The sequence below is a fragment of the Manacus vitellinus genome, unplaced genomic scaffold, assembly GCF_001715985.3.
Source record: "Manacus vitellinus isolate BGI_N305 unplaced genomic scaffold, ASM171598v3 ctg7180002434758_pilon, whole genome shotgun sequence".
Taxonomy (NCBI): domain Eukaryota; kingdom Metazoa; phylum Chordata; class Aves; order Passeriformes; family Pipridae; genus Manacus; species Manacus vitellinus.
The window spans coordinates 1-60,681 of record NW_021938696.1 but is presented as its reverse complement, the minus strand read 5'-3'; the positions used below and the strand labels follow the sequence as shown (position 1 = coordinate 60,681).

Below are 60,681 nucleotides of genomic sequence, written 5' to 3'. Positions count from 1 at the left end.
ATGTTTTGAGTGTCAATGAGCCCTTTGGCACTGAAATCCTGAACTGAGGATCTGAAGACTGAACAAGCCTCTAGAGAAGTAAAATTTATCAGGAAACCTCCAAGTTGCTGAGGATGTCAGCAAGCCCCAGTGAGGCCATCACTGAAAAGAGAGTGTGGAGGAATGAGCAGACAAGGAGACCATCCCTGGGGCTGGGGAAGCAGGAACTCAGAGTCACTGGTTCCAGGTGGCAAATGGACTGTGGGATGTTTCTGGGAGAGCTCCTAAAGGCTGTGCTGGTTTCAGGGGGAGTACAGTTAAATTTCTTCCCCGTGGCCGGTGCAGGGCTGTGTTTTGGCTTTGTACTGAACACAGGGTTGATAATCACAGAATAGGCTGAGTTGGAAGGGACCCACAAGGATCATCCAGTCCAACCCTTAGCCCTGCACAGGCCTATCGCCAAGAGTCACACCATGAGCCTGAGAGGATCATCCAAACACTTCTTGAGCTCTGTCAGCCTTGGTGCTGTGCCCACTGCCCTGGGGAGCCTGTTCAGTGCCCAACCACCCTCTGGAGGAACAACCTCTTTCTAAGATCCAACCTAAACCTCCCCTGACACAACTCCAGGCCATTCCCTCAGTCCTGTCCCTGGTCCCCCCAGAGCAGAGCTCAGGGCCTGCCCCTCCTCTGCCCCTCCCCAGGAAGTTGTACCTGCAGTGAGGTCTCCCCTCAGTCTCCTCTTCTCCAGCTGAACACACCAAGTGCCCTCAGTGTCCTCACACACCTTCCCCCCAAAGCCCTTCCCCATCTTCCCTGCCCTCCTTTGGACACTCTCCAATGGCTCAATCTCTCCCTTCCATTGTGTCCCCCCAAACTGCCCCAATGGTGCAGGTGAGGCCCCCCCAGGGCAGAGCAGAGCGGGACAATCCCCTCCCTGGCCCGGCCGGCCATGCTGGGCCTGATGCCCCCAGGACAGGCTTGGCCCTCCTGGCTGCCAGGGCACTGCTGACTCAGGGCCAACTGGCCACCCACCAGCACCCCCAGGGCCCTTTCCCGGCACTGCTTTCCAGCCTCTCCTTCCCAGTCTGTCCATCCATGCGGGGTTGCCCCATCCCAGGGCAGAATCCGGCACTTCCCCCTGTTGAAGTTCTCAGGGCTCCTAAAGAGCCGGGAGGTCACGGGATGTCAAAGAGCTCCACGGAGCTGAAGGGACCGTTGGGACACTGTGGAACCTCATGGAATCAAGTGGCCACTGTGACACATGGGGCCTCATGGAATCAGGGGAGCCCTGGGACACTGCGGAACCTCACAGAATCAAGGGGCCATTGTGACACTGCAGGGACTCTTTGAACCAAAGGGGCTTGTGCTGGGCTGTCACAGGCCAGGGCAGGGGCAGCTGGAGAGCCCCTGGCCCAGCCATGAGTCACGGGCTGAGCCATCAGCTCCTGCTGAGAGAAGGGACCTCACAGGCCCTTCCGAAGGTGTTAACAGTGGGTCTATTGGCTCCCAGGATGAATATATTGACTCGGTAAGCTTTAGGGTGTATCCTTGATGATAAGGAAGTCAGTACACAGCCCTAAAGGAGAAACAAAGCAGACTGTAAAGTTGGTAGGCCTAGGATGAGGGAACTACAATAAGGCCTTGAGCTTTGCTAAATGTATCACCAGTTGATCCTAGCCAATGAAAACGCTGTTGCTTGCTTAGCTAAAATGAGGTTATTGCTTGCTGCTAGCAAGGGGTATAAAAAGGCAGATGAGAAAATAAAGAAAGACATCTTTTCTGCACACAACTAGACTCTTTGTGTCTTTATCGACCGCCACGACTCTACACCGACAGTTTTGTTATTGCTGGGCAGCACTTGCACAGCTCCAAGGCCTTTCCTGCCCCTGGTACGGCCACGCTGGGGAGGGAGCTGGGGGTGCGTGGGAGGGTGGGAGGAGACACACCTGGGCCAGGTGACCCCCCTGACCCAAGAACTGCTCCAGACCATGGACATCACACTCAGGGTGTGTAGGGGGGAACTTTGGAGTGATGGTGTTTGTCTGCCCAGTCACCATTTCTCAGGACGGGGCCCCGCTCTCCTGGAGGTGCTGAACACCTGCCTGTCCATGGGAAACTGGGAATGAATTCCTGGTTTGGCCTTGCACGTGTGCACGTCTTTGACTCAACCCAGGAGTTTTGTCACTTCTACCCTTCTGATTCTCTCCCCCACCCCTCTGGTGGGGAGGGAGTGAGCGACTGTGCAGTGCTGAGTGCCTGGCTGACATTGCTAAACCTTGACAGATGGAAACTCCACAGGTCTCTGGGACCCTGTTCTAGTGCTGAACTATCCCCTTGGTGGGTTTTTAAAATTATTAATTATTTATTCTGTATGCCAAGTTACTCAAGCCTTACAGAACTCAGTGCAAGATTTCATAGCAGGGCAAGGTGCCCTTCATATCCTTTAGCTTTTTAAGCTGATTCCACACAGAAACACTGCCCATAGGCCATGAGGCCTAGCAAGGGATTTCTCAAACCCAAGGGGAGTCACCTCTCATGGGTTGTGTCACCTCTGGGGCTCATTGATGACTGACCACGATTGCACTGTTTCCCCTTAACATTACATTGGTCAGACCCAGCTTGAAGGAGCTCTTGTCATTGAACTCTTTTGGGGTACTGAAGGTGCTCTGAAGGACAAAGATGTCATGGCAGGGTAGGACATAACAGGAATGCCTCAGGACACCGTTCCCCTCCTGGAGGAGGAGGAAAGCCAGGCTGGAACACATGGTTTTGTTGGAGTGAATATGGGGTGCTTTGTTTAGGCAACCACATACCCCAGTGGGACTTGTAGCATTTGGGACCATTTTACACCCTCTGTAGGATCACTTTGTCCATAGGAGTCTCTTCAAGGCCATTCTCACTTCCTTATTCTTCAAGCTATAGATGAGAGGGTTAAACATGGGAGTCACAACTGTGTCAAACAGGGCAGAGTATTTGTCAGGATCTCCAGAATCCCTCGAGTAGACGACTTTAAGTAGACGACTGTGGCTGAGCCATAGAAGAGTGTCAGCACCCCGAGGTGTGAGGAGTAGGTGGAGAAGACTTTGTGCCTGCCCAGAGCTGAGGGGATTTTCAGAATTGCTCTGACAATTTTAATGTAAGACAGAACTATCAAGCAGAAGGGAAGGATTACAAAACCCAGGGTGATGGTGTGCAGCCCCACTTGGTTCCAGAACGTGTCTGCACAGGCCAGGTCCAGCAGTGGGGGGACGTCCCAGAAGAAGTGAGGAAGGTCACGGGATGCACAGAAGGGCAAAGGGAACAGCTGGTAGGTCTGTCCTACCTACACTGGTGCCACAGCCGCCCAGGAGCCCAGCAGCAGCCTGGTGCAGAGCCCCCTGCTCATGGCCAGGGCACAGGGCAGGGGGTGGCACATGGCCATGGAGCACTCGTAGGCCATGGCAGCCAGGAGAAGGCTTTGGGTGATGCCCAGCAGAACCAGGAAATACAGCTGGGCAGCACAGCCAAGGAAGGAGATCCTGCCATCTGCCCTCAGGAGACACACCAGCATTTTTGGCAGTGACAGAGGTGTAGTAGACCTGCAAGAAGGACAAGTTCCTCAGGAAGAAGTACATGGGGCTGTGCAGGCTGGAGTCCAGCACAGTGAGGAGGGCAACCAGGCTGTTCCCTGCCAGCACCACCAGGTAGATGAGCAGGAACACCGTGAAGCACAGGCCCTGCAGGCTGGAGTGGTCACAGAATGCCAGAAGAACGAATCCAAATCCAACAGTGTGGTTCTCCAAGCCTTTTCTTTGGGACATTTTCCCTCTGCAGAGCAATCCTGTGGCCTGTCCACCACCACCCCCACTTCAGGCCTAGAGAAAGACTCCACACACCAGCACACACGGGACTGCAGGAGGAGGGGAGCTGGAGCAAGCTCTGCAGGAAGGTTTGGGAATCCAACAGGGGCTGTTTGCTGCAGGGAGGTTTGCAAAGGGAGGGAAGAACAGAATCCATGAGCCTGCATGACCCGGATTTGCCACAGAGATAAGGGAATCTTGACTTGTTTGGCCAGAGGGGATTTTATTAAATAGAATGCCTGGGGATAGAGGAGAAAAAAAAGGAAGGAAATGCATAAATACCAGCCCCTTGCAGAACAGTCTGGCTTACATTCCTTGTCCAGATGTTTAATGCATTTAATGTAAGAATGAGAAGAAAGAGGGTGAAAAAGGAGAAAAGTGATGAAAATGGGGAAGCAAAGCAAGGTAAGGCAAGGCAAGGGAAGGAGAAGCAATCCAAACAAAGCAAGGCAAGGCATGGCTCAGTTCTTAGACCTTGGTGAGAGAGATTAATCCCAGCTCTCCTCACATGCGGGAGCTCATCCCCTGGCGCTCTGTCAGCACACCAAGATCTGGGAGACTGTCCAAGATCTGAATCATTCACCTTCACATGGTGAGGGGTGAATCCCATTGGAAGTAAACCAGGCTTCTCTCTTCCAGGGAATCCAGTGGCTCTGATGCATCCATGGGCATTTTAGCAGGACAGGGAAGCAACGGTTTATGCAGAAATAACAAGAGTTCCTAACTGTACTAAAAGACAGGTTAATGCAAGAAGTGCCAGTGTGTCCTGCAGTTTTCAGTCATCCAGAGAAGAAAGTGGTTCAAAGAGGTTGATCTCCCCACCATACCTGATTTGCCTGAACAGATCAGGTTTTTATAACTTCTGAGAGAGTCACTGATAATCCAACATTCCCAACCTTGCTGCTCTGTCCCTGGGATTCCTGAGCCCTCACAAATCCAGCCCAGGGCCCACATGCTCCCATCCCAGCCTTGCAACACTCCCCAGTGCCCTGCAAGCGCTGGTAAAGGCCCAGCAATGCTCCTGCTGCCCAGGGAGCTGAGCCCTCCCTGTGCATTCCCCACCCTCCCAGAGCACAGGGACTCCCTGCAGGGCTCACTGGCAGGGTGGGAGCTACAAGGCAGCAGCTCCTCCATCGCAGGTGCCTTCTAATGAAGCCACAACTCAGCTGAAAAGGGGTTTCAGGAACTCACTTTGGCCTGGGGAGGGAATGTCCTCTCCCAGGCGAGGGCTGAGGATGCTGCTGTGTCTCAGCCAGCACCAACACCCATTGAGAAGTCTTCTTAAACCCTGAGGTGTCACTGATGACAACAGCAGGTCAGAAAAAAATCAAGTATCCAATTAGCCAAGGGACAAGCACAGGGCATTTTTTCAAGAGAAAAATCCAAATTCACACAAACACATGGTCCTAATACTTTGCTTATTTTCTCAAGGTATTTGTGCCATTTTCCTGTGAGTTTTATCTGTCTCATAGAGATGTCATTCAAAATTCCCAAGATCAAATTAAAGTTTGCATGAGAGAAAAGTCACCATGATTTTCTAATCTACCAACTTCATAACATAAATATACAGAAAAATTAAATATTCCTATTTAAAACCAAAAGTAATCACTGAGATACCCACATATATTTTAATTTAATGCTTTAACTCAAAGCAACCATTCCCATGCAGATTATCCACATACCAGCAATCCCTGCTTGTTCCCAAATGTTGTCAAAGATGCAGCCTCCTCTTTTTAACTCTCAGGTGTCTCCATGCTCCAAAGATCTCGAGTGGAGCCCAAAGCAGGCCAGTTTTGCTCCCAGGAACCTGCCAGAGCCCTTCTTAGGTGGTGCCAATCTCACAGGCAGCGTTTCCCAAAGCTGGAGGAAGCCTGAAAAGGAAGGAAATTTCCCCAAACCGAGCCAGGCTTTTCTCAGCACCTGAGCTGCTGCCCAGAGCCTTTGCCTCCCTGCACCCACGGCCTCCAAGGATCTGCTGGAGAGTCCCTGGGGAGGCTTTGTCAGGAATGGCCCTCAGGGGGCTCCTTAAAGTTTCAAGGGACTGCAAGGTTTTCAGAGCAATTTGGGGTTTTGATTTTGCATTTTTGAGAGGTTTGTGCAACCATGTCCTCCAATTATCTGCTGTAACAAGTCCCTTGAGAGCCTCAGACAGTGACAACCCTCAGTGGGGCTCATTAATGCTTCAAGGCACTCAGGGTTTATTGAGGTGCTTTTTTTGGCACTGAGCCTCTGAGAGGTTTGTTCAGTCGTGGCCTCCAATGACCTGCTCTAATTAGTCCCCTGAGAGACTCTGTCGGTTGTGACACCCGGTGGGGCTCGTTAATGCTTCAGGGACTGCAGGGTTTTCACAGGACTTTGTGTTCTGCTTTCCACACTGAGTGTTGGTGAGGTTTGTGCAATCCTCTGCAATTACCTGCTCTAATGAGTCCCTTGAGAGGCTTTGTCAGTTGTGACACTCTGTGGGGCTCATCATTTCTTTGAAGTAGTTCAGTTTTTAAGGGCACTTTGGCTTTTGCTTTTGACACAAAGTCTGTGACAGATTTGTGCAATCATGGCCTGCAGTGATCTCCTTCAAGGAGTCCTTGAGGAGCCTGGATTGGGAATGGCCCTCAGTGAGACCCATTAATGCTTTGAGATATGTTGACATTCTCTTCTGACTTGGACTCATGGAAAGGTCTCCTCTCTCTCAGAGGAGAACCTCACCTGAGGTTCAAGGACTCAGCGCCAAGTGCACCGTGGGGACCACGAGGCTCCTTAAAATCAATCAAGTGCTAAGAAACCACAGCTCTGCCTTGATTTTCCTCTAGTCTAGTGCAGTTAATCAGGAAGTTTTCTTAATACGCAGAAATACTTCAAAGAGGTTCTAATAAACATGCATTCTTATTTTCAAGGGTGTAGTTTCTTACTTTTCTCCTTTGAAAAGAGTTGATTGCAGCTTTCTCTGATTGATATTGATCCAGGGTCTCTCCTAAGGAGGTTTGGACTGGTTGGAGCTTTCCCTTGAGGTCTGACACAGTGTGGACAACCTTGCTCCACATTTCCCAACTCCATCCTGTCTCTGCTCAGTCTCCTGGGTCCTGCTTTGCTCACAGAACTGGCTGCACACAGCAAAGAGGGCTTTTTCTTCTTTTTTTGCCACAATCTGAAACTCATGAGGTTCACCTTTGTAACAGACACTCCTCAGCTGTGAGCCAAGTCCCTGCTGCCAGCAATGAGGTTCAGCTCCCCCAAGGCAAAACCGTGCCAGAAATGTTTTAGACACCCAGAAAGTGAAATAATAAACACGAATAAAGAGTTGGTACTGGGGGGACACTTGGGGATCCTGAGGGGCACTTATGGGGCAGTTTTAGGGGGACATTTAGGGGACACTTAGGCATCCAGGGGGGCGCTTCAAGGTCGGGGACTGTACTGGGGCTGGATGCCTGAAGAATGAACACACAGCCCTGGAACCATTGGATCTCCTGGATGATTGAAGTGCCTCTAATAGAAGGTGCGTGGCCTGCCTGCCCCTCCCGCCGAGCACCAGCTCCATCTCCTGCTCCTGCCCAGCGGCTTTGCAGAAATCCAGGGCTGGGTGTGGATTGAAGGCTGTGGCAAGGGACAGGATAAAGTTGCTTCACTTTCCACCCTTGATGTCTCAATGTCTGTGATCTTAGGAACCCTCACAAACCTGGAACAAGGCAGATTATCTGTTTTTGTAAGATATGTACATGGAGATTGTTTTGATCTGTGTTTAAATCGTCCTTGAATAAAAGAACTAATAGAAAACTATGTAAAAAAAAAAAAGGAAAAGGGAAAAATAAGAAAAACGAAAATTAAAAAAGGGAGAAAAGAGATAAAAAGGAGAAAAAAGAGAAAAAAAAGAAAAATAGGAAAAAATGATGAAAAAAAAGAACAAATAAAAAAGAGAAAAAAGAAAAAAGAGAGAGAAAAAAGGGAAGAAAAGAAAGAAGAAAGAAAAAAGAAAGAAAAGAGAGAAAGAAAAAAGAGAAAATAAAAGAAGACAGAAAAATTAAAACCCAAAAAAAGTCCGATCCTCCCCCACCGCAGGGACTACAACTCCCACAATGCCCCGCGCAGGCGGGGGGCGGGCAGGGGCCGTGTCCGCGCGCTGATTGGCTGCGGGGCGGGTCTGTAAAGGCGGAGGGCGCGCGGAGCGAGCGCCATTTTGGCCTCGTGGTCGGGAGTGAGGAGGACTCGCCTGCGGCCGCTGCACTTCGTGGGTGAGTTGGCGGGGGGGCGGCGAGAGCGGGGTCTGGGGATCCCCTCGGGGGCTGCGGGGAGCGCGGGTGTGGGTGGAAAGGCTGGAGGCCTCGGGGGGGTTTAGCGGGGGAGTTCGGGGGTTCCCGGGGACGTTTTGAGGGGTCCCTGAAAGGACTCGGGGGGGAAGTTGAAGGTCCCTGGAGGGTTTTGGGGGGCTCTGATGTGGGTTTTGTTTTCTGAGAAGATTTGAGGTGTCCCAGGTGGGCTTTGGGGCTCTCTGGGGAGGTTTGGGGTTCCTGGGAGGCTTTGCGGGGACCTTGAGGCAGTTTTGGGGTCCCTGGGGGGTTTAAGGTGTCCCAGACGGTTTGGAGGGCCCGTGGGGGGGATTGGGGGTCCCTGAATGGGCTTGAGGGGTCCCAGGTGGGTTTTGCGGGTCACTGAGAGGGTTTGGGGGGTGCTGGGGAGGGATGAGATCTCTGAGGGGATTTGAAGGGACCTGGAGAAGGTTTTGATGGGTCGAAGGGGGATTTCAGAGGTTTTGAAAGGATTTTACAGGGTCCCCTAAAGCCCAGCAATGGGGTTCAAGGGGTCCCCCAGCCCCCAGGGGAGGGGTCCTAGGGATGCCCCCCAAAATCCAGAGGGGGAGATGTACCACAGCCGGGTAAGGGGATTCCAGTGCCCCCAGTATATCCCAGTGACCTCCCAGTTACCCTCAGTATGGCCCAGTAACCCCCTCAGTGACCACCCAGTGTGTCCCAGTGACCTTCCACTGCCCCCCAGTATGGCCCAGTGATCCTGCAGTGAGCACCCAGTAACCCCCAGTATGGCCCAGTAACCTGCCAGTGTCCCCCCGTGTGTCCTGGTATCCCCAGGTAACTCCCCAGTGCCCCCCAGTGTGCCCCAGTTCCCCCCGAGTCCATCCCAGTGCCCTCTCAGAGGGCCCCTGAGAGCCTGGTGAGGGGGGGCACGGAGAAGGGGAAACCTGGACAGTGGGGACCCCTGGGATCCCCTAGGACAACAAAGTGGAGAACCTGGAGAGGGGGAATTTCTGGGAATGCAGTATCCCGAAGGCGAGAATCAGAGGAGAAGGGAGCCTTGGGACCCCCAACACTCCCAGCATCTCTAGGTAGAACCCCCAGCATCCTAGACAGGAGAGACTCTCTGAACCCTAAAGGGGGGAAACCAGAGAAGGGGAAATCTTAGGAGAATTTTTTTGGGCTCATCTTCATATTTTAGAGTATTTTTTAGGTGAATCTCAACTTTTTTCAGTTTGGGGGGGCAGGAGTCTTCTCACTCTTTCTTATAGGCTTTTGCCTGAATCTCGATGATTTGGGTTTTTCTGGGCTAAATCTTGGTGTTTTGGAGGTTTTTATGGTCACAGGATGCCCAGTGAGTTCTAGAGATGGACTTGGGCAGGAGGAACCCCCAAGCCAACGAGCTCAGCCCTTGTTTTCCCCCCCATCAGGATTTGTCCTTCCCAAAGCTTGGGCGGATGGAGGAGGAGGCTGCGAGGAAGAGGAAGATGCCTTGGGCCCCCCAGGCAGGTGAGGAGGAAGTCAGTGTCCCTTTGGGCGGGTGTTGTGCTGGCTCTGTCAGCCCAGCATGGCCCCGGCTGCAGGACAACCCCGCTGGCGCCGCCGTCCTGCCGGGGCCGGAGTTGGGGGGATGTCCTTGGCCTTCCCTGTGGGCCGGAGGCAAATCCCCTGCCTGTCCTTCTTGCTTCCTGCCCCAGGCCCCGAGCTGAGGACGGAGAGCCCGGAGGACAAATCCCCCCGTGAGACCCTGGTGGGAGAGGCCGTTTTGAAGGGCTCCCCGGCGCAGGAAGGCAGCGGGGAGGAAAAGGGCCGGAGATCCCCCCGCAGGAGGGGCTCCAAAGCCAGCCCAGGGTGCTCTGAGGAGGAAAGAGCCAGCCTGTGCTGGGAAGGCGGCCGGAGCTTGAGGGGGAGCTCTGAGCTGGTGGTCCCTGAGCAGCCTCCCAGCAGGGAGAAGCCCTTCAGGTGTTTGGAATGTGGGAAGAGCTTTAGGAGCAGCACCAACCTCCTCACCCACCAGCACATCCACACTGGGGAACGGCCCTACAGGTGTGGGGAATGTGGGAAGAGCTTCACTGACAACTCCAACCTGATCCGACACCAGCGTATCCACACCATGGAACGGCCCCACACGTGTGGGGAATGTGGGAAGAGCTTCAGGCGAAAATCCCACCTCTTCACCCACCAGCGCATGCACACTGGGGAACGGCCCCACACGTGTGGAGAGTGTGGGAAGAGCTTCAATGACAGCTCTAACCTCCATGTGCACCGTCGCATTCACACCGGGGAACGGCCCTACAAGTGTGTTGAGTGTGGGGAAAGCTTCAGGATCAGCTCCAGCCTCCACACCCACCAGCTCATCCACACCGGGGAACGGCCCTACAAGTGCTTGGAATGTGGGAAGAGGTTTCAGACCAGCTCAGATCTCCTGAAGCACAAACCGACACACACAGGGGAGTGGGCCTTCCACTGCACTGACTGCGGGAAGGGCTTCAACCGGAACTCCACCCTTGTCACCCACCGGCGCATCCACACTGGAGAGAGGCCCTACAAGTGTGGGGAGTGTGGGAAGAGGTTTAAACGCAGCTCACATGTCATCCAGCACCAGCGGACACACACGGATGAGAGGCCCTTCCGCTGCACCGACTGCGGGAAGGGCTTCAACATGAACTCCAGCCTCATCACCCACCGGCGCATCCACACCGGGGAGAGGCCCTACAAGTGTGGGGAGTGTGGGAAGAGCTTCACCCAGAACTCTGCCTTGACCTCACACCAACGGACCCACCGGTAAGGGAAGCCCCGACTATGGGAAGAGCTTCGGTCGCTGCTTCCACCCTGAATGAAGCCCCTGATGGGGAGGCAACCCCTGGAGTCCAGTAACTGTCACTCCATCCCTTTCCACCACAAAGGGCCAGTCCCATTTCACAGGGGCACATTCTTCCAACCGAACCCTTCCTGGGGGGTGTGTCGAGATTCCTGCCTTGGCTGGGGACCTCCCAAGGTCCCTCCTGGAGGTTGAGAGCAGAGATCTCCCCCCGAGCGTTGGTCTGGGGGAGTTCCATCCATCTCTAATTAATAATCATTGCTTTTGTGCCAGCTTTAGTAGAATTGCTTCAACAATTGCTTTACTATAGAGCACTGTCCTATCTTATCCTGTACTCCTGGTAGTTTTAGTGTTTCTATTGTGCAGTAAATAATTCTTCTAAAAATCTGTGGTCTGATCATTTGTAATCCTAAATAATTCATTTCTATCAATAGATCTGATTTGCCATCATTAAAACCTGGGAAACAAAAGTGTTCAGTCCCACCTCTGTAATTTTTCTAAACTGCAACTGTTGTCATAAAGCAAGGCTGAGATTGGATCCAGCAGCCCCCAGCACCCCACAGTAAGTTGGGAGGTCAGGGGGGCTAGCCCCCTTTTGCAAACCCCCTTGTGCCCAAAGACCTCCATGGGACTGTTGGACCCACCAGACCACCCCCCCTTTTCCACACTTCTCCCTGTTCCTTCCACCTTTTCATGGTCCCCTCATCCTCAGCCCCCCCTTTGATCAGTTTAGGGGTCCTAACCCCTACTTTTTCCCCCCTCTCTCACCACTTCCATATCATCCCTCTAATTCCCCAGCCCTCTCATGCTCAGTTTGGGGTCCCACCACCCCTTTTGTCCCCTCTGACCCCCCTTTTCCCACTGACCATCCCCTTCCCACCCCCCGCTCACCCGAGAACTGCTCGCCCGGAGCCGGGGGGGCTCCCAGCACCACCAGTGCCCAGAGAAGTCCCCCCAGAGAAGGGGTTGGGTGGAGTCCTGGGTGGGCTTTGAGTGGGTTTGAGCATTACTGGGGGGCTATGTGGAGGTTTTGGGGAGTTCCCAGCACCTTTTGAGGTGAACGGGGTGCTTTATTGAGGGGCAGGTGCCCTCCCAAAGCCCCTCCAGAGCAGGTTGACACAGGGGGAACACAGGGGAATTCCCCACTCCAGATCCATCCTGGGGCCAGTTCTACCCCCCCCAAACTCGGCTCCACCCCTTGGGATTCCCCCAAGCCCCTCCTGCACTGCCCTTCAATAACTGGGACTGGGGAGAACTGGGAAGCTTTCCTGGGATCAGGAGTGGCAGCAGGGGAGGGGGGGACACACGACCCCCCAAAATCCTCACAGGGACAGGAGGGGTCCAGGCTGGGCCCGAGGCCCCGGGGAGGGGCTGCGGCCGCCGCCGGCTCAGGAGCTCTGTGGGGAGAGAAAAGGGGGTGACAGCGGGGTGGGGGGTCCCCGGGGGGGCACAGACGCTCTGGGGGGACACACGACCCCCTGGGACCCCCCTCACCTTCTGGCGCAGGTAGAAGCCGAGCCCCAGCGCCAGGGAGACGAAGGCCAAGAGGAAGCCCCCGGCCCCTCCTTGGCAGCAATTGCTCAGGCTGATGGAGCCCGGCAGGGCCGGGGCCGCCGGCGGTGTCCGATCCCGGCAGGAAGCGGGGAGGGCCCGGCGGGGTCTGAGAGAAATAAATCAAGGCAGAGCTCTCTCTTTTGCCCTCTGGGCAGTGACCATCAAGAGCTGTCCCTGCTTCACAGGAGAAGCTCCGCAGACTTCAACAAAGTCTGTGGAAGAATCTCCTCTAGGAAAGTTGGCCCTGGGCTTTTATGCTTATCCAGTGATGGATCTCCAGTCACATATTCCCAGGTCAGTGAGCAGCTGATCTGTCAAACTCTGCTTCCAAAAGCAGCATGTGTATTGGAAGGTTGGGGAACGAGGCTGGGTTTGGCACAATTTAACACTAAACCAACCCCTTGGCACCAGCAGTAACTCCCCACAGAGAACTTGCAGTGCTTGCATTCTCCCATCAGATTCTTTTCCAGGTAGAACATCCTGCTACAAGGGGTCTGTTACCACCCACCCCAGAAAGGGGGGGGGTAACCAGGTTCTTATTAATAAATCCCTTGGGGTGGATTTGAGTGAAATGAAACTAAATAATTAATGTTTGAAAACATATATATGTAGGGTTTAATTTAGAACACTTTTGTTTCAAAGGTAAACAGTAATATTGCCATTTTGGGTGTTATCATCTATATCTCTCATCTACAGCAATATGGCATAAAGAGAACCTTTAGGGAAAATGCATAAGGGAGAGAAAGAAAGACAGGATAAGGGTAAGGGAGAGTAAAGGAAAGCAAAGCTGAGAGTGGAAAGATGTCTATAGTCACCGCCCACGGGGTCCAGCGATGGAACTTGGGAGTTGCAGCTCCAATGTCTGTCAGTTGAAGTGGTGGCCTTGATCCATTGGGGGTGGGGGAGGGAAGCCCCCACACTCCAAGAAGTTATGAGTTATTATATCCATGGATGGTGTCCCGGGCCATGCCTCGAGCCTCCAAGGTCTGCTGGGCCTGCGCAGAGTTCCCGTGAGGGGCCTGGTAAACACGGCTCTTCTCACCTTTTCAGGGCTTGACACCTTCAGCAGCACTGGCAGGGGGGATGGGTCCAGCTGCCTCTTCCCAGCGTGCAAAAGTGCCCTGGCAATCCCAGAATGCATAAATCATTGTGGCAGTTTGAGAACCTCAAAAATCCAATTTCCAAGTCCTAGCCCCCCCTCCCCCAATTTGTTTCAGTGTGAGAGGGTTTTCAGACAAAACACAGCTCAGTATGGGGGGAAAGGAATTATATTACAGTTTATTACTTACACAAATAAATACTATAATACATTATATACACAATTTTAACTCTCTCTCCTATGGAAAAGCAATATATTTACATTAGATCAAATCCCTCCTTTCCCTCCGATAAAAGTTCTGAAGGGAAGATGAAAAGATCCTTTCCACTTTCAGGGCAGCAGTGTCTCTCCTCTTCAAGGCAGCAGTCATAGCTGGATTTGTCAGAACTGGAAAATCTCTCTCTCTCTCCATTACAACACAGGGGTCTTCTCTCACCCCTCGGCCCTTCAGCTCCAGCTGGTCTCTCTCCCATGGACTGCGAAAGCAGGGACAAGGCTCACCTCTCCACAGTCATATCACGGGGTACTGGGCACCCCTGACAGTCCCTTCCTCAGGGGATTCAAGTTCCTCCTGAGTCAGAACGTTTAGGGCTTTCAGTTCAGTTTTTGCCCCAAGTGTTCTAGCAGAGCTCCTTTGCTCCGTCTCAAACTGTCAGCATGGCGAAGGGGGGCAGGAAGGCCTCTTCCCCCCTCCACATTCCTCCTGGCTGTCCTACTCCAGCTCCAGGACATCTCTGAGCTTCTCAGCTTCTCTCTCTCTCTCTCTCTAGTTGCTGCTGCATTTCAGGACTCCCTTCAGGTGGAAGTCCACCCCCTCCTCCCAAGAGGGGTCTCAAAGGGTTTGTAGAAATAAAGCCAGGCTCACCCCAAACAGTCTCTGCTGAGCCTGGTGCTCTGTCTCTCCGTCGGGCATCTCTGTGTCTCTCAGCTTGGCTCTGTACCACCTCACTCCTGCTGACTGTCTTCTTGGCTCTCAGCCACAGCTCTCTGTTCGGTGCTGTCTCTGCCGCCGCTCCTGCTGCCCACTCACAGTGGAGAAAAACTCCCTTGGCTCTTGGCCACAGTACTCGGCCCAGTTTAACACTGTTCCGACTTTCTACAGCCCCAGAAGGGGGGCTGGGGGGTCTTGGCCCCCAGCGGGGCTCCCTGGCCCCTCTCTCTCCTCGTGGTCTCAGACCAAGACTGCTGCTCTTCTTTCAGCTACGTAATCTCTTCTTTTCCAGCCTGTTGTGATATGTTTAATTTTGCAGGGGTGCTGATTGGGTCAACACCAAGAATACCACCTCCTGGGGTTAACCACTTTCCAACTCCAGGGGAAAACCCTTTTTAACCCAGGACAGTCATGAACCATTTCAGTCTCTGACACTCCTCACCTTGGCCAGTCAGTTCTTGGGAATAGCCCTGGCAGCCCAGCCCCCAAGGGCACACGATGTGCTGCTGGGCTGGAGAGGACCCTCCTCAGCCTGGGCAGCAGGGCTGCAGGGGGGGATTCCCTGACCCTCCCCAGATGGGCCCTTCCTGCCCACCAGCTCCTGCTCCAAAGGGCTCCCACACAGCCTGGGCCACTTGTCCCACTTGGGCACTTGAGCTGCCCCAGGGCATCTCTGGGCAGTGGCCAGCTCTGGGACTGCTCTGGCAAGTCATGGCCTGAAGCCACGAGTGTGGAATTTAGGAGACACTTGAAACCTCTGCAGAACAGAACTCTTGGTGGCCGCTGAAGGCTTCATGAACAGCATTGCCACATCTTTTCTTTTTTTTAAATTCAACAATTTTTTGTAGGTGAACACCAGGACTATGAGACTTGGAAAGAGCAGCTTTAGACACGGGCCCGCTGCAACAGCGACTTCCAGGATCGAGCAAAGCAGAAAAACAACGGCCACTTGAGTTATTTATTGTAGGGGTTGCCCCCCCGAGCTGTGTATTTTTCCCGACCCACGGGGGTTCCGAGGGTCAGCCATGATGTTGCCTGAAAGCTGGGACTGCTCAGGGCTGGAGCGTGGCCCCAGCACAGCCTCTCCCAAAGAAGGACAGGGCAGAGGGGCTCTGGGCTGTGGGCAGCGAGGGCCAGCTGGGCTGGCAGGAGGCAGCCGTGCTGTGGGAGCCTGGGCCTTTCCTGCCTGTCTACCATTGCCTTCCTCAGCCCGGGGCACTGGGGCTTTCCCGGGCATGGCAGCTCCTCTACCGGGCACCTTCCAGCAAGGAGCTGCAAGGGAAGGCTGTGCCAAGGCAGTGGGCAGAAAGTTGGGTGGAGGGCAGATATCCTTTGCTCCCTCCTCTCGCTGGACCCTCTGCAGCTCTCCCTGCTCTTTCCCCCCTTAGATGCCAGCTGGTTGCCCATCTACAAGGAGGAGCAGGAAGCTGTTGATTCCATCCTGGCCTTTGTCACCAGCCCCAACAAGGTAACTGCGGCCAGCTGGAGGGTGGCTGTGCTGCTGTCTGCTGGCAGGGGCTGTGCTGCCAGGCTGCTGGAGGGGTGCTGGCAGGGCAGGGCTGCTTCTCCTGCAGGGCACTGCACCCCCAGTGCTGCGGTCCCGCTGGCTGTGTCCGCCCACTCACAATCCATGTTTGTGTCTCTGACCCCTGGCTGGCAGGAGGAGAGAGACAAGGCCACATTTCTTCGGAGCATCTCCGTGCTGTGCTGAAGCGCCTTGAACCACGGCCTGACCCAGGGCTTGGATCTGTTCTGTGACATGTACCAGCTGTCAGAGAACATCAAGGTGAGGGCACTCTGGGCAATGTGGCCAAGGGTGCAAAGCCCCCTGGCACGGGCAGCCTGTGCGGACAGCGCTGGGGCGGGTCAGGGACTGGAGGCCCTGGGTACTGGCAGCTGCCAGCAGGTGCCATCCCGGTTGTGCTCTGCAGGCGCTGCTGGAAGAAGAGCCAAGGGACCACCTGTGCACAGACCTTCGGCATCTTTCCATGCTGGGTCTGGAGAAATTGAGGTACCTGCCTGTAGGGAATTGGCTATAGAACACGGCTTGCCTAGGCCGTGGGAACATCTTAAATAGCGAGGTTACAGTGCCCTTGTACCATGTTAGCTGGCTGGTAAACAGGACATTGTGATTAGCAAAACAAAAAGCAACTGAGTGCCACCTGTGTCAACAAAGGAAGAGAGTAAGAGGTGAGATCAACATTTAAGCAGAGCCAATAATGAGCTTAACCTTTGCAACATGTATGAGCTAATTATAAAGCATATATTAAGCTGTTAGCAATGATCAATAAACGAAGCTAGCTGATTCTCATATTGAGGGTCCCTCTCTTCCCTTGTCCGACAAATGGCGCCGAGCAAGGGACAATAAACGAGGATCCTGCAGAGTTTTGCACGGAACCCGCGGTCCCCGAAGATTGAACAGGGGCTAAGTTAAATCCGCAGCCCCAGGGGCTAAGTTAAATCTGCGGCCCCAAGGGCTAAGTTGAATCGGCGGTCCCCGAAACCTGAACAGGGGGTAAGTTAAATCTGCACTCCCCGAAGCCACGGTCTGACGCAGTAACCGGTCGGTCTTGCAGCAGCACAAGAGGCGAAAGAGCTGGACTCCGTGCCCCAGGCGACCTTACAGGAGGGTCCTGGCCGACAACACCGCCGACGTCTTGTAAAGAGCTGCAAAGCGCGCTGAAGATTTATAGGTATGGAAAGACAAGCGGTGCTTTTATTACTCCAGTGCTTTTTAGAAAAGCAGGGACTTAAGGGTATAGCTTTGAAAAAAGAATTACCAAGATTGCTTACGACGAGGGTTGCTAAAAGTTGTTCTGTGGACCCTAATATAGTTTTTGATGAAAGAGAATGGAGATATTATGAGGTTAAGTTGTGGGAGGTTGCCGCGGAGACGGAGCTCAGTGTAACATGACAGAAGTGGAGAAGCTGCCAGGCCAGCCAGACAAAACGCCTGGACAGGTGAGCCACCGAGAACAAGAGGGATCTAATGTTGTATCTATATGGAAATCTATCCTGCTTAAAAAAGGAAGAAAAATTAGACGAACTGGCTTTGCGGCAGATGCTGCTTTCATGTAAGGGCCAGGGATATGCAGCGAACACTGTAACTACCTTTACTATCTCTACTTGGAAAGAACTTAGTGATAAGCTCTTTACTGCTGCCTCTAAGGGAGAAAAAGTTGCTGCTTCCCTCCTTACAACTTGGCGATCGTTATCTGGAACAGTAAAAGACATTAAAGCACAGTCTGAAGACATTAGAATGCTACTAGATACCATCATACGGAGAAATCGTGCAAAAAGGGAGTCGAGCGGAGTTGAAGAGAGCCGGAGCGGGACAAGAAATCACGGATCGGAGCCGGGGACAACCGAGCGGCCCCGCCAACATGAACGCGGTGCTAGCATCTCGGCAGTGCATATCCAGGACGATCGGAGATGACGGCTGCAGTGTGAAAGTACTGCTGATGGACCAGAGATGAACTTTACGAACACTATGACTGAGTTCCACCTTAAGACATTTCCAGCTTTTCATCTGAGCTGTGCTGCGGGACTGCGCTGCGCGTTTGTGGCTGTGTTCACGGCGCTGTGTGCTTGCGCCGCCGTGCTGAGTGAACACGGGGCGGCGCCGGGTCTGTCCGCGGCTGTGCGGGTGTCTACTGGGGGGGGCCGCGGGCAGCGGGCAGTGACGGTGGTCGCGCTCCTGTCGTGGCCCGCTGCGGAGCGCTTCCAGGATGCGCAGAGCCGGGGCCGGTGATATCACTCGGAGCGCTCCCGGATGCCGCAGGGCCGGGGCCAGTGATATTCGCTGCGGAGACGCTCCCGAATCCTGCAGGGCCGGGGCCGTGAAATATCGCTCGGAGCGGTGCGCGGCCCCCGGCTCGGAGCGGTTGCGCCCGTGCACGTGCACGCACGGCGGCCCCGGGCGCGGCGGCGGCGGGGGGCTCTGTGTGCCGCACTGGCTGACAGCTTGGTCCCGGGAGGGTGTGCGTTTCCCTTTCCCTTCTTTGCAGCGAGTGTTGTTTTCCCTGGTAGCGCGCTCCTCTTCCTAGAGCGCGAGTTAATGACGGTAGCAAAAGCTTTGGGGGGTGCAGCTGGGGGAGGGGGAAAGCTGTTTCTCCTTTTCCCCGTTACACCAATCACCCCCTCTCTGAAACTGTTTGCAGCTGTTCTCTCCCTCTCCTATGTTTTTGTCTTAAGCAAATCCTGTGATTAAGTTCCTTCTGATCTCTCTGGGTGAGCCCAGCCCCTTCTCCCCCTCCTTCGTCCTTCGGCAATGAGGGGCGTGGGGGAGGCAAAGACGGTAAAACACGGAAAAAAGGGAAAAGAGAAAAAACAACTTAAAATTAACAATATCCCAATTTATAAATCAGATAAGATTGCTGTTTTTACAGCAATAGGTGTTAAGCATGCAGCGTGCTCGTGGCATTCTCAAATGTTTTCTCCAAAAACAGAAAGGGAGACTGACGAAAAATCCTTTGAAGCAAGATTAGAAATAATGCAACATCCGTGCTTAGCTTTTTGGATATTACAGAAGGTTATTAAGAATTTCCTATAGCTTGCTATTTTGCTTCTCTTACATGAAATTTGGCTGTTTCCCCCAGGGGCAGGGTGCAGGTAGAAGATTTGGAGACAGAACGATGAGACAGAAGGGGACATAGTCTTGCCCCCTGCAAAAGTAGTTTTATTGCCTTTATGACAGAATATCATTGCTCTATGAGAAGGGTTGAAGATTTCCAAGGTAATATTCTGTTCTTTCTTGCTGTATTTGTCTTTTACATGGAGAGTTATGCAGGATTTGCAGATTGCTGATGATGGCTATGCCATAAATTTCCTTTGAATTATGAAACTGATAAGAAGTGCACAGCCAATGACTACTTGAAAATGTGTGTGTGATTGAGGAGAGTGTTTGAGGTGATCACCTGAATGCATGAGTGGAAAAAGATTGTGTGAAAGAGAAAAGCTACATGAATGTGTGACTGTGTAAACTTAAAAATACCTTCTGCCGGTGTCAAGATTTTAGAGATGTGTAACATGATTCTGTTGAACCATAGTGACTCCTTATCCTGAATGGTATATGAATTCTTCAAATTCCCACCATGAGTGATGAGGTTTTAGTTATTTCTAGACTAGCCCTGTCCGGCTAGCTGTTTGATCTGAACTGAGGTTAAATAAGAGGTTCTTACATAAATTTGGTGTTCTATTTCTGCCTTGTTTCAGAAATTTATGCAAGTTAAGTCTCAGGTGGAGTTTTTCCACTGCTGTTGTTCCTTAGCTGTGTAAGCTGCGCAGGAGACCACTAGTTTTAGAGCGAGTAAAAATCATAAGCCAGCAAACATTAGTGCAGACTGCAAGGTTGGCAGAGCCCGAAACAAAATACACCACTATGCATCCAGGTGCCCGGGAACCATTCTTACAATTTGTGGAAAAGCTGCAAGATGCTGTAGAGAAACAAGTTTTGTGACAGATACAGAAGTTGCTAGTTACATAACTAGCTAGAGATAATGCAGGCTTGTGCCGGGGTGAGGTCCTTAGACCATCAAATAATTGCATTTGCATCTGCTATGGCAGTTAGTGAGAGTCGTTTTGAGCTTTTCTGTGTTTTCCAGGATTTAAATCAGGAGTTGTCGATGTTGCTGCCTTACTTGTTCAGCTCCTTGCGGGGGGGCCTTTAGGCTGTCAAGGCCATCCTGTGTGCTTTCTCAAAGAACATTTGCAGTGTTGTGGATAGTGTATCTTCAGGCCTCCTGGCTGGAGGCCAGAGTAGACCAGTTATGCCAAGTCTTAATTTTCAAGCGTTGTTTGTACTCTAAAGAACTCCTTTGCAGAGGATTGTTCCAGCAAGTTTCCTATGCTTCGATCCAGTGCAGTTTCATAGTTTTTTACCTCTTTTACAGTTTTGAGAAAAACACGCTGTGCTTGGCCAAAAGCCTCCTTTAAGCTGATGGTCTTGTGGTCACTGTGGGAGCTGGGGGCGGAGGGCAGCGTGCAGGTGTGGACCTTGTCCGTCTCACAGTAGCATTCCAGCAGTTTACTGTGCTGGGGGATTTCCTCTCAGCCAAAACCTGGGCACCACAGAGCCCCACCAGGACGTAATTTTTTCTGAGTGTTCTTTGTGCTGTGCTTACTCAGGTGGGCTTGGCACAGGGAGACCTTGCAGGTCAGGCAAGTCTTCATGGCTGAACGGGGGCCTGTGGGGTAAAGGCAGAGTGGGCACTGGGAAGGGCCCTGCTGGCATATTTCTGTTCCTTCTGTATGCATGCACTCCTTGCAGAAGCTGTGACCACACCCCAGAGACATAGGGTTCCTGTAAATGTCCAGGCAGATGGGGCATGTCAGTTCGTCCTTCAGCCTGGCCTCAGCACCCACCTCGGCCATGTTGCCTGAGCTTCGTGACAGGGCTGAGAGCAAGGAGGAGGGCACTGGTGAGGAACTGAGAGCACAGCATACAGAAGCCTTCAGATGTCGATTTAGCTTAATTCATTCTATTGCTCGCTCAGTTGTTGTCTCTTGTCCGGATTGTCGTCGTGCTTGTACTGTCTATTTTAGTACTAACCCTCGAGGTCTTACTCTGGCAAAAGATCCCCAAGAATTAGGTTTAATGAGATCACTGTCTGTACATAACACAAGTGGTAATGGGACTCAAACCTGTTTTATGTTGAGATTATTTCAATCTAGATTAAGTGTTTATCAAAACCACGACTTGCCCAGCTGGCACAAACTGCCTAGCCTGTACACAAAAGAACTGTAGAGCCTGAGTGAAACAGTAGAACACACAAAGAAAGTAACAGTAACAACTAGTCCTATAGACTTGTAGCTTCAATCTATTTTTGGTTCTATGTCTGAATAAGTTTTAAGTTTTGTTAAAGAAAAGCCTATGATGGTTGTTGACAATTGTTGTAATTTTAGTAATAGTTCATATTGCTTTTTCTTGTATTGTTAAATGTGTAAGTGCTATAACAGAGAAAACATTATTAGCCCAGAATAAAAAAACAGGGGTATTTGTAGGGAATTGGCTATAGAACACGGCTTGCCTAGGCCGTGGGAACATCTTAGATAGTGAGGTTACAGTGCCCTTGTACCCTGTTAGCTGGCTGGTAAACAGGACATTGTGATTAGCAAAACAAAAAGCAACTGAGTGCCACCTGTGTCAACAAAGGAAGAGAGTAAGAGGTGAGATCAACATTTAAGCAGAACCAATAATGAGCTTAACCTTTGCAATATGTATGAGCTAATTATAAAGCATATATTAAGCTGTTAGCAATGATCAATAAACGAAGCTTGCTGATTCTCATATTGAGGGTCCCTCTCTTCCCTTGTCCAACACCTGCCCATCTGTCACGGCCCCCCCGGCCCAAAGGTCCGATGCCACCTGCACGAGTCGTCGAGGGGCTGCTCCCAGCACCCGTGGGCAACCAGTGTCCTGCCCTCTCCCTGCAGCTTGGTGGACACAGCGCTGGAGGGCAAAGCCAAAAACCTCCTCTGCACGTGTTTCTCAAGTGTCTTCTGGTTGCCTGCAGAGAAGGAAATGCCAAAAGGGGACCTTGCCCTCTACATCAAGGTAAGTGCTGGGTGAGCTCCAGGGGCCTCCAGCCCCTCTGGCCTGCTCCCTGGCTACCCCATCGTGCCACAGGAGCAGGGATCCCAGGCAGGGCAGGGTCTTTCCCACCCTCGTGCCTCTGTCCCCTTCCCGTGGGCCTGGCTGCATCCCGTGCCACAGGCTGCTCTGCCCTCGCAGATTGTCTATGCCCATGTCTCTCCCGGGAAGTGTGGGCATCCTCCTCCTCCTCCTGTGGCACAGGGGATTCAGATGGCTCTCCTGGGGCTGGGAGGAACAGCAGAATGACTGCCACTGCTCTCTGTGTTCCTTGCAGACCCTGAACTCCATGGACAGCATGCTGAGGACAATGGTGCTCAGCTTTCCTGCCTCTGAAGTCAGTGACGAGCTGCAGGGCATCTTGGAGGTCTGGCACAAGCAAAAAGGGGGGAGTCCCAGGGCTGTTCCTCAGCCTGGAGGGGAGAGTTTGCCCACTCCTGACTGAGTGGTGCCCAGAGCAGTGCTGAACAGGCAGAGTGCCCTGCAGGGAGGGTGCCCACCTCCTGTGGGGAAGCAGGGGCTGGCCCCAGGCTCTCGTGGAGCACAGGGGCTGCAGAGGGTGGCACCTGCCCTCCTCCTTGGCCATGAGGTTGGCTCTGAGGCCTTTGTGCCCGACCTGGGCAGGAATCCAGGGGCAGACACCCCACTGCAGGCTTTGCTGGAGGGGAGAGGAAACCTTGAGGGATGGGGCGAGCGGGGTCCAGCAGCGGAGCTGTGCTGCTGGTGTTGGAGTCTGCTCCCAGGGCTCACCAGCAGCTTCTCTTGTCCCAGCTGCTGCTGGACTTCACCAGATGCAAGGGAGAGGCTGTGAGGGAGAGGGCCATGGCAAGGATTGATGTGCTGACCTGTGTGCTGTCCGACTATTCCACTCTGCAGGTAAGGACCAGGCCCCCTCCAGCCAGGCCATACCCCCATCCCTGCTGCTCTCCATGCCAGGGCTGCTGCCCACATGGCTGCTCTGAGAGATGGGGACGCAGGGCTTTGCAAAGCCTGGACTCTCCAGCAATCCAGCCCTGGGCAGACTCTTGGGAGGGGGGCTTTGGCACCACCTTTGTGCCCTCAGCCCTTCTGCTCATGCCTCCCTCATCCAGGCCCATGCCAACGTCACAAGAGGCATTTCTGGACTTGTCTACTCTGGGGAGATCCAGCTCCCAGTCCTAGGAAAGCTGCTGGGGCATCTCATCCTTTTCCTGTTCTCTGAGGAGCAGACAAGCTGTGCAGCTTTCCGTGCTCTTTTTGCCCTGGCTGAGTAAAAAAAGGCAGAGCAGTGCTGGGCTTCATTGCTCTGCACACAGACATCTCCTGAGAGATCTGCTTCCTGACCCCCTTTGCCCCTTCCAGCTGCTTTCCAGAGCTTCCCAGCTGCCACTTTGCTGCAGAAGCTGAGTGCTCTGCTCAAGGCCAGGATCTGTTTGCTGCTGCTCTCCTTCCTCCCCTTCCTTTCAGGAGCTTGCAGCCCACTGGTTTGTGGGTCCCACAGCCAAAGCCCCTCTTGACTTCCCTGTCCCAAAGCCATGTCTTCCCTGGTGGGGAAGAGCAGATCCCCCACCCTGGCTGGTCCCTCCAGTGCCTGTAGCAAGAAGTTGTTCCTGATGCCCTCCCAAAATCCTGGACTGCTCCTGTCCTGCCCCCTTGCCAGCAGATGCCAGGGCAGTTTGGTGAGCTTGCTGGCAAAGCTGCTCTGCCTTCCTGACTCTTGTGTGTTTGCCCTGGTGTTTAGTTGAATCCAGGCTAAAGGACAGAGCAGACCAAGTCCACCGGGAAGCCGTGACCACCTCCGCGCTGTGTTCTCTGAGCCCCAGGGACTGTGCCAAGGTAAGGAGCTGTGCCCTTGCTGGGACTCCTGTCCGTGGCACCAGCAGGGCACTGGTGTGAGCCAAAGGACCCCACAGCAGTGGGGCTGGCGTGCACTCAGCTCCCTGGGGAGAGGGTTCCTGCCATCCTTGAGCAGGGACAGCACGAGGGCTGCACTCCAGTGGCCCAGCAGCAGCTTCAGCCCCAGCAGGAGCTCCAGTGCTCCTGGCCACCAGCAAGTCCCTGGTTCTCGGTGGGGCCAGCAGCCTGTGCCCATGAGCCCTCCTCCCCCAGCAGGAGGGCCCTCTCTGCTCATCTTCTGCCATGCAGGGACTGCAGGCACTGCTGCCAGCTTTGCTGCGGGCACTAGGTGCTGGGCAATGACAGCTACCCTGCAGCCCAGCCCTGCGAGCAGCACTTGGAGCCAGCTCCACTCCCCTGGGCTCTCCTGGGATGGCTTCTGGGCCGTGCAGCCCAGTGCTGCTTCTTCTGGGATGTGAGGCCGGAGCTGCTGCCCTCCCTGCAGCCATGATCACGGCCCTCTGCACTGTGGGCAGGGAGCTGCTGTTTGCAAAGCTCCCTTTTCCTGCTTCCTGCCAGGAGTGCAGCGAGCTGCGAGAGCTCTCCATCCGCATGCTCACAGAGCTGCTGCAGTTGGTGGTCCGCAGGGATGAGAAGAGGATGAGGAAGGAGGTGTGGCGAGCACTGGTGCCTCTCCTCTTCCGCATGAGCGACCAGGTCCCCAGCGTGGCCAAGGTACAGGTTTGAAGGCTGAGCCCTGACACACAGAGGGCTGAGCTGACACCCCCAGGGCTCCTGGGCATCGGGGCAAGGGCTGCTGGCAGTGGGCAGCGCTCCCCCAGCACAGCCCGTGGGAAGGTCCGTGCGGAGCCAGCGCCAGCAGGGCCGGAGAAGCTGGCACGGCCCTGTGCAACACCTGCCCTGCCTGCTCCTGCAGGGCTCAGCAGCAGCCCGTGACCACCATGGCCTGAGCAGGGGCATCCCCACAGGCTGTGTCAGAGGCCAGGCCTTTGAGCTTCCACGCCTGTCCCCCAGGGTTGTCCCTAAAAGGTTCCCAGACATTTGGGCTAGGGCATGTCCCAGCTTCCTAAAGGTGGGATCCCCCCAGGAACAAAGCCAAGATGTCTCCTTGCCCAGGCCCCCGTGCTATCCCTGAGCTCATGCTGTCCTGCAGGCCTCCAGGGAAGCCCTTCTTGCTGCCGCCGAGCTGCTGAAGTGGAAGACGCTCAAGCACCTGCTGCAGAGAGAGCGGCTGTGGGAGCTTGGAGCGTGCTTGGTAAGGACAAGCTGAGGGGCCCGGGCTGGGGGAGGGCTGCCCCCATCCCATGTCTGGGCTGGGGGCTCTGCAGCTGGGCAGAGCCTGGAGCTGCATCCCTGTTGCTGCCCTCAAGAACAGAGCCCCAGGGGCTCTTCTGCTGGCCCCTGTCCCCTCCCTGTAGCCAGCAGGAGGGGAGGCCTCTCCGTCCCAGGAGGTGCTGGCGGGAGGCACTGCTCCAGCCAACTGCCCCAGTGACAGCCCTGGAGAGACATGCCTTGTTCTCTCTGCAGCTTCAGAACAGCAGGAGCAGGGCTGAAGACTTCATCCACCAGAGCCTGCCCTACCTGCAGGACCCTCAGGCCAACGTGCGCCTGGCGGCCGTCAGGTTCATTGGTGAGTGCCAGCCCCTGCGGTGCCTCTGGGGCAGCCTGGCCCCTGTGCCACTGCTGCCCCAGCAACGAGGGGCAGTCCTGGGGCTACCCCAGCCCCGGCCACCCTGGGCAGGGCCTTACCTCCCTCTGCCAGCCCTGCCCACGCAGCGGGGCTTGGTGGCCGCCTTGCTCAGTCCCACTGCCCTGAGCTTCTGGGGGCTCCTGGGCTCAGCCCTACTGAGGGGGAGGAGGGTAGGACTGGGGGCCCTGCTGCTGGGAGCAGGCTGGGGAGCAGGGGCTAATGGAGCTCTGTGCCCAGGACTCATCACACGGCGCCTGAGGGAGCAGACCACGGAGAGTCAGGCTGACATCCTGAGCGGTGAGTGGGGAGCGCGGTCTGTTGGGAATCCAGAGGTTCTCTGCAGATGGGGGGTTTTATCTGGGTTCTGTTTCTTTCCCTCACAGCGCTTCAGCCCTTGGAGAGAGACTGGGACATCTCTGTCAGCTCCCTGGCAGCTCGGACAGCCTCCATTCTGAGGAGTCCTTTCGTGCAGCAAAGACCAAGAGGCCTCCTGCGAGCACTGCGCTGCTGCTGGCCGTGAGCCCGGCAGAGGTGTAGCTTGCCTTGGCTAAAGGACTGGGGCTGAATAAAGTTGCAACAACGTGCCCAAAGCCCTGGTGTCCTTCAGCTGCACGGTGCTGAGTGTGCCGAGCTGACCGTGTCCTTCCTGGGCTGTCCCGCAGGCAGCGGGACGCTCCCCCCTCAGCACCCCTGGCCCCAGGCTTGTGGGACAAGCTGAGCCCTGGATGGGGCTTTCCCTGGGAGAAGCCGCCTTGGCTAAAGGACAAGCTGCTGCCTGAGCCTTCTCGCCCCATTTCAGGGCCACTGCCAATGTCACCCTGCCCTCTGCCAGTGTGAAGCTATTCCCTCTTGTCCTGTCACTCCAGGCCCTCGTCCAGAATCCCTCTCCAGCTCCCTTGGAGCCTCTTTTAGGCACTGGAAGGGGCTGGAAGGTCACCCCAAAACCTTCTCTTCTCCAGCCTGGGCAGCCACAGTTATCCCTGTGTCCCCACACGGTGCCCCACTCTGGGACCCCTGTGTCCTCCCACGCCCAGCACCCCAGGAGGTGGCACGGCAGCAAGCCCTGTGCTGCAGCCCTGTGTTGCTTTGGACCTGTCTTCCTGCCAAGTCCCTGAGACCCAGCGAAAAAAGCTTACTTCCCAGAGAGAAAAAAAAACCGAAATAGCAGAGCTAGAGCAAAGATATATATGTACATATATCACAGTTATATCCAGGAAGAATACTCATCATGGCCAGGTTTCGCAAACGAAGATTTGGGAAGGGCTCTTGAATCCGAAAAATCGGTCCAAGAAACTGCTCAGAGATTTTTTATCTTTAAGCAGCAAGGTACTTGTTTATTCAACGTTGGGAGCAAGCCAGCTCGTGCTGGACAAACTTGCTCAAAGGCTTCACACAAAATCAGCATTTTTATACAATCTTCAGCTGTGATTAAATGCATATTCAAGTGATTACAACATCTACTATGCATATTAATATTAGGCGGAGTATAGGCGGAGCTCAGGCGGGGCTTGGGGCGGTGCTTCTCTTGGCTCCCCATTTCGGAGGGTAGTTCCCATCTTCCTCCATGGGTCTGGGGGCTTCAACTCATCTTCCTCAGCTTGACCCTTCTTCTTTTCCATTGTTCTTGACCCGCTCACTGAAGCTTGGAAAAAGCCCTGGCTCCAGGCCTATTTCTCCTATTCAAATGTCTACCTGATCCTGTTGTATTTCTAATTTATTGCTTCTAGGCCTATTACATGTTCCTGTACTATTCTCTTAAGCTTTGGTCCAGTAAGTAGAACAGAACAAGCACAGATCATTTTGGATGTTGGTAGCTTGTTAGCAGGCCCAAATTTCTTAGTTAACTCTTTTGGGCCTGGCCTCCTGTTTCACTCTACCCACGTTTGTTGCAAGCACACTGGTGGCTAAAAAGGTCAATATGAGATAGACATGTTCTGTTGCAAAAGGCACAGCAGAAAAGCTCCTTAGGTGGTATATTCTGCAAGGCACGATTCTTTCTGTGTTGTCTTTTCTCCTCAAAGGTGATCCTGTGTGCTCTCTCAAAAGCCTCAGCAGTGTTATAGATGATGTGTCTCCAGACCTCCTGATTGGAGGCCAGAGTAGACCAGTTATTTTGATCAATATGGCTAAGGCTGAGATGTTGTTTCAGGGAGTCCTTGTATCTCCTCTTCAGGGCTCCTCTCTTGCGGCAGCTGGTGGCAAGTTCACCATAAAGCAGGACCTTCGGGAGGTGGTGGTTGGTCCTTCATCCTGGAGACGTGCCCTGCCCAGCACAGCTGTGTTCTCAGCAACATGGCCTCAATACTTGTGACTGCTGCTTGTTCTAGAACAGATGTATTGGTCACATAATCTGACCAGTGGATGTTTAGGATTGTACGGAGGCAGAGTTGATGGAAGTGTTCGAGGAGTCACAGGTGGTGGTGGTAGATGACCCATGATTCAGATCCATATAAGAGAGTAGACAGCACTGTGGCTCTGTAAACACTGATCTTTGTACTTTTTTCCAAGTGTTTATTTTGCCATACTCTTTTATGAAACTTTCCGAAGGCACTGTATGCCTTTGCTAACCTGTTGTCTATCTCTGCCAATCTTACCATCCGAGGAGATGAGGCTACCCAGGTAATTAAACTGTTGGACTGATTTGAGCTCTGATTGGCCAATGGTGATATGGGGATGATGGAAGACTTCCTGAGGTGCTGGTTGATAGAGAACTTCTGTCTTCTTTAAGCTGACTTCCAACCCAAAGAGCTCAGCAGTGTCTGCAAAGCAGGATGTTAAACGCTGCAGAGCTGCTTCTGTGTGGGCAACAAGGGCGGCGTCATCAGCATAAAGCAACTCCTGGACAAGATGGTTTAAGGTCTTGGTGTGGGCCTTCAGTTGCCTTAGGTTGAAAAGGCTTCCATCAGTACGGTATCGAATGTAGATACCGTCCTGATCATCGAGGTCTGCTGTGGCCCTTTGGAGCATCCTGCTGGAAAAGATTGTGAATAGGGTTGGTGCAAGAACGCAGCCTTGTTTCACACCATTGGTTATTAGAAAGGGCTCAGAAAGTTCATCGCTATATCTAACTTGGCCGTCTTGATCCTCATGGAGTGAGACGATCATTTTAAAGAACTTGGGGGGACAACCTAAATGTTCCAAAATCTGCCACAGACCTTTTCTGCTCACAGTATTGAAAGCCTTGGTGAGATCGACAAAGGTTACATAGAGACCTTTGTTCTGTTCCCTACACTTCTCTTGCAGTTGTCTGAGAACAAATAGGATGCAAGAGGGTCAGGGTGCAAAGGATTTAGACACAAAGATAAGGGGGCAAAATATATTAGTAGCATTTAATTACTGACCTGTTTAACAGTTATCAAGGGATTCAATAGCATTTGCTACAATTTTAACAGTGACTGAATTATGGATTCACAATAACAACATTCACATCACAGTCAATTCACACCCCCATACAGGCAGAGATGTGTGGACACATCAATAGCTGGCTGTGGAAAGGTCCCTCTCCAAAATTCTCCTTGTTGTCAGGGAAAGACTCCTCCAAATCCCTTTATGTTTCCCAGTAGACAAGGGTCACAGCTGGAGGAGTGTTTGTTGAGGGGGATCAGAATTGTCCTGGGCATCAGCGAGGGTCTTTGGAGTGTTGCAAACTGGAGGGTTCCTGAGCTGGGAGAGGCTGCCAGAGGTGTCCCACTGAGAGGGAGGTGCTGGGGAGCTGCCAGGGCCTCCCTCAGCCCTGCTGGGTGTGGGCTCCCAAGGGGACTGGCTTTAGTTATCTGCTGAATTTCCATCCTGGTGTCAGGAATGACTGGAGTTTCCAAACTATTTGGGAATTGTATCCAAACTGTTCCATTTGGGCTGTGATTCAGGTAGGGAATGTTCCAAGGTTTTCAAGAGATGACTCATTATCCTGTGTTCCCCAGCTCTTACACCCATCCCAGTCAGCTGGAGGGTTTCTTGACAATGTGTCCTGAGGGGCGGCACCTCCAATGCCATAGAAACCCCTCCCCTGGATTAGGAAACCTTTGGAATTCAGGAGCTGTCCCAGTGGAGCATGAAAATGAAGAGCAGTTTTCCTAAAGCCCAGCCCCAAGCAGAACAAAGCCAGGCCCATCAGTGTCAGAGCAAAGGTCCCCCATGGCTGTGTCCCTGTGGCCGCTGAGGCGGCAGCGCAGGCCCGAGGCGGGTGCGGGTTCCGGTTCGCAGCCGGGGCAGAGCGGCGCTGTGCGAGCGAGCAACCCGGCGGGTGAGTGCAGCAGTCCTGTGCGAAGCGGCGGCTCCGGGCCACAAGCCGATCCTGGCAGGCAGCCGTCTTGGCTCCTGGAACCCAGTGGCCATTGGGCACACTGCAGGGCCTCCTGTAATCAAGGGGCCAGTGGGACACTGGGGAGCCTCCTGGAGCCAAGGGAACCCTGGGATATTTTGGAACATCGTGGAATCAAGGAGCCACTGTGACATTGCAGAGCCTTGAGGAACCAAAGGATCCAAGAGACACTGCGGAACCTCGAGGAATCAAGGGTCCATTGTGATACTGCAGGGAACTAAAGGAATCCTGGGACACAGTGGAAACTCATGAAATCATCATTGTGACACTCCAGAGCCTCATGGAACCAAAGGAACCCTGAGAGTTTTTGGGACCTCATGGAATCAAGGGGCCATTTCTGGCAGGATGCTCTGCTCTGATAATACCTAAACAATGGTCAGAGAATGCAAACAATGCAAGCTCTCTGTGCTGAGTTACTGCTGGTGTCAAGGTGCTGTTTTTATTGTTGAATTATGCTAAACCCAAAATGCTTCCTGAAACTTCAAACACACATCTTGCTTTCTGAAGCAGGATTTGACAGAGAAGCTGCTCCCTGGTCTGCAAACATGTCCAGCAGTCAAACCTTTTATAACTATAAAAACCCTGTCCAACTTTCATGTAACAGATTCTTCCCCAGACTTCCTTGAAGTGTGTGGAGCTTCTGCCATGAAGCAGGGACAGCTCTTCATGGTCACTGCCCAGGGGTAAAGTGAAAGAGAGAGAACTACCCCCTGTTGTTGTGGGGTGAGTTACCTCAATGTCTGCTTCAGGATTGTTTCTTTTTGCTGCCTTTGATCCAATTGCTTTAATAGAATGATTTTGATAGACTGCACTGTTGTTTCTTACACAATACTGCTAGGAGTTTTTGGCTTTTGTATTGTGCAGTAAATAATTCTGTTTCAGGTACATCATCTGATCACTTGTCTGATCAATTTTCTGTTCATTTGTCATAATAAATAACTCATTTTATAGAAATATTTCTGATTTGCCATCACTAAAACCTGCAGGACAAAGTGATTGAATCACACCTCTATAATTTCTTTCAGTTTAAACCAAATTCTGAGTCTGAGATTGGATCCAGCCAGAGTCAGGTTCCTCTCTGAGAAGGAATTTGGAAAGCAAGGGGGTCCTTTCTGCCCCTCGTAGCTCAACGAGACGGCTTCTGCCATCAACTTTGTCTAAGCCTTCCCCCCCCAGCCCCAAGCTGTGACACAGGGGCATGTCTTGTCCATGCAGGGCAAACATGGACTCCTGAGCTGGTCATTTGCTGTCCCTCCTTGGAGGGAAGAACAAGCCCAATGGCCTGGGGTGAGAGGCCAGTGCTGGGAGCGGCGCTGGCTGTGCCAGGGCACTGCTGGGTGCCCCCACCCTGAGCACTCCCCCCCTTGTGCTGGTCACTGCTGTTTTCCTCTGCAGGGCGTTGTGTTGGGCACATCCTGGAGAGCAAAGTGGAAAGCAGATGGAAGCTTTGAGGCCCTGGCCTGAGGAGATGCCCCTGCAGGATGGCAGTGCTGCTGCAGAGGTCAGCTCTGTGCCAGCAGTGCCCGTGGCTGTCCCTGCCTGCAGTCCCTGGACAGTCCTGCAGCAGGACTGGCACCGACTGCCAGAGCACTGAGGCCTCCAACAACACAGGGCTCTGCAGGACAGTGTGGAAGGGAAGGGAGAGGAGGCCAGGCAGGAGAAGGGCTGCTGCTCCCTGACAGTGCTGCTCTGCTGGGACTCTTTTCTGGTCCAGCTCTTCTCCGACCCTGCAGCTGCAGAGAAGTCAGAGAGGAAAGATGTCAGGTAAATGAGTCAATGCAGAGTTCTTTATTTGGTTTAAGCACACAGTGAGTAAAATTCCCAATTTGTACAGCCTGTGGGTAAGGCTAGAAAGGCAAACACTGAATTGAAAATGGTGTTTATATCTATATAAATAGATATATATATCTTTATATATATCTTTATATATATAAAGATTTTTTGGTGTGAACAAATTCTCACAAAAATAACAACCCTACCAGGAGTAAAAAACAAAGAAGATATGGTGGGCCTTTAATGAAGTACATAAAAGGATTGGCCTTTAATGAGGTACATAACATGCAGAAGAAGGAGAGTTTATTGCTTCTGAAAAACAGCCAGTTATCAGTTTCCTCAGGGCATCCTTGAGCTCCTGGTTCCTGAGGCTGTAGATGAGGGGGTTCAGTGTTGGAGACACCACTGAGTACATGAGTGATACAATAAGATCCAGGGACGGGGAGGAGATGGAGGGGGGCTTCAGGTGGGCAAAGAATAAGGTGCTGATAAACAGGGAGACCACAGCCAGGTGAGGGAGGCACGTGGAAAAGGCTTTGTGCCGTCCCTGCTGAGAGGGGATCCTCAGCACAGCCCTGAAGATCTGCACATAGGAGAAAACAAAGAAAACAAAACCACCAAATATTAGACAGGCACTAAACACAATAAGCCCAAGTTCCCTGAGGTAGCCTGAGTGTGAGCAGGAGAGCTTGAGGATGTGTGGGATTTCACAGAAGAACTGGCCCAGGGCATTGCCCTGGCACAGGGGCAGGGAAAATGTATTGGTTGTGTGCAGCAGAGCAGTGAGAAAGCCAGTGGCCCAGGCAGCTGCTGCCATGTGGGCACAAGCTCTGCTGCCCAGGAGGGTCCCGTAGTGCAGGGGTTTGCAGATGGCAACGTAGCGGTCGTAGCACATGATGGTGAGGAGGAAAAACTCTGCTGAGATGAAGAAGGCAAAGAAAAAGAGCTGTGCAGCACATCCCATGTAGGAGATGGTTGTGGTGTCCCAGAGGGAATTGTGCATGGCTTTGGGGACAGTGGTGCAGATGCAGCCCAGGTCTGTGAGGGAGAGGTTGAGCAGGAAGAAGCCCATGGGGGTGTGCAGGTGGTGGTCACAGGCTACGGCGCTGAGGATGAGGCCGTTGGCCAGGAGGGCAGCCAGGGAGATGGCCAGGAAGAGCCAGAAGTGCAGGAGCTGCAGCTCCCTCCTGTCTGTGAATGCCAGGAGGAGGAACTGGGTGAGGGAGCTGCTGTTGGACATTTGCTGATTCGTATCACAGGGTCTGTTCAGAAAAGGAAGCCACAGGGTAGAATTACAACAGCCACCTCTGACAATATCACTCCAGATTTCAATGTAATTGATTTCAAGATTTAATCAAATTTCTGTCTAATATGTGCTGGCAGAGGGTTCTGTGTGGCAGGAGCTCTTGTCATGTACTGCCAAGGAGTTCAATGTGCCCTTCCAGGCCAGCACTGTACTTGTGCTGGACAGAGCAGGACAGGAGCCCTCCCGCAGAGAAGCCAAGGGCTGGGACAGGAGAGTGCCCACCCCCAAAGGAAGGCTCAGAACTGCCCAGGATCCTGCTCAGACAGAGCTGGGCCTTGCTGGGGGCAGCTCCAAGCCCAGCAGCACAGACCCAGCAGAGAGGGCAGGGTCCTGCAGGGGAGAAGTTTTCCAGGTGGAGGCAGCTCCTTGACCAGCACACAGTGCCCAGCACAGCTGCAGGGAAGGGCCCCCAAAGCTGCCTGAACGCCCCCTCCCCCAGGCCTTGGGGGCACTTGCCCCCCACTCCCTGCCCAGGGCTCTGCTGCCTGGAGCTGTCCCTGCCAGCAGCTGCTTCCCTGGGCCCAGGGCTGGGCCCTGCCAGTGCTGCCAAAGCCCAGCCCAGCCCTGGGGACTCAGCTCTGCCCTGCAGAGCCCTCCCAGCAGCACAGGGCACTGCCCAGGGGCATCTCTGGCTGGGCAGGCTCTGATGGCAATGTCAGGGCAACCCTGAGGAGGCTGGAAAAGTGACACTGCTACTGTCTATAAGACAGTTTTGATGTCTAATACTCTCATCTTCAGTCTCCTCTAATCTAACAGAGTTCAAGTTTCAGTGTCTCCTCCTGTGCTCAGAGATTCATTTCCCTGTCACAGTCAGCACCCAGACAACCCAGAGTATAACACTGAAGGAACTGGTTCCTTCTCTTTAAGGTACCCCCTGCCTGTCTGTGCCTCTTGCAAATACCTTCTGGGAAATTTCCTGCTTTGATCTGGAGCTGTGACCAGCCCTCATCCCTGCAGCACACTTTGGAGATCAGAAGGACTCTGCCCTGCCCTGCCCTCCCAGGAGTTGTTCCTTCCCCACAGCCCTTCTCCCCCAGCCCCGTGGCAGCTCCTTGGCCGGGCTGAGAGCTGAGCCTGGCAGGCAGCAGAGTCCCTGCCCAGCACACAGAGCCCTGGGGGCAGGACCCTGCTCTGCCCCACAGCCCTGGGCACCCCTGGCTGCACCCCCACCTTCCCACCCCACAGCCAGCCCTGGCACAGGGAACCTTCTTGCCCTGGGCCTCTGATGGGGCAGCAGCAAGTCCTGCTCTGCAGCAGCTTCTCCTGCTGCACCCCAGCAAATCCAGCAGAGCCATCCTGACAGCTCCTGCCACTGCTGCCATTTGGCAGCTGGGAGAGGCACTTGCAGGAACTCACCTGCACTGCTCTGCAGCCACAGCCTGACCGTGGCAAAGGGCTGGCAAGGTTCCTGCCCTGAGCAGCTCTGCCCTGTCCTCCCACCCCAGGATCCCTTGAACCTCCTGCTCCCTTCTCCTCTCTGCCCTTGCTGCCTGCAGCTCCTGCCCTGCTCTGCCATATGGCCACTTCCCCTGCACTGCAGCAACTGGGAGAGTCCTGCTGAAAGATCCTAGAAGCTGTGGGATGTGCCAGCTTTAGGAGATGCCTCCAGGAAGGCAAATTGAACTTTCCTACAGCCAGAGAATTCTTCCTTCAAATGCTGGGAAGGTTTCTTGCCTAGTGAGAGCTCAGTCACCTCCCAGCCCAGGCTGCCTCTCATCTCTCTGCCTTCTCTCCTGTGCCCTGGGTGCTGCAGGCAGTGCCCTCAGCCCTGCTGGGCTGTGCAGAGGAGCTGCTCACCAGCAGAGCTGTCTCTTTGAAGCTCTTCTTGCTTGCCAGGAGCTCCCTGTGTGCCAGGAGCCTGGCCCAGCTCAGCAGCACAGCAACAGCCCCAGGCATTTCATGACCCTCTGGGGACACTGAGGTTGTTTACATGAGCCTCAGTCCCTGAGAGGAAGTTCAAACAACTTCTCAAGAAGTCAAAGTGAGATTGAAACACTGAAGTTTCTCCTGGTGCTAATGAGTCTCACTGAGGGACACAACTGAGAACGTGTCCCTGGGTTCCAGTTAGAGCAGAAAACTGCAGACAGTGATGACAAGGATGGACAAGCAAGGGAAAGGTGGTTCTGATGCTGAGGAAACCTGGATGTGTTTCCTTAATCCAGAGGACCAAGCCCTGACCCCCAGCCCCTGGGAAGGCAGATCCTGTCCCTGCCTCATTCCTCAGGGCTCTTGCTGGGGCACTGGGATGTGGGATGTGCAATGCCAAGGGCAGGACCATGGGGTGGCACCTGCCAGGCTGCTGAGCAGGGACAAGGAGGCCATGAGGCCCCAGGGCTGCAAGGGGCACTCCCCTCCTCCTGGCATCAGGGGCACAGACAGCAGCCCTGGCCAAAGGCCTGCAGAAGGTGGCTCTGTCAGGGCCTTTCAGCTTCTCCCCATCCCTGTCTCCTCTCCAGCCCAGGCTGTCCTACGGTGTCCATGCCCTGCCCCTTTCCCTGCAGGCTGTCGTCATCCCCCGGCTGCCCCACCTGGCTGGCACCTTCCTGCACTGACATCTCTGCGTCCTCCCTGGCTCTTCCTGCACACACAAAGCCTTGGGCTCATCCAGACTCTTTTGTGACACATTGCACCACAACACTGACCTCAGAGGGAAATTTCTGACTTCTTGTCACCAGTCTAGGCCACCCCAGCTGCCCTTGGTGGCACTATTTCTTTCTTAGGCTGTTTTCTGACAGGAAGAAAAGCTCCACCAGCTCTGACACCCCCCTTCCAGACCGCTCAGGCTACTCCTCTACTGTCCTCAATCTTCACACCCCTGACCCCTGAGTCCTCAGCCTCTATATATGGGTCATGTGCTTGAGGCCCCAAATTCCTTCCTGGGAGATCTCTGGGACCTCTCCAAGGTTTTGGAAGATGACAATAGAGTGCTCTTATCCCAGGAAACACAGAGGGACACTTTTTTCCAAGGGTTGTCTTGGCAGAATGAGGCACAATCTCTTTAAACTTTCTGGCACAAGGGAGCTCTGAGCTCTGGGTACGGAGGGAGCTCCAAGTGCCAACCACTGGAGTGGGAGCTACAAATCATCAGGTCTTGTGTTCTTTGGAGGGTCAGACACTGGTGAGAGTGGGGTGTGTGTGCACATACAGGGACTTGAAGGGCACAATGAACTGTCTCAAAACACTGTCAAAGCAGGAAAATCCCATAAGGCACCACAACACATAAGCAGTGGTGGCAAACAGGAAGGCCTTTAATTCCAAGGCCTAAAGGGAGGTGAAGCTCTGGAAGTAGCCCCCAGGACAGAATTGCACAATTTCTTTCTCTCTCTCTCCCTCATATTTACTGTTAAATCAAAGCTGGACTGCTGACTTTGGCACATGGTCTCCTTTGCAGCTGAATTTGGGCAGAGGTGTCTGATATGGTTTGAAGCTTGGCTCCCTGCCAAGTCTCCAAACCCTACCACAAGAAGTCCGTCCCACCCCCCAAAACCTCAGGGAGAAGAGGGAGGAAAGACAACTAAGAAAAACCGGAACTGGAGAGAGACAGCTAAAGTGATATATATAAATATATTTACACTTATGTACTGTTATATACAATTTGAAATATATATACAATTTCACAAGGGAAAGGGAAGGGGAAAGGGAAAGGGAACAAAACCAAAATAAAATATATATATCCCAATTAGTAGCCCAAGATCTAGTAACTAAAGAGTTAGCAAAGAAAAATCCCACCACTCTCCCTGGGAAAACCGAGAGTCTCTCCAGAACGATCACCGGCAACCTCCGCCTCCCAAGGTCGACAAGGCCTTACCAGGCCTCGCTCCCCAACACGGCAGACTCAACAGCAGGGAACCTGCACCTCCAAGCTGCTGGAAGGAAAGAGAACGAACACCTTTTCTCCTTCCTTCTTATAGTCTGGCTTACGTAAAAATCGTAGGGAATACTGGGTAAATCTGGACCCTTCCTTGGTTACAAACTGGTCACCAAGGAAGGCCTAGCCCAAACCACCACAGTGTCTCTTAATAATGGGAACCTCAGAGTATCCAAGAGGTTTTACAGTGTGGGAATGACCAACTGATTCCATGAGGTTCCACAGAGTCGCAGAGTCCATTTGGCTTCATAAGGCTCTGCAGTGTGATAATGGACCCTTGATTCCACGGGTTTGCAAAATGTCTCAGAACTCCTTTGGTTCTAGGAGGCCCCACATATCACAGTGTCCCCTTGGTTCCATGAGCTTCCACAGTGTCCCAGGAATCCTTTGTTTCCATGAGCCCTGCAGTGTTACAATGGCCCATTGCTTCCATGAGGTTCCACAGTGTCACAGGGATTCCTTTGCTTCCATGAGACCCTGCAGTGTGGCAATGGCCCCTTGATTCCATGAGTTTCCACAGTGCCAATACTGGTGCTTGATTTCTTGAGGTCCACAGTGTCCCAGGGTCCCTTTGTCTCCCTCACACTCTGCAGTGTCACAGTGGCCCCTTGATTCCATAAAGTTCTGAAAAGTCCCAGGCTTCCTTTGGTTCCATGAGGCTCTGCAGTGTCACAGTGAACTTTGAGTCCCAGAGGTTCCTCAGTGTCACAATGGCCCCTTGATTCTATGAGGTCCTGAAATTTCTCAGGGTTCCCTTGTTTCCATGAGGACCTTCATGGCAAAATGAACCCTTGATTCCATGAGATTCCACAGTGTCCCAGGGCTCCTTTGGCTCCAGAAGGCCCTGCAGTGTCACAGTGGCCCCTTTACTCCAGGAGGTTCCACAGTGTCCTTGCTGGAACACACAGGGCTGTAATGTTGTCAGCCCTGCAGAGCTGCCTCCAGCTCTGGGCTCCAGCACAGGAAGGACATGGACCTGTTGGAGTGAGTCAAGAGGGGACCAGCAAGATGATCAGAGGGATGGAGCAGCTCTGCTGTGAGGAAAGGCTGAGAGAATTGGCATTGTTCAGGCTGGAGAAGAGAAGGCTTTGGGGTGACCTAATTGTGGCCTTGCAGTGCCTGAAGGGAGCCAACAAGAAAGATGGAGAGAGACTTTGGACAAGGGTCTGGAGTGACAGGACAAGGGGAATGGCTTCACACTGACAGAGGGAAGAGTTAGATGTAATATTAGGGAGAATTTCTGGACTGTGATGGTAGTGAGATCCTGGCACAGGTTGCTCAGAGAAGTTCTGACTGCCCCATCCCTGGAAGTGTTCACGGCCAGGTTGGATGGGGCTCTGAGCTCTGAGTCTAGTGGAAGGTGTCCCTGCCCATGGCAGGGGGTTGGACTCAGATGCTCTTTAAGGTCCCTTCCAACCCAAACCATTCCATGATTCTGTGACTGGTGGGGGATGTGGTGGTCGGAGCCGACGGGCACAGAGACCCCAAAATGATGGAGTTTTCCATTCTGGGTGGAGGAAGGAGGGGGCAGCAGAACTGACACCCTGGACTGCTGGTGGTCAGACTTCGTCCTGTTTGGGAGACTGACTGATCTGGGTGTGAGTGTGGATGTGCTGGAGGGCAGGAAGGCTCTGCAGAGGGATCTGGACAGGCTGGATCAATAAGGCCAAGTGTCAGGGCCTGCCCTTGGGTCCCAACAACCCCCTGGAACGCTCCAGGCTGGGGGCAGAGGGACTGGAGAGCTGCTCAGCAGGAAGGGACTTGGGGGTGTTGCTTGACAGCAGCTGGATATGAGGCAGAGTGTGCCCAGGGGGGCAAGAAGGCCAAGGGCATCGTGGCCTTTGTGGAGAAGAGTGTGGCCAGCAGGAGCAGAGAACTGATTGCCCCTCTGTGCTGGGCACTGGGGAGGCCCCAGCTGGAGTGCTGTGTCCAGTTCTGGGCCCTCAGTGCCAAAAGGCCCTTGAGGGGCTGGAGCGTGTCCAGAGAAGGGAACGGAGCTGGGGAAGGCTCTGGAAAACATGTCTGCTGAGGGACGGCTGAGGGAACTGGGCTGGTTGAGTCTGGAGAAGGGGAGGCTCAGGGGGGACCTCATTGCTCTCTACAATGACCTGAAAGGAGGTTTTAGTGGGGTGGGGGTTGGTCTCTTCTGCAAAGCCTTTAGTGACAGGAAGAGAGGAAACAGCCTTAAATTGCATCAGGCAAGGTTCATATTAGATATTCAAAAACCCTTTTTCCACTGAGAGAGTGCTCAGGCATTGGAACAAGTAGCCCAGTGAGGTGGTGGAGTCTCTGAAAGCATTCAGGTGGCATCTGGATGTAGTGCTTTGGGATGGGGTTTAGGGGTGATTCTGGTGGTGCTGGGTTGACAGTTGGACTCGAAGATCTGGAAGGGCTCTTCCAACCTTGATGATTCTGTGATTCTCTGACCTGTCATCCCTGTTTGCAGGTTTGTGCTCTAACAAGACCCTGGGGATGTTTTCTCTGTTGGGTCCACAGAGATTGTGTTGTGTGAGCTTTTTTCCTCTATGATCAAAACAAAGAATAATTAATGCTAAATACAGCAGGTGGCTTTCAAGTACTAACTTGGTCCAGTTTGTCCAACTGTGTCCAAACAGGTGAGGAAAATCTGGAACTTTAGAAGGGTTAGTTTTTTACCTCATTAGCAGGATATCCAGGGGTGCACCAAGTGCCTTCCAGTGAGGAGCACAAGAGACCAGTAGACAGTGACAATCTTGTTCTAATGTTAATGTCACTGGAGCACAGAGTGAGATCACATCTGAGTTATGTTTCTTTAATCAGTGATTGGGAATAAAGAGAAAAAGCCATCTGCTGGATTTAGCAATAATTACTCCTTGTTTTGATCTTAGGGAAAAAGGCTCACACAACACAATCTCTGAATGCTCCTTTGAACTTACCCACAGTGTGTTCACAAATACACAGAGCAAGGATTTTAGCTTTTGCTGCTACCCTCAGTTCCAGCATAGAAAGAAATGTCTCTGTGCAATAACAGCAATTGCCTTACCATGTTACTGAACTACATTCAGTTTATCTGGTCTCAAACAAATACTCCATATTTTCTCCTTGTTTTATTTTCAAAGGCATGGGTATGGGTATTTAGGTGACTGCCTTCACTGGTACAGGATAGAAACCGTTCACATGGCTATAAATGAATATTATTCTCTTGACAAAACACCTTTCCCAAAGCCTCTGACAAAAAGAAAGGGAAAAAGAATCAAGAAAGAAAAAGGGAGCCACAGGTACATTGCTTGTCACTCACCAAAATGGGTCTCCTCCCTAAAGATAATTCAGGCACACCCTTCAATATGGATCTCTCACTATGATCCCAAGCTCTTTTTTAGTGGAAGTTTCTGTAGGGAAGCTGAAGTGCATCACTGTCTCAGACAGCCAAGGATAAGATGACTGAGGGAATTCAGTTGCTCTCTTTAATAATACAGGATTATTTCCCTTTCATTTGGTGAAGTTAATAATATGACTGGTGGAATGTCAGTAACAATTAAATAATAAACTAGTGCAGCACCAAAGGGAAAACTTACTTTAGTTATGGAGTACTGCCAGCATAAATCTTGAAAATCTTATATATAATATAAGTATTTATATATATAATATATATAAAAAATATATATAATATAATCTTATATTTACACTGATAAAATACCACATGTACTTCATGGGATACTGCAAGCTTTTTACAATCCTTGTGGCATGTCTTTACAGAGCAAGAGTGAACATTTTGAGATTATACCTTAATAAATGAGTTGCAGTTCTATTGTTTCTCGAATGTTAAGTACCACATCCTAAACGCAGGAACACGTTCAAGGTCCATGTCCTATTTTAGACCTTTTCAGCAGCTGTGATATTGTGATAATCACACTTAAAATATTCCTCTAGAAAAAGTAAATTGGCCCTTTTCACTAGAAGGATTATTATGATCAAAAACAAATCTGAAGGAGAACAAATTCAGACTTCTTTTTTTGTTTGTTGGTTGGTTTTTTTTTCAACAATGCAATAAATTGCTGTTCCTAACTGGGATGGTTTTCTACCCAAGAATTTAAAAGAAAACCCCAAAGTTCACTTTATTCTGCACTTATATTACTTATGGGGGTTTGGGTTTTTTTTGAGGCCTCACTTATGTAAAAATACCTTCCTTATAATGAATTTGTGCTCTCTGTAAAAACCAAACCATTCCAGCTGACATAGCATTCTATCACTAATACTGCAGGGAAATGTAATATCCCACTAAAGCAGAAGGGAAAGAAGACAACTGAGCATCAGCAGCTCTTCCTAAGCAAGATCAGGGGTTTAGCTCCATCTAACTGAGGGATGAGATGTGTCCCTCAGTGGGTCTCTTCCCACTCCCCCACCAGCCCTTCTACCCGACTGCAAGCTCAAAGTTCTAAAAAGAGAAGAAGAAGCTGGAGTGTCAATATTTCCCCAGTGCAAACCCCAATAATCTTTGCTGGGAGCTGACAGGAATTGCTGTTCCACTGCCCTGGGGTATCCTGGCTTGAGGCGAGAGCGCAGCCCCGCCCAGAGCCCCCAACCCCTCTGAGAGCTTTTGTAGGGTCTGTTTGTCCATGTCCCTGTGGCAGAGGCTGCCCCGACACCTGCCCTGGAGCTGGTCCAGCTGCTGGACCAAACAAGGCATTGTCCAGCCTGCCTTCCCCCAGCCCCGACCGCCCCAGCCCATCTTCCATCGCTCTGCTTCCTTTTCCTGCCCCTGCTCCCCCTCCGCTCCCTTCCCTCTGGCATTTTTATTAGGAATGTTCTTGCTGTTCTCACTGTCCCAGCATGAGCTGATCCCCAGGGGAGCCTGTGGAATGTAACCCCTCAAGCACTAAATTCCTTCCCCTGTGCCAAAGACACGGGTTTGTTGTTGCTGCCCCTCCCGCCGAGCACCAGCTCCATCTCCTGCTCCTGCCCAGCGGCTTTGCAGAAATCCAGGGCTGGGTGTGGATTGAAGGCTGTGGCGAGGGACAGGATAAAGTTGCTTGGCTTCCACCCTTGGTGTCTCAGTGTTTGTGATCTGGGAAATTGTCAGGAACCTGGAACAATGGCAGATTATCTGTTGTGGCAGGATATGTACCTGGAGATTGTTTTGATATGTGTTTAAATCGTCCTTGAATAAAACAACTGATAGAAAACAATGTAAAAAAAAAAGGAAAAGGGAAAAATAAGAAAAAAGAAAATTTAAAAAAAGGGAGAAAAGAGAGAAAAAGGAGAAAAAAAAAGAGAAAAAAAGAAAGAAAAAACAGGATAAAAATGAGAAAAAAAAGAAAGAACAAATAAAAAAGAGAAAAAAAGAAAAAAGAGAGAGAAAAAAGAGAATAAAAAGAGGGAAAAAAGAAAAAAGAAAGAAAAGAAAGAAAGGAAAAAGAGAAAATAAAAAAGAAAAACAAGAAACCCAACAAGTCCGATCCTCCCCCGCCGCAGGGACTACAACTCCCACAATGCCCCGCGCAGGCGGGGGGCGGGCAGGGGCCGTGGCCGCGCGCTGATTGGCTGCGGGGCGGGTCTGTAAAGGCGGAGGGCGCGCGGAGCGAGCGCCATTTTGGCCTCGTGGTCGGGAGTGAGGAGGACTCGCCTGCGGCCGCTGCACTTCGCTGGGTGAGTTGGCGGGGGGGCGGCGAGAGCGGGGTCTGGGGATCCCCTCGGGGGCTGCGGGGAGCGCGGGTGTGGGTGGAAAGGCTGGAGGGCTCGGGAGGGCTTAGCGGGGGAGTTCGAGGGTTTCCGGGAACGTTGTGAGGGGTCCCTGAAAGGACTCGGGGGGGAGGTTGAAGGTCCCTGGAGGGTTTTGGGCGGCTCTGATGGGAGTTTTGTTTTCTGAGAAGATTTGAGGTGTCCCAGGTGGGCTTTGGGGCTCTCTGGGGAGGTTTGGGGTTCCTGGGAGGCTTTGCGGGGACCTTGAGGCAGTTTTGGGGTCCCTGGGGGGTTTAAGGTGTCCCAGACGGTTTGGAGGGCCCGTGGGGGGGATTGGGGGTCCCTGAATAGGCTTGAGGGGTCCCAGGTGGGTTTTGCGGGTCACTGAGAGGGTTTGGGGGGTGCTGGGCAGGGATGAGATCTCTGAGGGGATTTGAAGGGACCTGGAGAAGGTTTTGATGGGTCGAAGGGGGATTTCAGAGGTTTTGAAAGGATTTTACAGGGTCCCCTAAAGCCCAGCAATGGAGTTCAAGGGGTCCCCCAGCCCCCAGGGGAGGGGTCCTAGGGATGCCCCCCAAAATCCGGAGGGGGAGATGTACCACATCCGGGTAAGGGGATCCCAGTGACCCCAGTATATCCCAGTGACCTCCCAGTGACCCTCAGTATGGCCCAGTAACCCCCTCAGTGACCAGCCAGTGTGTCCCAGTGACCTTCCACTGCCCCCCAGTATGGCCCAGTGATCCTGCAGTGAGCACCCAGTAACCCCCAGTATGGCCCAGTAACCTGCCAGTGTCCCCCCATGTGTCCTGGTATCCCCCAGTAACTCCCCAGTGTGCCCCAGTTCCCCCCCAGTCCCTCCCAGTGCCCTCTCAGAGGGCCCCTGAAAGCCTGGTGAGGGGGGGCACGGAGAAGGGGAAGCCTGGACAGTGGGGACCCCTGGGATCCCCTAGGACAACAAAGTAGAGAACCTGGAGAGGGGGAATTTCTGGGAATGCAGTATCCCGAAGGCGAGAATCAGAGGAGAAGGGAGCCTTGGGACCCCCAACACTCCCAGCATCTCTAGGTAGAACCCTCAGCATCCTAGACAGGAGAGACTCTCTGAACCCTAAAGGGGGGAAACCAGAGAAGGGGAAATCTTAGGAGAATTTTTTTTGGCTCATCTTCATATTTTAGAGTATTTTTTAGGTGAATCTCAACTTTTTTCAGTTTGGGGGGGCAGGAGTCTTCTCACTCTTTCTTATAGGCTTTTGCCTGAATCTCGATGATTTGGGTTTTTCTGGGCTGAGTCTTGGTGTTTTGGAGGTTTTTATGGACACAGGATGTCCAGTGAGTTCTAGTGATGGACTTGGGCAGGAGGAACCCCCAAGCCAACGCGCTCAGCCCTTGTTTTCCCCCCATCAGGATTTGTCCTTCCCAAAGCTTGGGCGGATGGAGGAGGAGGCTGCGAGGAAGAGGAAGATGCCTTGGGCCCCCCAGGCAGGTGAGGAGGAAGTCAGTGTCCCTTTGGGCGGGTGTTGTGCTGGCTCTGTCAGCCCAGCATGGCCCCGGCTGCAGGACAACCCCGCTGGCGCCGCCGTCCTGCCGGGGCCGGAGTTGGGGGGATGTCCTTGGCCTTCCCTGTGGGCCGGAGGCAAATCCCCTGCCTGTCCTTCTTGCTTCCTGCCCCAGGCCCCGAGCTGAGGACGGAGAGCCCGGAGGACAAATCCCCCCGTGAGACCCTGGTGGGAGAGGCCGTTTTGAAGGGCTCCCCGGCGCAGGAAGGCAGCGGGGAGGAAAAGGGCCGGAGATCCCCCCGCAGGAGGGGCTCCAAAGCCATCCCAGGGTGCTCTGAGGAGGAAAGAGCCAGCCTGTGCCGGGAAGGCGGCCGGAGCTTGAGGGGGAGCTCTGACCTGGTGGTCCCTGAGCAGCCTCCCAGCAGGGAGAAGCCCTTTAGATGCTTGGAATGTGGGAAGAGCTTCAGGAAGAGTGCCCACCTGATCCGGCACCAGCACATTCACACGGGGGAACGGCCCTACAAGTGTAGGGAATGTGGGAAGAGCTTCAGGGACAGCTCCACCCTCCACAAACACAAGCACATCCACACTGGGGAACGTCCCTACATGTGTTGGGAATGTGGAAAGAGCTTCAGTGACAGCTCCAACCTTCTCAGACACCAACTCATCCACACTGGGGAACGGCCCTACACGTGTGGGGAATGTGGGAAGAGGTTTCAGACCAGCTCACATCTCCTCAGGCATGAGCGGACACACACGGATGAGAGGCCCTTCCGCTGCACCGACTGCGGGAAGGGCTTCAAGCACAACTCCACCCTCATCACCCACCAGCGCATCCACACCGGGGAGAGGCCCTACAAGTGTGGGGAGTGTGGGAAGAGCTTCACCCGCAGCTCTAACTTGACCCAACACCAACGGACCCACCAGTAAGAGAAGCCCCACCAGTGCCCCGACTGCAGGAAGATCTTCGGCCGCTACTTCCACCCCGAATGAAGCCCCTGATGGGGAGGCAACCCCTGGAGTCCAGTGATTGTCAGTCCATCCCTTTCCACCACAAAGGACCAGTCCCCTTTCCCAGGGGCAGGTTCTGACAACAGAACCCTTCTTCGGGGGTGTGTGGAGATTCCTGCCTTGGCTGGGGACCCCCCCAGGGTCACTCCTGGAGGTTCAGAGCAGAGATCTCCCCACCAGCGTTGGTCTGGGGGAGTTCCATCTGTCTCTAATTAAAAATTTCTCGTTTTGTGCCAGCTTGAGTAGAATTGCTTCAACAATTGCTTTAGTGTAGAGCACTGTCCTATCTTATCCTGTACTCCTGGTAGTTTTAGTGTATATATTGTGCACTAAGTAATTCTGATGAAGATCTTTTGTCTGATCATTTGTATCCCTAAATAAATTCCTTTTTATCAATAGATCTGATTTGCCATCAATAAAACCTAGGGGACCAAAGTGATTCAGTCACACTTCTGTAATTCCTCTAAACTGAAACTGTTGGCATGATCCAAGGCTGAGATTGGATCCAGCAGCCCCCAGCACCGTACAGTAAGTTGGGAGCTCAGAGGGGCCACCCCCCTTTCCCAGCCCTCCTGTGCCCAAAGGCTCCCATGGTACCGTTTATCCCACCACACTACCCCTGCTCTTTTACCCTTCTCCCTGTTCCTCCCAGTTTTTCATAGTCCACTCAATCCCCAGCTCCAATTAGGATCACTCTGGGGGTCCCTATCCCCATTTTTCTCCCCTCTCTCACCCCTTCCACATCATCTCCCCACTCCCCAGCCCTCTCATGCTCAGTTTGGGGGTCCCACCCTCCTCTTTCCCCACTCTCCTGACCTCTCCCACTTATTTCCCATCATTCTCAATGGTCCCCCCCTCCACTTTTGGGGGGTCTCACTCCCCTCCCACTCAGTTTGGGGTCCCACTACCCCTTTATCCCCTCTAACCCCCCCTTTTCCCACCGACCTCCCCCTTCCCACCCCCCGCTCACCCGAAAGCTCCTCGCCCAAAGCAGCTGGGGGGGCTCCCAGCACCACCAGTGCCCAGAGAAGTCCCCCCAGAAAAGGGGTTGGGTGAGGTCCTGGGGGGGCTTTGAGTGTGTTTGGGGGTCCTCGGGGAGCTCTAAGAAGGTTTTGAGGGGTTCCCAGCACCTTTTGGGATGAGCTGGGTGCCTACTGAGGGGCAGGTGCCCTCCCAAAGCCCCCCCAGAGTGGGTTTACACGGGGGAAACAGGGGAGTCCCTATTCCCGATCCATCCCGGAGCCAGTTCTGCCCCCCCCAAACTCGGCTCCACCCCTCGTTATCCACCCCCCCTCCCCCACTGCCCCCCAATAACCAGGACTGGGGAGAACTGGGAAGCTTTCCTGGGATCAGGAGTGGCAGCAGGGGAGGGGGGGACACACGACCCCCCAAAATCCTCACAGGGACAGGAGGGGTCCAGGCTGGGCCCGAGGCCCCGGGGAGGGGCTGCGGCCGCCGCCGGCTCAGGAGCTCTGTGGGGAGAGAAAAGGGGGTGACAGCGGGGTGGGGGGTCCCCGGGGGGGCACAGACGCTCTGGGGGGACACACGACCCCCTGGGACCCCCCTCACCTTCTGGCGCAGGTAGAAGCCGAGCCCCAGCGCCAGGGAGACGAAGGCCAAGAGGAAGCCCCCGGCCCCTCCTTGGCAGCAATTGCTCAGGCTGATGGAGCCCGGCAGGGCCGGGGCCGCCGGCGGTGTCCGATCCCGGCAGGAAGCGGGGGGGGCCCCGGGGAGCGGCGGCGGCGGGCGGGGCCCTGGGGGAGCCGCCCCGAGGGGTCCCCGCCGCCCGGGGCACTGAAGGAGCCGCCCCGGGACGGGCCCTGGCGGGGGTCGCCAGAGAGGGGGGCGAGCTCGGAACAGAATCAGCTCCGGAGAATAAACCGAGGGAAACCAAAGGGCCGCGCCGGGGGAGTCTCCGCCGCCCCGGAGCTGAAAGAGCTGCCCCGCGGGACGAGCGAGGAGGGGCGGCGGGGAAACAGTCGCCCGGGGTGTGGCGAGGGAGATGGGAATGGGATAAAACAGAGAGAATCGAGGGAGAAATCGCTTTGTTTCCCCCCTACCTCCCCACCCCAGCTCCCTTTTGTATACAGATAAAACCAGGGATCGACATGTGCTTCCCTTCCCCCTTTTCCCCTCAGGGGATGAGAAAACAAAAGAGAAAACCTTGAGAAAGAGGGGGAAAAGCCAACTCTGCAAAACCATCTCCTCTGAGATAAGTTGTGCTGCCAAAGGAAACTCTGACTCCAGAGGTGCCCAAGCAGCGGCAGAGCCCCCACCCTGCACACTCACACCCTTCAGCTCAACACTGGGGTTTTCCCCTCCCTGGCACTGCCCAGTCCAGCCCCTCCCTGGTCCCCCCATCTCCCTGCCCCTGCCCCAGCCCAGCAGAGCAGCACACTCAGGTCTGGCCCTGCAGCAGGACATGGAGGCCATGGAGCTCAGGGACAGGCCCTCTGGGGCTGCAATGCTCAGCACATCATCAGCTCAGGCAGCTCCTGCAGCCCCAGGGCCAGCCCCGCTCCCCAGCACAGCAGCAGAGAATCGGCCCCGGGCTCCTCAGGCCCCATTTGCCATCTCCAGGGGCACTGGCCACCACCAGCACCAGCTGGAGCAGCCTCAGCCCCTCAGCCCCCACAGTGGGACCCTGAGGGCAGCACACGGACTCCAGGGAGAAACCAGCAAGGCAAGGACCCTCTGGAGAGTCTGCTCCTTGGCCTTCTTCTTGAGAGCCCTGGAGAAGAAGAGCTGAGGCTTCAGGCTGTGCCCGGAGCAAATGGAGCCCCTTGTGTGGTGGAAAGAGTGCAGTGGAGCCCAGCTCATGCCAGCAGTGCCATGGCCACAGGACTGACCCAGCCCAGCCCAGGGACCAAGGCCCAGAGCACTGAGGCCTCACCGAGGCCCAGAAGGGGAGGGGGGCAGGAGAAAAAGAGCAGCTCTCAACAGGCCAAATGCTGCTGCTCCCTGGCACTGCTGCTGGGCTGGGACTCTCTTTCCCTGCCCCTCTGCACACAGGCACTGCCCTGCCAGACCCATCAGAGGTCTCAGAAGATTGAACTCAGAGAAACAAGTCACTGAAGGATCCTTGACTTTGTTTCAATGCATTCCTTAATTTCCACAGATTCTGGGTCAAATTCAGGATGTAGACAGTGAACCAGACATGGGATGAATAATCAATATTCACTGTACACAACTTTATCCCAGGAGAAAAAACACATGAAAACCCTAACCCAGCACCACAAAAACCTGAGCAGGCAGGCTGGAACAAGGAGTCCCATTCTGAATGCTATGGAAGAGAAAACAGGCCATTTGTGCCTTCAGAAAAGTATCCAGTCATCATTTCCCTCAGGGCATCCTTGAAGAAAAAGATTTCTTAAGAGAGATACCAGAGCTTGGCAGCAGGCTGTCCTTCTTAGCTTGGAAAATCTCTGCTAACTTACCTAACAATGGTACAAACCCCCCACGTTAATGGTGTCAAACAGCTTCATCTGCAGGATTCATGTTCCAGCATTACCTAATGCACAATTATCACACCTCTTTTTAAAATTAAAGGGGAGGGAAAAAATAAGTATGGGGTGAGGGGAGACTCTCCACCCCAGTCATCCATCAAGTGTACATCCTGGCCACTGCTCCCAAGAAATTAAATATATGCTAAAAAGATATAAAAAGACATCAAATGCTTTGAGAAATAAAAGTGCTTCAGAACTAGATTTTAATATTGTCATGTGGGTTTTTGCCAGATTATAAAGTTGACTGAAATGCCAGGATACTGCATTTTGGAAGCGGCAGCAGCTCACATATTGCCTTGTATTAGTGGCTGAAGTGTATTGCTGATTCCAAAGCCAGACTATCATCATCTGTGGGGGAGAGTAGATAAATAAATAAATAAAAACTGGCATTCCCTACCAACCCTGCTGCCTTGAAGCACTCTTTTCAAGTGCGGCCTCCACAGGAAACAAAGTTAAGACCACTTTCTTTTGATTATAGTGCTTTCCCCAGGCAGGAATTTTTATTTCAGGTAGAATCTTTGAACCATTACATTTTCAGTGATGCATTTTTATATTTACAGTTGACATCTTCATAGAAGATTGAAAGCTTTGAGCAACAGCTCTAAAGCATGAAGGTTGCCTGCAGTAAATACTTAAATTATTTTACACCCAAATGGAGCCTGTTGGTTTTAGTTAAAATTTATTAAACCTTAAATCAATGACCTTTCTTTTACTGAAAGCCTACCCTTTGGAAAACTAACTTTCCCAAGAAACATATTTGGGTGAATAAATGCCAAACAAAAGGGTATTGAAATCTAAACATTTTCTCAATTTATACCTTGTGAACATTTAGTTCCTAAATTCCCAAATGCTACCTAATGAACAGAACAGTGGTGCCTTGGTCGAATCACATATCATTGATTTCAGTGTCACAGGGATCTCATTGACACGAATCAATTAGAATCCAAAATCAATCAAATATGTTCATGCACTATCATTCATCAAATTTGAATATTCCCAAATTAATTTGAAGCATGTGAAAGAACCTGGAAATAAATTTTGAAAAGGTACAAAAATAAAAATCAGTAAACTTTGAGAAGATAATAGTGCATCTGAGCATGTTTCATGCCTGCTGGGGTAAGTTAATGGTGAATCCCACCTTCCCTTCCCAGCACAGGCTGAGATATATTCTTTTTGGAACATGAAAATACCCAGGGACTGAAGGCAGAGGACACACCAGTCAATGATCCAGCATTATTTTATGAACAGCCTGTTACACACCCAATATCAAACATGCTGCCAGGATATTACAAAATGCACAAGGATGTGACACTCTGAAAAACTGCACATTGTAAGTGAGCCACTGCACTTCAGGGAGAAAGAAAGGAGAGAATTCCTGAATCTCTACCAAAAGCATGAATACATGTGGCCACTTACCCAAAGAGCTGTTCTTGTTGCTGAGGACTCCTCTCTGAACACCTTCACCTGTAATTCTGTCAAGGTAATAAATCCTTCCACTCATCACAGCACACTCAAAAGCACCCTGCTATTTAATGTCAATGGAAAAATGGCCCAAAGTGTCTAAAACATTTCCTTTTGCTCATGTAAAAGTGCTGGCATTTCACTTCCTTCCTGATAAGCCAGTGCCAATGGATGTGATTATTCTTTTCTTATTCAAAGCATATCAGTAGTTCCAAAGCACTCTCCATCTTATCAGGTGTCTGAACAGCACAGTTACTGAAAACAGTTTGTCCTGCTCCTCTCTCCTTCTGCCAGGCTATCAGATAAACCCAACTAACTCTGTATTTACACACCATCAAACATAAGCTGTGTCTTCAACCCACTGCAGCCTGTTTCTGGCATGTTACAGGTTTGCTGCTTGACATTAGTTGTACCCAAAACAGCAGCAGTGAATTAGCTTAGAACAAAAATATAGTCACTCCATAGCACAGAACACAAAAGGGACACAGGATAGGAAAAAAAAGAGAAACCTTTTGTGAAGTAAGAATGATCACTCTCATCTCAGCAGTTCACAGGTATTTATCTGGTGCTACTTGAAAAAGAGTATGGAAGCAGTATGATCTAAATGCATTCAAAACCAACAGACCTCAAGAGTAGAAAAACAATTTCTTTTTTTGTTTATTTTATTCTCCTGACCTCTAGGAACTGTCTCTGATTTGCAAGGGGTGAGAAAGTGAAAGAAAGGAAAATGGTTACAGTGTCTGAAAGCGTTTAAATGCCTTTACTAATTTTGTCAGTAACAAGACTGATTTTCATGATCCAACCTTCATTTGGCACTAAAATACCCCCACAAAAACAAACCAAAAAAACACTCTCCCCCAAACAAGCCTCTTGGCAACTCTCCTTTTCATTCAGTGTCTTGGATACAGAATTTTCAGTGCTGACTACTGAGGAATAACACAAGATCAACTCCCTCAGAAGGGCCACAGCTCTGAAGATTTTGCTCCCTGCCCAGCCCTAGGGAATAGGCACAGCATCTCCCTTCCTTCTTCTCAGGATGACAGGATATCCTCGGGATGAGCACAGTGTTGGAAGAGTTAAACATTAACCTGGCTGTGCCCTGGGCACTCTCAGCTGGCTAAATGAAAAGTTCTGGAATGCAGGGAGAAATCCTGAGTTGCAGCTCTTTGATTAAGTACAGCCTTCTTTAGAAGCTGAAGCTCCAGCCCCTGAGTGGAGGATCCTTCCCACCACTTCTCCCACTGACAGTCCCCCTGAGCAATAAAATACTAACTCAAACATAAAAGGACAGTGGCATTCATCCTCCACAAAGACAGGACCAAATCCTGCAGCCAATTTGATGACAGAAAAAAAATTTAAAAGGAAATAAAGAATACAGAGAAAATTTCTTGATCCTTTGTTACATTTCCAGTATATGGAGAACTACACAAACTGTCAGTAGCAGAGTGCTCAGAGTACATAAAGGAGTGTGATTTCACCATTTTGTTAAATCTTGGTTTTACTAGATTTTCCTGTCTTGTATTTCTTTGAAAATATTCACGTGTGAGATTGAAAAAAGTGTTTCTTTCAAAAACAGCTCTAGAAACCAACCCAGAAATAGGGGGAAAGGGGTGAAAGAGCAGCAGTCACACGTACAAGAATGGTCTGAATAAAGCAAGTCACCTCCTGCCCACCCACCCTGGCACCTGCTGGGAAGGAATTTTGCAAATGCTTAGGAACAAGCTAGCACTACATTTTAGATATGACTTTTTCATCTCTACATCTACAGGACTTTAAACTGTTTCATGTCTGTAAGGGGGGTACTTTTGAATTAGATGATCAATGGAGCATAGAGGCGTGAGAGAGGAATCATATTAGGATGTGAAACCAGCCAGAGTATGGTACAATGTAACTTCATGGCACAAACGAATTGTAAGGTCCATTGTGCTTTTTAGCAAGTCAGCCTGATATCCCCTATTATCAGAGCTGAGTTCTTCCTTGGTTTTGCTACATATTACAAGACAGATACATCTACCCTTGAAACACAGTGGTAGAGTTCATCCATAGGGGTGAGAAAGATGATGGTGAGAGGAAGATTCTGTGGGCAGGGGTCGCTGGCCCCTTGCCCTACAGCAGGGCATGCACAGACTGTTGCTATCAGGTGATGAACAGGCGGGGTTTGGCTGCCACTCAGGCATCACCTTATACTGGGTACTGGCCCTACGTGGTGTAATGTGGAGCTGATAAAATGGGGTGTCAGGACTGCTGGGGTGAGCGATCCTCATCCTGCCATGGAGACTGTGTTGTTCCATGGGGACGCCCGCTAAGCACGGGCACCGACCAGCTGCTGCAGATCCTGGCAGCCCTGGCCTGTCTGTGTGGGTAAGCACAGTTTATTGACAGGAAGCAACTCAGAAAGCAAATGTTTTATATCTTTTTTTAATACCCTTGTAATTCTCTTTTTACTAGTTAATACTGTATTAAAAACCACTCGTAGTATTGTTTTAATATCCTTTAAATGTTCCTTTAATTCCCTTATTACTAGTTAATACTATAATAAAAAGCATTCATAGTATTGTATGAATGCCAACTGATAAAGCAGTTATTTTGTATTCTTTTTTAGCTTTTGATTCTCTTTGCTAGTTTTTTATTCTCACTGCAGTAAAAGATGTTTTGTAGTGTTTGAATGTCTGTTGTACTTGTCTTTATTCTGGGCATGTATTCAAATGAACTAATACACAGGGGCACAGCTCTTTGGGGCAGGAGACGAGCAGCACCCTTGCCAGGACTCAGGGCGATGGCAGGTCTCCTTGGGCCAGGACTTGCCAGAGCTGCTGATTTGGGTGCAGCCCTGGCCAAAGGGCTGCCAGCAGCATTGGTGCCCTTGCCCACACCTTCCTTCTCGGTGTCAGCCCCCCTGTTTAGGATGGCCACCAGCCAGCACTTCTCCCAAGGAGGCCGTGCCAGCTTGTGTGGAAGGCCCCGTGCCCTTCCTGCTGCGACTGAGTCGGCGGCCGAGGGGGCTCCTTGTGCTGCCGTGAGCAGGCACAGGAGGGGAGTGTTTGCTCATTTCTTGAGCTGTTCCTACAGTTCAGGTCCAGCCAGATTAGATACTTCAGAGAGCAGATTCCCTCCAAGGTGGGGCAGGTTGGCGGGGCTGGGGGAGGCCCCAGGCCACGTGGCACTGTGTCCCAGGGCCCTTTGTGACACGCTGGGCATGGCCGGTGGGATGGAAGGGGGCAGGGTGTCCAAGGGCCCTTTATGACCCGTGGTGACAGAGGTGCTGCTGGTGACACGGCCACAGTGTCAACAGTGCTCCTCGGAGCAGGCGACGGGACAGGACGGGACAGAGCGGTGCTGTGCGGAGCCCCCGCGCAGCCAACTCGTGCCTTGCTGACCCGGAGCGTTTTGGAGGATTTTCTCGCTTTCAGGTGACCTCGAGGCATTTCCACAGGACTTGGAGACCCGGAGTTTCTCCGAGGTGTCTCTAATCCCTGTGGCAGGTGCCCTTGGGACCCTTTTGCAGGACTTGGAGACCCGGAGCTTCTCCGAGGTGTCTCCAATCCCTGTGGCAGGTGGCCTCAAGGCCATTCTGCAACTTAGGGCCCGGAGTTTCTCCGAGGTTCTCTTTCTCTCTTGCAGGTGCCCTGGACACCAGACTGTGGCATGGCAGGGAGACGCTTCAGCCTGCTCAGGCTGCTCCGGAGGAAGAAGGAGGAGGAAAGCCCTGGAGCTGCTCCAGCACAGCAGCCTGAAGAGGTGCAGCAGGTGCAGCCCCCGCAGGAGGGTGAGTGCTGGAGCTGGGCCACAGGGCTGGTGGCTGCAGCCCCCTTGGCCTCATCCTGTCCCATCCCGTCTGGACATACCCAGGGAAAGGGAGGGGGGCAGAGGGGCTGGGGCTGATCTCCTGGCAGCCATGCTCCATCCACTGGGCACCCTGGGGCTGGCCCTGCCTGCTCCTGGAGCCCAGGCCTGGGCTGTGTTCTCCGGCCTCTCCCGCACACCCTCAGCTCTGAGTGCGCTCGCTCTTTGACAGATGCAGGCCAGGAGCGGACAGAAGAGCAGCTCCGTGCCCGTGGCCGCTTCCGCAGGGCAGCACAGGTACCTGCAGCCATCCCCGCCTGGGCTGGGCCTGCTCTCACTGCTCAGCCCAGCACCGCTGTCCCAGCCCTCCAGGGGACATCCCTCTCTTCCCTGCCCTTCTTTCTCCTGCAGACATTTATGAAATTCATGGGCAGTCGGCGTAGAAAGTCCAGGGTCACACCAGCTGATGTCGAGGCCCAGCCTGACACCATCCCGACCCAGCTGACAAGGCCTGATGTCAGCACCGCGTCGACTGCTGTCCCAGCACAGTGTGACACCGCAACCAGTGATCACACAACCCACTGGGACACCACGTCCACCGATGATGTGTCACACTGTGACTCTGTGCTGCCTGGTCTCACGGAGGAGGCCGACGCCACAACGACGGAGGGCGTGGCGAGCACTGAGGCCGCGCCTGTTCAGCGCCTGGCCGATACCCCCAGCCTGGACTTTCTTGAGGAGAGAGCTGTCTCTGCTGAAGTAAGCAGCCTGTGGCCCCCCAAGCTGGGTGCGCTGGGCCCCCTCAGCCTTTGAGGCTGGCACAGTGTGCTGGGAAGGGAAGCATTTCTCGGGGGAAGCTGGGCAAGTTGCTCACACTGGCAGCTCTCCACCTCTCCCCTGTGCATCCTCCAGGCCAGACTGTGGGACCTGGGGACCTGGGGCTGCCCAAGGCATCTCCAGTCCCTGGGGCAGCTGCCCTCGAGGCCAGACAGTGGGACTGGATGAGGCGAGGCATTTCCCAGGCTTCTCTCTTGCAGCTGCCTTGAAGGCAGGACTGCAGGACTTGAGGAGCCAAAGCTTTTCCATGGCATCTCTACTGCAGGTGTCCATAACACCAGATGGAGACATGCAGCAGAGACCTCCCACGGTGCCCAAGCTGGCCTGGGTGAAGGAGGAGGAGAAGGAGGAAAGCCCTGGGGCTGCTCCAACACAGCAGCCTGAAGAGGTGCAGCAGGTGCAGCCCCCGCAGGAGGGTGAGTGCTGGAGCTGGGTCACAGGGCTGGTGGCTGCAGCTCCCTTGGCCTCATCCTGTCCCATCCCATATGGACATGTCCAGGGAAAGGGAGGGGGGCAGAGGGGCCGGGGCTGATCTCCTGGCAACCGTGCTCCATCCACTGGGCATCCCGGGGCTGGCCCTGCCTGCTCCTGGAGCCCAGGCCTGGGCTGTGTTCTCCGGCCTCTCCCGCACACCCTCAGCTCTGAGCGCGCTCGCTCTTTGCCAGATGCAGGCCAGGAGCGGACAGAAGAGCAGCTCCGTGCCCGTGGCCGCTTCCGCAGGGCAGCACAGGTACCTGCAGCCATCCCCGCCTGGGCTGGGCCTGCTCTCACTGCTCAGCCCAGCACCGCTGTCGCGGCCCTCCAGGGGACATCCCTCTCTCTTCCTTGCCTTTCTCCTGTAGCTGGTTTGCAGATTCATCAGGGGCATTTGGCACGAAGAGGCCACTTTCATGGCCACTGGGGACACGGCAAACTTGGACCTCTTCAATGCCCAGACCAGCGCTGCCCTGCTGGATTTGCTTGTGCAGAACGGTGTCTACAAAGCAAAGCAAGTAAGCAGCCTGTGGCCAGGGCTCCAGTCCCCCAGGGATGCTGTGGCCCCTCACGTCGGCTGCTCTGGGTCCCCTCAGCCTTTGAGACCAGCAGAGTGTGGTGGCAAGGGGAGCACTTCTTGGGGGAAGCTGGGCAAGTTACTGGCTCTGGCAGCTCTCCAACTGTCCCCCGTGTCCCCTCCAGGTGCCGACCATAGTCAGGTGCATCCACCAGTGGCTCACATCCAATGTGTCTGCTGAGCACAGGCTGGACAAGACTCTTGTCCTGCTGACCGAGGCACACCCCACGGATGTTGCAGTGACCCTGCTGCGCTCTGCCCCAGCCTGTGACAGGTATGGGGCCCACCTGCCTTGAGGGCTCACCTGCCTTTAGACCCCATCCCCCTGGACAGCCTGTCCCAAATGGTGTGCCAGAGACATGGAGACTTCCTGGACACTCCAGCTCCTCTCTTTGCCAGCTCTGGCATGTCAGCCTCCAATCCTGAGGCCAGCCTGCCTCCCTGCCCCACAAGGCACCGTGGCTCTGTCACCTGGGCCCCGCAGCTGCCCAGGCCACAGTGCTGTGTCCCAGACCCCCCTGAGCCAGAGTTGTGACTCCACAGAGCTGCTCGCACCATGTGGAAGACGCTCATCTCCTCCAGACGGACTAAGGAGCCGGTGCTGCAGATCCTCTTCCATGTGCTGGAATACTGGCCAGCGCACAGGAGACGCACCTCTGATGGGGATGAGAGGGATGTCTTTGCCCTGGCTGTGAGTTTCTTGAGCTGGCCTCTGCTCGCCCCCAGGTTGCCTCTGGGACGCCTTTCCATCCTCCCTCACCACTGCTTCTCCCTGCCCCAGGCACTGGGCTGCAAGCCTGGCTTAGGGGCAGGTTCAGGGACACCAGGCAGGGGGATCCCCCTGTGTCTCCTCTGGCCTGTCCCGGCCACGCTTGGGCCCTGCCACATGGACATCTGGGCCCTGAGAGCTGTCTCTGGGTGCTTTGTCTTTGGCAGGCAACTGTGGCACTCTGGGAGATCATCCAGCTGTCCCACTCCTGGTGCCCAAGTGCAGTGAAGGACAATTTCCCCCGCCTCCTTCTGACTCTGCTCTTCCAAGTTTTCATCAGCACAGAGGAGATGTCAGAGGAGGTCGAGACCTTCTGGAGGCGATGCCGGGAGCAGCGCAGCCTTCCCCCCAACCCCAACAGGTGCTCCATCCCAGTCCCCTCTCCCTGCCACGCCCTCGGGGCTGGGGCCAGGGCTCTGTGCCTGACCTGGGCTGTGCTCTGCACACAGGTTTGCAGTGCAGACCATTAAAGCCCTGCTGCGCCAGCTGCTGGATGAGGACGTGCTGATGGCGATCGGTCGCAAGTGTGGCTGGGACATGCTCCTCAAGGCTGACACCCACCACTATGCAGTGGGTCTGCTGGCCAGGTGAGAGCCCTTTCTCCCCACTGCCCCTGTCATTTTTGCCCTGTGCACAAGCCACCCCACACAGTACCTGTGTGCTGGGCCAGAGGGCCTTGGTAGCCAGGGATGGCTGAGCAGAGTGGAAAAGGCGGAGAGGGGCGGCTGCACAGGAGGAGCCACCTCCCAAAGTGCCCACATCCTCTCCTGGGCTGGTGGCCAAAGACCAGACCTGTGTGAGTCAGTCCCAGGAGAGCTTTGCCCACCTGGCTCAGGGTCTCTGGCACCTTTATTCCCCCTTGCAGGGAGCTGTGCCGTTTCTCCCGCTCCTTCTGCCGCAGCATCGCCGTCAGCCTGCTCCCGCGGCTCAGCAGGGGAGAGCCCCTGTGGGAACTGCCTGCCCTGGCGTTCCTGGTGGAGGTGAGCCTGATGGCGAGCGCTGCCTGGCCCAGCTGCCTCCCCCTCTCTGCCCTCTCACAGCCGCAGCCGCCCGGGACGGTGCCTGCACCCTGTGCTGCTGCCTGGGCCCAGCCCCGGGCGGGTCCGGGCTCCTGCCGGCCGGGCACCCCGTCACTGCTCCCTGCCTTTCAGGTCCTGCACTGCCTGAACCCCAGACAATGTGGGCCCAGCGTCCTGCAGATCATTTCCAGGCACCTGCGCAGGCAGTGCCCGGAGAGGCGTCGCCTGGCGCTCCGAGGCCTGCTGGTGCTCAGCAAGGCTCCCTCAATGGTGAGCAGGGGGCAGGGGCTGAAGCCGGGCCGGCAGTGTGAGGCTGTGCAAGGCAGTAGCTTGGCCTTGGCTGGCCTTTGGCAGCTGTGGCAGCTGCTCCCAGCTCTCCTCCTCCCCGTTCAGCTGCCCGACTCCTTTGGGATGCACCTTTGGCCTCTGGGCCCCACGGCAGCAGCGTGGAGCTGCACCACAGCATTGTGTTCCACACAGGCTAAGAGCATCCGGAGCCTGAATGAAAGCCTCCTGGAGCTACTGCAGGATGCAGACACAGACACAGTTCAGATGACTCTCTCTGTGTTCATCAACGTGCTGGGCTTGAAAGTCATCGAAATATCCACCCCTACTGCCCTGAAGTTGCTTGAGGCGCTGCGGCCACTCTTTGACAACGTAAGGCTCTGTGCCCCTCATCGTGGGCACTGAGTGCTGCCAGGAAACTTTGGGCCCAGTGTCTTTTCAGGCCTGTGCCCCGGTGGGCCTGGAGAAGCCAGTGCTGAGGTCTTTTCCTCTTCCTTTGCACCAGGAGCACAGCCAGCTGCAGCAGCACTCCATGCTCCTCTTCCGGGAGCTGATGGAGGCGACAGAGAGGAGCAAGAGCCTAAAGCCACACGTGTACCTGAGTCTGGTGCCATTCTACTTCAACTGGCATGATGAGAACCAGCGTGTGGCAGAGGTGAGGACTCGTGGGCTCTGGTGTCCCCATGGCAGGAGGCTGCTGTGCCTCCTGCCCTGGCCCATGGTCGCCTGCAGCCTCCGCCTGGCCTTGGCGCAGGGATGCGGGTGCTGTGCCCTGGGCTGCGGTGCCATGGCCCGCTCTCTGTTGCTGTGCAGGCCTCTCGGAGAGCACTGTTTGGTGCAGCCAAGTTCCTGAAGTGGAGGGATCTTGAGAACTTGGTGACCATGGAGCAGCCATGGAGGTTTCCCGAGTGCCTGGTAAGGATGGCCCCAAAGCCCCAGCCCCTGGCTCCCCAGGAGCACCCAGCCCTCTGCTCCCCCCAAACCCGGCCCCAGCGGCTGCTGGCCAGGCCTCAGGGCTCTGCGGGCAGGGGAGCCCCGTGCTGGGGGCAGGGAGCGCCCGGCCAAGGGGCAGAGCCTGAGCCGAGCCTTCCCTCCGTGCCCTGGCGCTCTTTGCAGCTGGAAAAGGACAGGAGCCGAGTGGGCCAGTACGTGCGCCAGGCCCTGCCGTTCCTGGAGAGCCCAGAGGAGCCCCTGCGAAAGCTGGCCATCAAGTTTCTGGGTGAGCCACAAGGCCGGGGTCCCTCCCCGCCCCGCTGCAGCTCGGCCCCAGCCCCGGCTGCTGCAGCGGCAGCAGGATGCGGCCCAGGGCATGTGGAGCCCCGAGTGGCCTGGTGCCTGCTGCCGCCCTGTGCCAGCCCAGCCCTGGGGCGTCCCCATGCGGGAAGGCCCCGGGCTCAGCCCTGCCAGGGCAGGAGGCCGTGTGGCCGGGCTGGCAGCGCCGCTGCGGGGGACCTGTGCCTCTGGGGCCTGACAGGCTCTGTGTTCCCAGGGATCGCCGCCAGGTCCATGAAGCAGGAGCAGCCAGAGCTGCAGCTCATCTGCCAAGGTGACCGAGGGCACCTTCCATCTGATCCCCTTGGGCCCTGCTCCCTCCTGGCCATGGCAAGAGCTGGCTGGGATGGCCCTGGCAGGAGGGGCTCCTCACGTCCCCACACCCCTGGCCTCTCACCTTGGCTCTCTTCCTTTCTCTTTCAGCCCTTCAAGGCATGACTGATGACAGCCCTGCCGTCTCAGACCTGGCCTGTCAAACGCTCCACATTATCAGAGCTGTACGGAGAACTTCATTCTTCCCATTCTGGTAGTCTCCGTTGCTGCCTCTTCCAGCCTGTAGAGACATGACAGAAGACATCAGACTCGCCGTGGCAGGCCTGGCAATTCAACACTGCTACGTGCCGAGAGCAGTACAGATGGCTCCCTACTGCAGATTCCAGCAGCTCCAAGACTGGCTGTGCAGGGCGTGGAAGACCCGGCCTTTTCCACAGGGCAGTGTCTGCCTGTGCTGCTGCAGCTCTGTGGGGAACTGATGCAGGAAGCTCCATCTCCTGGGGCCACCTGAGCCTGTGGGGAAGATACCTCTTCCCTGCAAGCACCTCCTTTGAGCTCAGCATGGGAATATTACATCCATGTTATCACACACAGAAGCCCAGGAGGTTTTTTTGGTGCCCAGTGTGCACAAGGCCTTGGGGAAGAGGGGAAAAGGGCTCCTTGTGCTCAGCAACACTTGCCCCGCTGTGCAGTGTGCCAGCAAAAGTGGGCAGAAGTCCCTTGGCCTTTGGTGGCTCTGCTGGAGCCTCAGCGTTTCCAGCAAAATGGAGGGCCAAAGGCTGGAGCTGTGGGGATGCCTGAGGACCTTGTCCTTGGCGACGGCCACATGCCCTCCTCCAGCCAGGAAGCAGCGTCTGTGTCCTGCCTGTGTGTTGCTGGTTGGATTGCTCCGGGCTCCCAAGTGCCTCTGGAGCGGCTCCTCTGGAGCTCCTTCAGGGCTGCGCCGCTGCCGGGCAGGTTGGCGGGGCTGGGGGAGACCCGCAGGGGAGGGGGCGCTGGGAGGCCAGGAAGGGGTGAGGTGCTGTGGAGGCCCTGATGGGACAAGGGAGCAGGAAGCCTTGAGGGGAATCTGTGAGGGGGTGGGTGGCAGAAGGCTGCAAGGGGACATACTGGGAGCAGGCCCCGAGGGGCAGGGTGGAGGGAAAAGCCCCCAGGACTTGGGGGGCAGAGGCCATAAGCAGCCCCCAGGCAGCCACCTCCTTCCCTGCCAGCCAGCTGCTCTGGTGCTTTCCCGAGGCCTCTCCCAGCCCTGTGGCAGAAGCCCTGGAGGCCAGGCCTCAGCAGCAGGGTGGGCACACCCCCAAGGTGGCCAGGCTGGCCTGGCTGGGGACAAGGAGGGCAAGGGGGCCCTGCCGGGGCACGTCTGCCGGGTGCTGCCAGCGAGGGGTAGTGGCACAGGCAGGGCTGGTGGCCAGCC

At 53.9% G+C, this 60,681-nt stretch overlaps 2 protein-coding genes, 3 long non-coding RNA genes and 1 pseudogene across 5 annotated transcripts; 5 read left to right on the top strand and 1 right to left on the bottom strand.

Moving 5' to 3' along the window:
- Positions 1-2,840: 2,840 nt before the first annotated feature.
- On the bottom strand, positions 2,841-3,779 carry LOC112841386 (annotated as a pseudogene).
- A 6,311-nt stretch (positions 3,780-10,090) lies between these two features.
- On the top strand, positions 10,091-45,054 carry LOC108642126 (zinc finger and SCAN domain-containing protein 2-like). The gene is made up of 2 exons (XM_029959028.1): positions 10,091-10,812; positions 44,476-45,054. The coding sequence occupies exons 1-2, from the start codon at positions 10,170-10,172 to the stop codon at positions 44,925-44,927; spliced, it is 1,095 nt and encodes a 364-aa protein (XP_029814888.1). The 5' UTR covers positions 10,091-10,169; the 3' UTR covers positions 44,928-45,054.
- On the top strand, positions 16,126-21,947 carry LOC108644031. Its single transcript, XR_001923094.2, has 3 exons — positions 16,126-16,247; positions 16,393-16,472; positions 21,896-21,947. It is a non-coding gene; the product is annotated as an uncharacterized LOC108644031 (long non-coding RNA).
- Positions 21,943-22,929, top strand: LOC108642151. Its single transcript, XR_003915698.1, has 3 exons — positions 21,943-22,016; positions 22,330-22,419; positions 22,824-22,929. It is a non-coding gene; the product is annotated as an uncharacterized LOC108642151 (long non-coding RNA).
- Positions 45,055-54,898: 9,844 nt separating the features above from the next.
- On the top strand, positions 54,899-55,459 carry LOC108643714. The gene is made up of 3 exons (XR_003915695.1): positions 54,899-55,011; positions 55,261-55,325; positions 55,438-55,459. It is a non-coding gene; the product is annotated as an uncharacterized LOC108643714 (long non-coding RNA).
- Positions 55,460-55,476: 17 nt separating this feature from the next.
- Positions 55,477-58,124, top strand: LOC108642826 (maestro heat-like repeat-containing protein family member 6). Its single transcript, XM_025896594.2, has 8 exons — positions 55,477-55,587; positions 55,772-55,920; positions 56,190-56,337; positions 56,583-56,776; positions 56,865-57,002; positions 57,281-57,395; positions 57,567-57,704; positions 57,915-58,124. Exons 1-8 carry the CDS (start codon positions 55,486-55,488, stop codon positions 58,122-58,124), a joined length of 1,194 nt encoding a protein of 397 aa, XP_025752379.2. The 5' UTR covers positions 55,477-55,485.
- The last annotated feature ends 2,557 nt before the right edge of the window (positions 58,125-60,681 follow it).

Excerpts from the sequence above, each read along its gene's own strand:
- LOC108642126 (XM_029959028.1), top strand. The coding sequence starts at position 10,170 with ATGGAACGGCCCCACACGTGTGGGGAATGTGGGAAGAGCTTCAGGCGA. Across the intron at positions 10,813-44,475 it reads GAGCTTCACCCAGAACTCTG|ACCTGATCCGGCACCAGCAC; the intron begins CCTTGACCTCAC and ends GGAAGAGTGCCC.
- LOC108642826 (XM_025896594.2), top strand. The coding sequence starts at position 55,486 with ATGGCCACTGGGGACACGGCAAACTTGGACCTCTTCAATGCCCAGACC. Across the intron at positions 55,921-56,189 it reads TCTGCCCCAGCCTGTGACAG|AGCTGCTCGCACCATGTGGA; the intron begins GTATGGGGCCCA and ends GTGACTCCACAG. Across the intron at positions 57,396-57,566 it reads CCCTGGCGTTCCTGGTGGAG|GTCCTGCACTGCCTGAACCC; the intron begins GTGAGCCTGATG and ends CCTGCCTTTCAG.